General features: G+C 44.9%; 1 protein-coding gene across 1 annotated transcript; it reads right to left on the reverse strand.

Moving 5' to 3' along the window:
- Positions 1-3241: 3241 nt before the first annotated feature.
- Positions 3242-56719, reverse strand: BRINP1 (BMP/retinoic acid inducible neural specific 1; the record flags this gene model as incomplete). The annotated part of the gene is made up of 7 exons (XM_079544723.1): positions 3242-4382; positions 8947-9169; positions 13763-13999; positions 19813-19918; positions 21100-21269; positions 26225-26415; positions 56502-56719. 7 exons carry the CDS (start codon positions 56717-56719, stop codon positions 3242-3244), a joined length of 2286 nt encoding a protein of 761 aa, XP_079400849.1.
- Positions 56720-72089: the final 15370 nt, after the last annotated feature.

Here is a 72089-nt window from a genome sequence, read left to right on the forward strand (position 1 = left end):
TGTCATCCAGCCTTGCTGCAACAGCTTTACTGCACAGAAGCTCTACATCAGTGTTGAGATGTGCCATTATGCTTTGATGGCATGTCACCAGATCAGGAACTCATGAGGAACTTCCTATGCTGATGGTCTATCTGTGCTAAATTTCCTTCATATTCCTAGTCTGATTTTCAACACTCCAGCTTCATTATCCCAGCCACGGTGGAAATGCTTGTCTATGTCAGGTAACCCATCTCCAACCCCTCTGCTGCCTACTGTGGCTTTGGTCATGTCTGGACAGCAGTGACTTAAAGTTCTGTTGGTTCCCAATGTCTTGTTTAAAGTTCCTGGTGTTGCCCTCCTTGTCAAAGCACAGTATGATCAGGGTTGATCGTGCCCAGGCATCATTAGAAATGCATGAGAGCCATCAATTTGATCTCTAACAGTCCCACGAACACCAGGCAAGATTTAGCTCATGTGTTGTTAGATACCCACGAGATCTGAGATTTGATTGCAACTTCTCTGGCTGCTAGTCACTAGAGCTGGATACTTATCTCATAGGAAAGCAATTTATCAAATTAATTTCACTTTATATAAGCACATTCACTATTCCCAGCCACGAACAGATCCCATCATTGAATGCAGACTGCATCTCTGGCTATAGGTTGCTCATAAGCAGTAGTCAGTATTTTTAGAGTAATAACTATAGTTCTTTTTCAGTGTCAGCTCCTCAGGTCATACATGTAAATTAAAGAGTATATTTGTATTCCCTGCTTGGATGGATGAAACTGCCAGGAACATTATTTTCACTCATAATTACTAATTTGACATTCATTTCCCATGAATACTCTTCACTATTTGCTTAAAACTAGCTTCCATGCATACCATTGCCAATTGAATTTTCCCTCATTGGAAAACTGACATGGAAATGTCACAGCTATAAAGAAACGTTTGAATGGTGGGGTTCTATAAGCATGAAACTCTGCTATGCAAACAAGAACCATTCAAAAAAAAAAAAAAAATCAAAAAACAATTGAACAAATTAAGAAAAAGGCAACCTTGCAATCTCTTGCAGGGGCTGATCAGTAAAGACAGAAAGAGATCTCAATATGTGTTGGGGAAAACACAAAGCCACAGGTTACTACCAGCTGAAATGGATGCATGTCCCTAAAAATGTGTTTGTTGAGTTCACTGAGATCTTCCTCAGGCTCATGCAGATCCCCCATTTGGTGGACACACAAGGACTGATGTGTTCGTTTATGACTAGGATTCTGTTTTTTGTTTTCTCACTAACTAGACAGATAGTTTCTTGTATGCCCTCAATCATTAGTTCCGCAGGAGAGTTCAGTGAATGTTTATTTTCCTTAAGGTATCCAACTTCTTCTCAGCTTTGATTTGCATCAACCAAAATCTCTCAAATTGAACAAAACCTGAAGCCAGACTTAATTGCCTAAGTCCCTGGAGTCGTATGAGTAACACCACAATGCATTTAGCTCTTTCCAGAAGAACTGATGTTATTCTAAGAATCCACAAATAAGATCAAAACCTGCACAATTTGGAACGTGGCTGAACCACCATGTTAAGTTGTGAGCCAGATCTGAATCTTGGGTGTTGGGCCAGGGCCTCCTGCTCAGCCCTGCTTTTCCACAGGATGCTCCTCCAGCTCTACAAGTCTGAAGGATGAGAGTTTTGTTTATTCCTTCTGAAAGGGCAGAACTGTCACTAGCAGTTTTGACAAAGAATTTTAACTAAAAATAGTGAAATTAAGAGAAATAACCCACTACTCTCCTCCCATTGTGTTCAGGTTTTATCACCAGCTCAGCTGATCCTACATTCATTCACTCTACCCTGTATTTAAAAAAAATATATCCAAACACACATGCACACACACTGCAAAACTTTACACAGCTTTTGGTTATTTCAGGTTTTTTGTCTGTCTGATAACTCAACCCTTTTAAATCTGTCTTTATCTTTGTAAACTGAGAGCAGATTTTTGTGAGTTCTGGAGATACTGTAATAAAATTTTTCTCATCTGTTTTCTGTTTGGTTTCGTATGTTTCTTTGTTTGTTTGTTTGGTGGACAAAGAATGTGAATGAAGGATATTCTTCATAGGTACAGAATCATAAGAAAATATAAGGGATTTTTCCTTCCCCAAAAAACTAAAATCACCCATGTACCCCTCAGCATCTCCAGATTTCCTTGGAAATACGTTTTCTTTACCTATGCTTTGGGTTTTTTTGCGGTGATGGCGGTTTCCCAGTGTTATCAGACATACCAGAACATAGGCTAAAAACCAAACTCAGATTTGCCATTAACTCCAGGTTTTCCAGTGTGCAATATAGTTTTGCCTTTCTCAATTTTATGGTATTCAGACACCTTAAAGAGCAGTGACTCAGGAAGTTTTACAGAGGTTGAGCTCTGGCCTCACTGAAGGCAACAGCAGCCTGCTGGCAGGCATGGAGTGAAACGAAAGGAGACCTGACCCATCCTTCTCTTCAGCAAGAGCTGACACTACCTCTGGTGAGAAGTCTTCCAAAGTGAAAATGCCAAAGTGATGCCACCTCAGATCTGCATCCACCCTTCCACCTGCTGTGTCTTCTCCCCGATGAGGCCCTTGCTTTACTCCCAAAGGACTGCCATCACCTTCTGTCCTTCAGCAAAGCTCAGCATGGGCTGGGTGAATAACTCAACATAAAGCTGGCATAAATCTCAACAGGAGAAATATCTTTTATCTTTAACCATTTACTCCCACTAGGAATAATGGCAGTTCTTTTACATTTACATATAACTCTTTTTTGTTTGTTTGCTTTGATTTTTTTTGTCTCTTTGTCTTGGCACCTGCATAGCAGAAATCTTTACAGTTCATTACAGAAATTTGCCCCTCTCTCTGCTCCTCCCTTTATTTATTTACCCTGCTGCCCCTGAGGACTAGCAAGCAACACCTCCAAGGTCAAGAGAGAGTAAGGTGTTACTCTTTTATGACGGATTATAGAAATAACAAACATGCCTGACAGTTTTATACAGCTGCTAGAACGGGTTTAGTTTTCAACAAATGAAGAATTTCCTCTTTTTTTTTCTCTTTTGTATATTAATTACATTTTACAAATTTTGTTTTTCCCCCTTCTTTGCTTTTTTCCCCCTTTTCTTTCTTTCTTTTTTTACTTGTTTTTTTTTTTTTTTTTCCCTTTTTTTTTTTTTTTTTCCTCTTTTATTTTTTTACAGCAAAAGGATCAGTCACCAACGTGTCCCACTGAAAAGTCCGGGTTAGCAGAGTTTGGCTGTCATCTGGTCCGACTGTTTGAGGATCTCGGTGTTGTACAGGTCTAGAGCGTGGTTCACACGGATGATTTCACTGTTGGTGAGCTTCAGGCGGTGCTTGAGCATACAAGAGAACAGATCCAGCTGGGGCTTCCCCGGGGCCACAGGAGGTGCCAGTCTATTGATTCGGTCCCGAATATCCAGCAGCAAGAGCATGACGGAGGAGGAAGAATAGAACTGCCCACCTTGCGTGTACGACTGGTTGACCTGCTGCACGGCGCTGCGCAGAAGGTCAGCGTTGAAGCGCAGGCTGTAGCCGTACACCTGCACGTCCGAGATCTTGATGTAGAACTGGCGCTTGCTGGGGTCAGAAAGGTCCACAGGCCCTTGGCCCGTCTCGTTTCGCAGCAGGGAGGGCAGCCGTGTCCGGCTGCGTAGGTAGATGTGGACAGTCTCGAAAAAGGTTTTCCACCGGTTGCCCAGTAGCAGGGTCCAGTTGTAGCACTGGCTGTTTTGGAGGCGGATTTTCTCCCAGCGTGGGTAGCCGTACTCCCCAAAGGGCATGTTCCAGCCCTCGGAGTGACTCCCGCTGAACGGGTTGACATAGACAAAGAACATGGGGTCCAGGCTGCTGTTGCGCATCTGGCAGATGCGCATGGAGATCCCAATCACCATGTGGATGAAGTCCATCCTGTTCTTGTTGCTCTTCAAGGTGAGGGACATGCGTTTGCGCCACCTGGGGTCAAAGAAGGTGTCCAGGCGGATCTCGTTGCTGATGAAGGTGGTATGCACGTACAAGCGAGAGTCCATTTTCTGCAGCAGGTACTTCAGTTCTAGGTCCTGGAAGTCCAAGTCCGTCTCGAAGCTGATGAATTGCTCACTCCGCTCTGAGTCTACGTTCTGAGGCTCGCAACGGCCCCGATAAAGCTTATAGCCCTTGTTGCACGAGCCACAGAGAGAGATATTGGCAAGGCTGCACATGGCACAGCTGTTGTTGCCCCCAATGATGCAAGGGATGGGACGCTGACACAAGCTGGTGCCACCGTGGCAAACACAGCTCCGCTGGCTTTCCAAAAAAGTGCCCCAAAACCCATTCTCATTGCAGTAGAGTAGGGACTGGACCCGGGTAAGCCATTCCTGTATTGTCCTGCAGGTAGGAAGAAGAGAGAATTAGCATCATAGAGCCTCACAGAATCTTTGGTGTTGGCATCTTTCTATGGTCATAGTGCTTTTAGGGATATAACTGGAGCAGAGCTTTCAGGGCATTGATATCCTACTACAACATTTGGGAACTATTCCAGTTTACTTCTAGGCTAAATCTTACATCTGGTGTTTATTCCTCCCACAGAGAACAAAAGCCCTCTAAGAAATAGCCATAAGTTAGCACTGATCATCTAAGGGCTCTCTCTTCATGCTGCTCTAAGAGCTGAGACTGGCTCAGCCTTCTGACAATGCTCCCATCAGCGTAGTGCTGAGAAAGTTCAACCATGGGAACAGAGCTGATAAAGCAGTGCCAGAGGCTGAAGTGTTATCAGGTATTGCAGCATAACTCCTAGACTGGCAGGAGGCAGCCGCCCATCTCCATATCACAGGCAATTCCCTCCACTCCCCAAAAACAGATTCTGTAATGGGATGACACAAAGCCAATAGTAACCTCTGCTCGTGGTGCAGAGTGCAAAACCCAGCAGAAGAGTATGCAAGTCAGGGTGCACAGAGACCAAGCTGCTTGAATGGATTCTCCTTTAAAAAATCTGCTGCTAATTCATGTCCTCTTACAGCTTCTCATCCAGCCACGCTTACCCATTCCCAGGTCCCACCACTCCCATCACTGCTCCATGAGCACCCTCATCTCTGCATCCCACAGCCCTGCATTGGCTCCTAATGAATGACACCATAACCCACGTTTGCTTTTCATATGACCGCCCTGCAAAGCTGCCTCGCTGCCCCTTCTCCCCCCTCTCTGGGAAATCTCAGCACAGCAACTCCTTTCTCTGCAGCCTCCAGCAGAACGCCTCGTTCAGCCTCGTCCAGCTCCCTCCTCCCCCCGCCTTCCCCTCAGCTAATGAATACTTCATTGTCTCTTCTGGGCAAAAAGTTCTTGGTAGCACTGCAGTGAGAGGACTGGCTAATGACAAATTAGGATTCAGTCCCTGTAGAACAGGAGGAGTGATTATGGACAGAGGCTCTCAGAGCTGGATTAGTGAAATTCATGGCACCTGCATCGCCTGACCTCCGAATAATCATTAAGCTGTAGGCTGTATCAAAGAAGGCATTAAATGATACAGCAGCAAAGAACAGCAAGATGATTAGGGGGAGGGAGTGAGAGGAGGGATGAGAGTGTAAAACAGAGGACAGCACTGGAAGGAAAGAAATAATCGAGGAGCAGAACTAGAAAGGGAAAAGGAGAGGAAAATGTGCATAACAGGAAAAATAGGTAAGAAATGCAGAAGGCTTAGGGATGCTGAAACGAGCAATAACTGAAAGACAGAGAAATGGCAGGAAAGAAAAGAAGCACAAAGAAAACTGAGAAAAACACAGTGAAGGGGAAAAAAATGAAGTGAATCATCACAAAAACTCAGAAACCTTGAGTGCGGGAAGGGGCAATTTTCACATTCCTCCTGTGGTACAGGGCTGTCAGGGTTGCCTGCCCATGCTCAGAGCTAGCAGGAGCTCTCCTGCCAGTGGAAAAGCCTGGTCCCTAGAAAAAGGGCCCAGGACATTGCCTGGCTTCTAGGATGGTTCTGCTTAGAGCACTGCAAGTTTGAAGCTTTATGGTACAGATTTCATATGTTGATAATGACAGAGTTCTTGAGATGTGAGCTGTGCAGAAGGGATGCTATAAAAATTGGAGTAAGATGACCACATCCTATCCAGCTGGTGTGTTCTGTCCTAGGGAAGAATAAAAAGGAAAAAAAGAGAGAAAAAAAAAAAGAGCTCTCCTTCCTTCCTTATCTTTTACCAACTGTTGGTAGAGCAAAACAACAAAGGAGTTTTGGCTGATATTTTGCAATTGAAACTAGTAATTTTCCTGTTCCTCAGATCAACTTAGTGGAGGAAAGATGGAAGGAGATCTGCAGGAATTGTTCTGTGTGCACATCTTAGCGCTCAGCAAAGACACAAGTAGGACACAAGCGAAGAAAAGAACTACCCACCATCTGCTGATGGCAGCAATAAAGGATGTAATTAAATGAAAATGCAGAATCCAGGGCAGAGCTGGGCACTGACTACAAGCATGACAATGGGAAGCATGATAGAGAGAGAGAGAGGAAAAGCGGTAAAATTACCCCATTTTATCCTCCAGCTTGGTCAGAGTAAGCATATACACAGAATCAGTCAGAGCCCTTGGGCTGACAGGAGGCAACTCCTTGAAATACTGCCCTTGATGGCTCAGCTCATGTGAATGTAACCAAGACAAGACAGAAGGCAGCTGAAACGAGCCACTGTTTGAGAGCTGAGAGTCAGCAGCAGAGTTGCCATTGACTTTTATTTTTATTATTTTCCCTTTCATTAAGCTGTCATCAATTTCTCTTTCTCTCCCTTAATAAGATTGCAAGAGTTATTTTGCTTAATGTTTGCTACCTCTGCTAATTTAAATATGAAGTACTAGAGTATTTGAAATCAATAAAAAACAAAACAGTCTACAAAGGTAACTGGAAGCAATTTTACATTCAGCTTTAATATCTGATGCTCCAAACTTAAATGAAAATAATGACATCCAGGCAGAACTGCAAGCACTAAGTTGCAATGGTTCCTTGCAGTTGCGCACAGGAGTCATGCAGCCTGGCAATGCTGGGGACTAGGAGCCAGGTGGTTGTGTTTCACCATTTAAAACCTATTGCACAAGAACAACAAAACCAAACCACCATCCAGCAGAACAGATTCTTTCTTTTTCCTTCTTCTTTTTTTTTATTTTCTCAATTGCAAAAACAAAGGTAAGAATTTAAGAAGTTCTCCTTTACAAGCTCAGCTTTCACTGTTCTCAGCAGCACTAGCTGCTGTGCAGATACCTTTGGGCTTTCTGTACACAGCAGTGAAACAGACATTGCTGTTTTCATTCTCAGCAGCTGGGAGGAGTATTTCAACTAATGACAATATGGCTGGAGCCCAGAACATGTATCAACCCCCTCCTTTGGTGTTATTTATGTTTTACATCCAGAATTTTAAAATAAAATCCAACTGTAGGTGCCCATTCAATATTGAAGCTTTAACAACTGGGGAGTGGTTTCTTTTTTAAACCAACAAACTTGGCATCAAAGAGGTGCTTTAAGTAAAATATAAGCAAATATAGATATTTATATTTCTTTTTTTAGCTGTTACAAAAGGTTATGGAAAAGTTATCCTAATTGCAAAAATCCCTAATCTTCCTTTCTGTTGGAAACACCACCTCTTCCTTTCCCTGAGGGCAATGGACAGCAGTCTTATTTCTTTTTTTATGTTGCTTTTGAATATATAATGTGTATAAAAGAAGGAGAGAGGCTTGCTCTTAATAGAACCTTTCCATCCTTTCAAAGCCACGGGCATGCTCAATAAGTGTCTGTTGTTCTGTACGGTAACAATTAGGAAATTAGAGTATTTCCAAGCTGTGTGAAAAGAGCAATGACATGCATACCTCTTCCACCACAGAGCTGTCTACTGAGCCCCTCCCCTGCCTAGCTACAAATGCAGAATGACAAATAAGAAAAGAAATGATAATATGCCTGGTGGTGTTGACTTAAACAAATCAAGCACATCAGTCAGTTAAAAAAACCCAGCTGCCATCATCCATTTTGTCCTCCTTTCCCCAGATTCTATAATACAAGTTGGAGGCTCCCTTTCTGCCTGGCTGACTTTTTAAAATAGAAGAGAAATGCTAAAGACATATTTAGCTGAATGCTTGGAGCAGCGTGGATCTCTGCTCACTGCTGTTGTGGCACGACACAAAATAAAGCCTGGACTTGCTTGTGACTCCTCCACCCATCGGCTGGTTTGTAGCAATGGGGTCAATTGACAGGAATGGGCCAACTCCAGGAAGTTCTCCAAAGTCTTCTTTTCATAAACACTTAATAGATATTTCTCCTTATCCTGGGTAACACCATCTAGTCTTTGTCCAGTGACATGAAAATTTTGGATAATTAAAGAGACCTGAAACCCTGGAAGAGTTTCCTGAGCTGCACCACAGTGGAACAAAAACTTAGCATGCATAGCAGCCAGTGGGCAGGATGATAATAGGACACAAAAATCGGATCATTTTCTCTTGAGTTTGAATATATATGCAATAATGCAGCTAAAACCCAGTTCTACAAATGTTAACCTGGCCTGACTACTTCCAGAGATGCATGGAAGAAAAGGGCACTTGGATTCTTTTTTTTTCCCCAAGATTTTCAGTGTTATTTCATTCTAGAAAATGTGAAAATAAACAGCAAGCAATATTTAATAAAAATCTACAGATGCAATTCTGCAGAAGTGTTGAGAAGCAAACAAGCTTAGCCATAGGGCAGTGCTGAGAAGAGCCAGCGGGAGGTGACTATTGGACATCAATAGTTATTGTTGGCGTAATGGAAAATCTGCCCTCTGCACGTGTAACAACATCACAGGGCTTTTGGTCAGCACCCGTTTCAAAGTTTTCCACCAAACCTTTGTACCAGCACACCCACAATCCATTCACTTTGGCTGCAGGTCCCCAAGCCCAGCCCTGCCCCACCGCTCCCATCCCCACGAAGGCTGAAGGTTACCTTTCTCTAGGCAGCTGGTGGTTGGGGTTGTGCCGACATCGGACACTGAGGCCGAAGAGTTTGCGGGCAGTGCGCTGGATCTTCTGGCGCTGGGCTTCCAAGGAGCTCTGCAGCAGTTTGTAGCGGTTCTGCAGGTCCCAGTCGTTCCCCCAGTGCTGGTGGATGCTTGCAATGGTCAGGAAGTGGTTGCTAGGTAGCCTTTTCATGAAGGATTTGAACTCATCTGGAACGCACAGGGAAGTTGAGAAATAGAACTAGAGGACTATCATGAAGTTGCGAGGAGTTTCATGCGCAGGATGGAGAAGCAGCAATGATGTATGGGGTGCTAAGTGCTCTGCTAAGGGGAGCTGATGGCTGTTAACCCACTGGGATACTATTGTGCCCCAGGAAACCCACCACTTCCATTGCTGCTATGGTATAGGAAGTGAAATCCACAAAATAATACAGTTAATGTGTACAAGGTGAAGAAAGACAAGACCATGTTCCCTGCAGCATGGGGGTATAGCCTGGGGACTGTGAAAAAAAGCAGGGAGCTGTAATCACCCTCAGCTAGAGTGCTCATTTCAGTTGTTTTTCAGATGCTCCTAAAATGCCATTTGTTGCTGGAAGTCAAATCACTTTGGCTGTATCATTAGGAAAAAAGGGGGGAAGAAAGCTTCAGAAAATCCCCAATGGAATGGTTTGAATTGTTCTAAAATGTCCCGTTCTCTCTTTTTTTTTAAAAAAAAAGACACTTCTTTTTCTTCATTTCAAGTTAAATGAGTCACTCTATGCAACAATGTGAACAACACAAAATATTTTGCAGGGCTAAAGTCAGAAAAAAATGCACCAGTTTTAGCCAAAGGAAAAAATCTAACCAATCTAAAAATATGCTTTTACATGTTATTTTGTGATCGTTTTATTTCTGTTTGATTTTGCTTGATAATAATAATAATAAAAAAACTTTATGTTAGATCTGGGTGTTGTTTTGTTTTTTTTTCTCCCATCGCAGAACAGAAAATCTGATCCTTTTTGTTTTTATGACCATTCCTATTTATGATCCTTTTTTTCCAAACCAAGTAGGATAGTTTGCTTAGACTCTGATTGCCAGGCTGGGACATCCTCATGTGGATGAGACAGATGGTTCCAACATCCTCAGTAGAAAATAGCCCATTTTTTGATACTAGAAAACTGTTTGGCACACTGGGACCTTGAGAAACTTGAGGAGTGGGCCAACACAAACCTCGTAAAGTGCAATAAAGAAAAGCAGAAAGCTCTGCGCCAGGGCAGAACAGCCCCAACATCAGCACAAGCTTGAAAACAGCCAACAGCAGCTGGAATGGTCCCAGCTTTGTGGTGAGCACCGTGCTGAAGATGGGTCAACAACATGTTCCCTCTGCCCTTGTAGCAAACTGCATACGGGGCTAAATCCAGTAGATTAGGGGAAGTAAATATTCCCTATTTCTTGGAACTGCTGAGGCTGCACATCCAGTTTTAGGGACATCCAATTAAAAATGGGTGTTGAGAAACTGGGGAGGACACAGCTGAGAGCTACAGAGGTGGTCAGGGGCCTCAGCACAGGTCCTGCCAGGTCAGGTGCAGGGATCTGCACTTCTTTAATCTGGTGAAGCAGAAGCCAAGGGGCAATCTAATGACACTTCTCAGAAGACAGTTACAAACATGAAGGAGAGAAAGTCTTCTTATTAGAGGTAGATGACATAACAAGGACACAATCTGCAGCTTGAGAAGTTCAAGCGACTTGTTGGAAAACTTCACTTAGAGGTAATGCAGTGCTGGAATGGGCTGCCCAGAAATGACAAAGAATCTCCTATTTTAGACCAGTGGACAAAACCACAGCTGACCTGATTACTGCTGGTGATGGTCACTGCTTCTAGCCACAAGTTGGATCAAACCCCCACCCCAACCCACAATGCATTCAGTGAAAAGACACAGCCCTCCTTTCCAGTAAAGTTATCAATGCTATCTTTCTTCCTTTCCTCATTATTTAAAAAATTTTATCTTCATCTCACTTTCAGAAGGAAAAGAGAAGAAAAAAAAAAGCAAAAAAAGAAAGCTTGAAAAGGCTGATATCTAAAAAGAAGAAATAATCCATAGTGTTACATAGAATTATCAAAGCAGATAATTTAGAGCCTATTGTACAAAGCTCATATATGCGAATTCATAAGACTATATATATTTGCATAACAGTTTTCCTATTATTTAACAATCTGCAATTCATTCTTAACTGCTTAACAAAGAATATCTCTGCATTAGTTGGTGGGATCATTATATAGATGGTAAATGGATGATCATGTCTTACTTGTCACACAGTGAAACTGAGCACCTAATAAAAATAATTATCACCATTGTGCTATCATGATCCACGGGATATCTGCTTGTCTTCTTCCCCAAAAGATAACTGGGAGATGCTTTTTTAATCATCCCTCAGCTTTTCACTCCATCAGTAATGCTGCTTTCAGTGCCCTTCTCCTCCCCAAAAATGATTCTCTCCCGTGCAGTGGTCCTCTGAAACTATCATCATGTATAATTGCTTCTGTTGACCATGCTGATTACTTCTCATACCTTTCAGCAGTAAAAGCCTTGCATTTGCTTCCCGCCCCTTATAAATCAATTTCCTCAAAAGCCTGTTTGTGCAGAAGACCAAGCTTTTTTCCCTCCGATGATGAATGTGCTACATTTTTCATAGAGACGGGCAAGGGAGAAATTTCGGTGCAGTGTGCACATTTTGATACTGCAGTGCAACGTTGGGGGAAAAACAAATGAGCACAGAAATCTGGCAAACTAACAGCTGAACGGTGTTGTTTTGTAAAAAGGGGGAAAAAAACAAAGAAAAAGAAAAGACTATCCAGAAAGTAATTCTCCATTATTTATTTATATTCTAGCCATCTCCAGAGGCCCCCCCAGCCAAGCTTGTGCTAAGCCTTGTACTTTTCTGGGAGTAGTTCATTCTTAACCCAGAAGATCCCAATTCACTGATCAGGTTGTTTTCCTTTTCTTGCTGCTGTATTTCTTGTGGCAGAGGACATTGCTGACGGTAGGGCTGGGACTACATCTCCCAGAATGCCCCACCTTTCTGCTGAGTCACCGCACCGCTGGCCATGACTCATCACTGCAGGCAGTGCAGGTCTGCAGTCCCACCTCTGGAGGAGCTGCTCTCCCACATCACACCATCCATTTATTTCCCCCTGCATGATTTTTGCTTTCATTTTCTATTTTTTTTTTTTTTTTTTTGAATCGACGTAGGAATCCAACACAGATCAGAAACAGAATATAGATCTTTTAGGCTATCAGCATCTTCCTGCACAAATGTTATTTGCTTTCATGTGCCTTTCACCCCGCTTTATTGAGAAAGCCTTCAAATGTCATTAGAGATTTTTCTTCTGCTGTTCATTATAAAGAAAATCCTCCAGTTATTGGGAATTTTTATTAAAACAAAGAAGCCAAACACTAATACTGTAGTCTTTTGTGACAGCAACTTTCATCTCAAAGAATGAGTTCATGCATGATGCAACAAAATGATGAACGAGATGCAGCAGCTTTAAACATAGAGATAATCACTCCATCTAGTCCTGAAAAGCCTCCAGTACTGGGTGGAATATGGCCACAGCGCAGCAGAGAATTGCACTGCAATGTGTCACTTTAACATGGCAAATGAAAAACACCCTTTCCTGTTGAAATCTCAAGGCATGGGAGACTGAATATAATTATCTACTGCGGTCTTTGCTTAGATCAATTGCAACAAGTGCCCAGTGCAATAGTAAAACAGTCACTGGGGGACTGTAATTCTTTGCTCTCCATAGGGCAAACCGTCAATGTGTCTGGGTTAGAACCCCTGGAAAAGGATTTGATGAGTGGTGGCCAATGTATGGCTCTTGAGCAGCTTGTGTGGAATTCCCATACCAGAGGTAGCAACAAGTAACATGGGTTTTGTACAGTACTGAGCAAGCAGAGCTCAGTCTCTGCTTTACCCTGCTGTTCCCGCTCCATCCATAAATCTGCAGAAATAACCTGAAAACCACTGAGCCCTTCAGCTAGTAGGCTGCTTCTGGAACTGCCCCAGACTGTGGATTCCCAAAGTATGTGCCCTGCAGCAGTCATCTATCAGCCTTGGGCCACTGGCTGCTGCTCTGACTGCTCTCCCAAGCACAAGGCTGTTTTGTCTCATGTTGCATGAGAAATGTAGCAGCCTTCATTATGGCTTTTGCCAGCATCACAGAATCAAAGAACACCTTGGGTTGGAAGGGATCTTAAAGATCGTCCAGTTCCAACCTCCTCAGCACCAATGCACTGACACTGACAGCACTGGGAGAAAGCAGAGGAGAAAGAGAAATGTTCACACCAACAGACATCAGTGCTGTAGGAAAGAGAAGTCATTTTCCCTTCTCTCTGTCTCAAATGAGGTGTCATCTGGCCTGTGCTCTCCCCGTGAATTGCCTTTCACCAAAGCAGAATAAATCATTCATGCAAATCTGAAAAGCAATTTCTGCATCATTCATATTGTGGAAGTTTCTCTGTAGGGCTATTAAAGAGAGGTTCTGAGCTGGTTTGGATTGAAAAATCAGATTTTTAATTTAAAAAAAAAAAATCTTCCATGGAAAATATCTCTTACACATATTATTATGTGCAGTGTATGTGGTCTTACATGTACACACATAGAGAAAAAACAAGAATCCTTCACTATCAAGATCATACTTTGGGGCTCGAGATCATCTATTTTTTATCCAAACCGTAACACTATACTGGAGAAGAAAATGATTCTCAACTAGTATAGTTTGTTTGAAAGAAATCAATTGGAGAACGTGTTTTGCTTGGTTACCTGAATTCTCCAGATCTTTATAGGCTTCTGTCCAGGTCTTGGCCATGTTGGCTAGAGTGTACTCCATGATCTGGATGTCGGTGATGGGGCAGTTGCACTGTGGGAACTCCTCTGCGCATTGGCAGCCACACTGGCTGTTCCTACAGATGTACTCGCCCTCCCCATTGCACATGATGTAGCTCAAGGCAGACTGGACAAACTTCTCTTGTAGGTACTGGGGGAAGATGATCTGGAGACCTGGAAATGAAGCATGAATGCGGGGGGGGGGGGAAGAAAAAAAAAAAAGGTCATTTCAGGCATCTGCTCTGCTTTCAAAACCTGTTTCATTAACAGCATGGGGAAGTGATACTGAGGAATTAGAAACTGTTGGGAGATTTCTCTCAGCGCTGTCATGGGTAAGGAAGATGGTTAGAAAATATACGCCTTGGGTGCAAGCAGTAGATGAGCTGAGATCAATTCCCCTCTTCCTCCCAGTCCTGGGTCCCACTACGGTGTGAAGCAGCAGAGAGCAAAGCATCCCTTACCCCATGTATTGGTTGTTGTGCTTTGCAGCCAAGCACTAGCTCAGAAGTGATGAGCATCATGCTGTTCTGGGAGAGACTAAATAGGTTTGGTACCAGAGAAACAAAAACTATGCACCGAAAAAAAAAGAAAAAGGAAAAAAAAAAAAAAAAAAAGAAGAGAAGAGAAAGGAAAACAGAAGAATGGAAAATAATACGGGGAGGGATTTCTAAAAGAGCCTTGCAGAGTTAAGTGCCCAGCTCCCACAGCATAAATACAGGAGCTGGGTACCTGACTCTTTCCAGCTCACTCCCTGCTAGGAGGGCTACTTGCCAAATCCTATAAAAGTGCAAATGGATTTAGTGCCAGGGATTTCAGTGGTGCTCGGAAGGTTTACATTAGCTGAGAGATCAATCCCCAGCTCTCTTTCTCTGCAGCGAGTGTTTGTGCATCCATCCATCTGTGCAGGCACACGTGTGGGTGGATGCCTGCTCGGGTACCCGAGGACGTGATGGCAGTTTCCCTGCGTGCCCTGTGTACAACACATACGCCTTTGCAGCCTCTCCTCCTCCAGCCGCCATCTCTGGGCTCCCTGCAGACAGCCCTGGGGCTTTTGAGGACTCACAGCTGTTTCTCTGCGCCGGGGCTGTCAGCATCACTCAGGGTGCGTGAGGCAGGGCGGAGGCCCGCGGGCTCATCCTTTGTAAATGGCCCAGGGATGGCAGAGTGGCAGAGAGGAGTTTATGGCTCGAACAGCAGCGCTGAACTCCAGCGCAACGAAGGCGCGCGGGTCAATTACCCATCTGTTTGTGTTTCTGCAGCGCTGAATTACCGTATCCGTTGCTGACAGCTCATTGGAGTGGAATGAAAATAAGGCAATAATTCAGAGGGTGAGAGCGTGCAGGAAGGGCAGGAAGGGCCACGCTGCCGTCCAGGAGTTCAGGCTCACCTCTGTGCTGGGTCTTGTTCACCTCAGGCCCCTGAGCACCACACAGCCCACTGCCCTCTGGTTCCACACAGACGCCTCAGCCTTGGTAGGGTCCCCCAGGCCCAGCAGCATCAGGGGGCAAGGGGAACCACGGGGACATCCCTTCTCCCCCTGCTGCTCACCATGCCCGGTGGCAGCCCTGTCTGACCCGATTTGCAGCTGGGCTCAGAGCGGTGGCAGCTGCCAGGCGGGATGAGCATGGGGCACAGCTCAGCTTGTGACATGAGGCAGGGCTTCAGGCTGGACCTTAGGAGGGGAGGGAGCATGCACGAGGCTGGGCAAATTACAGCATCTCTGTAAACATCATAGAGCTAGTCTGGGGAGGATCAGGGCAACAGCAGCATTTTGAGGTTTCTTTGCTCTTTCCTGAGATGTATCTGAATTAAAAGCGTAGCTTTCCTCCTCTTGACTGCAAGAAGGGCTGACGTTCAGGCTCTTTTAGGGATTTATCTGAAGCAGCCACCACAGAAGGATGATCTCTTTTCAAACCTTCACACTGACATTAGGGATGGTTCTTTCTGCCAGGCTCCAACACCGAGGAATGGAAAGAAAGCACTGAGCTGCTGGAGAACTGAGACCTACAGAAGAAGGTTGGAGAGCCCGAAGGCTGCTGCACTCCCTGAGCTCTCACGCTCACCGAAGATGGGGCCAGGCTCCTCGCTGTGCACTGACCCTGTTTATGCATGGTCCAAGTCCTGTGAATAAATCTTTCCACTTTCTGCTTCACGGAGGAGCAACCTGCCCTGGCCTCAACCTTTGAATATGAAGCCCAAAAGCCCACAGGCTCTTCAGCTCACTGTGTTTTCTGTTTGAATTTTAAGTCAGCTAAGAGCATCAACATGCTGTCTGGTTCCAGCTACGAATGGCACAGGCTTTGCAGACTTTTTCTGGAGTGGAAAGGTGTGAAAACAAGCCAGTAAAGATGCAGGGAAACCACTTTCCATTGGAAAAGACATATGCAGTGTGTCCCAGCACATGCAGAAACATGAATAACTTGTAATCTCCAAAATAAAACTCATGGTCACATCCCACACTGCAAGTATTTGATTTCTGTTTGTGAAATCTGTAGTCTCTGAAAAATGTTTCCAAGATAACCTTCTCTTATAAGAAATAATTTCATACTCCCACAGCAGTGTAAATGACCCTTTGCTTAAATGAGAGTCAGACTCAGCAAAGCACCTGTATAAATACTTCAATGGGGCAAGGAGTTCTGCTGAAATATGTGTAGATAATTGTAGCACTTAAGAAGAAGCACATAATTACGTGTTTAGGCCTGGAACACAGATAACACACAAATCCAACCACCCACTGAATCATGCATGTACCTACTCCAAACTCAGCACTCAAGCAAATGCATGACAGAAATTACATGTTATTCAGAGATCTTCAAGACAAAAGTTTCCTTGCAGAAAAAACCTCTGCCAGCCCCAGCCCTAACAAAACAACTCACGGTGCTGTATCATTCCCTAGGTATTATCTTTGACTCCTACAAACATGCAAATAAGTTGCTATTTATTCCCTCATTGTCATCTACTGATTAATCCTGTCTCAGCAGCCAAGCAGGGAGTTGGCCTTAAAGACTGGGATCATGAACCAATATCATGAGGTGAACACCTCAGTGCAAGCCAGGTGCACAAGGAATTGGCTCTTTCCTTCATGGCAGCCTTGGGAGCTGACAGTGCAGGAAGAAGGCACGTCTGCTGGTGACTACTGATAGGGAAAATGTCTTGGTTTTGAAGATACCATTGGTCAGAAGGGGGAATTCTGAAGTGTAAAGTTCCTCTTTAAAAATAAAGAGGAGCACAGATTTGGTATAGGTTTGGCTTTGAAGACTGCAGGCAGAATATGAAGTGTCTGACAAGGGAACATGTCCTTAATTCACCTAGAAAATCTATTAGAGAGAGATGTTTGGGCTTTGGACTGCATACAAAAGGCTTCCTGCATTAAAAGAGGTAAATTTCCCCTGCTCTAAATTAGAGCTATTTGAAACATTTTCCATAGAAGAGTTCTCTGTTGAAAATGCAGTTTCACTGAAGCATTTTGTGAGAACATGTTGACTCAAAAAGCACTTTTGACAGGGAAAGGTCTAAGTGTGTTTTTCATACTTCCTTCATTTTGTTTCACTGAAAAGCTGAAATGTTTTCGTTGTCATTACAGCTCTGCCCATCTTGGTGAAGACTTTAATATTAATTGTGACGTGAATTTTAAAATTCCATTACCATATTTGATGTAACAAACTACCCAGTGTGCAATATCTCCTGATTTATGTTGCAATGTTTAAAACAGCACAGGGATTTTACTTTGTTGAAACAGTGCCATGTTGCAATATAGACAGAGATGGTCAGACCGCCCAAGAAGCCGCCTCTGGAATTTTAATTCTGCACTTTTCTGACTGTTGCTTTTTTGCACTCTGATTTTCCAGTCCATCAATGTTTGTTTTTCAGCCCATCAGTGTTTGGCAGGAAGCAGAAATTCCCGTTTTCCCACTCATTGCTGTAGAGGTCCATGTTACCACAGGTGTTGGGCCTCGCACTATGTGTGCTGTCCAGTCCTTCCCTACACCTCCAGGCTGGCTGACCTCCCCAAACCCTGCACAAACAGGTCTGGAGGTAGCAGTGGGCCCAGCCACCGAGCCCAAATTGCACATCTTTGAACACACGACTCTTACATATGGCTGCAACGAGGGACAGAGATCTTCCCTGTCATGAAGATGCTGCTCTTTTATTGAGCCAACCTTGGAGCCAGAGCAAAGGTAGTGACATGGATTTCTGTCAGCAGCTCTTGCTTGGCTGCTAATCAGATCGGAGGAGACTCGGTCACAATCCATTACCAACAGTCCTGTGACTAATTCCTAATGAGGCCTCTCAGAGCAGAGGAAGGATCCTGGGTAATTACCCCAAGAGCTGCTCTCCAGATTAGAAAGAAAACATTCAGGTGTAGCTGTAAAGATCGCTCTGTCCTATTAAGAACAGCTTTCGCCTTCCCTCCTTCCATCACTGTCTCCCTTGGATTGGATCTGACCCCTGGTTTTGCTGTGTAACTCCATGAAACCCGATTCTTGTTGACCATGAGCTCCTGCTGCCACATCCCTCTGTCTGCTGCCTTGTCCTCCTTACCTGCCCTCTCTCTTCTAAAATTCCCCACTTCTTCCCTCTCCTTCTCCCTTCCAGCTATCTTGCTTTTTCTCTTTCTTTTAGGATCAGACAGCAACAGATATCTGCTGATTTACTTACTTACCCACTGTCTGCCCATGAACCAAGCTGTCAGTCTATTTAGCTCTTTACTTACTTAGCTGATGTGTCATTCTTCGGTTTTCATTACCAACAATCATCACCACAGTATACAAAAAGCCTCAAATTGCTTATTGTTAATTAGGTTAAGTATCAAAATTCAGTGATTTCAAGAATTGCAAGAAAAGTGAAAGCAACCTGCCTATTATTTTTAAGGGCAAATAATAACAACAATAATAATATGACTCAGTAAATTAAACCCAGTTTCTTTGAAACCAAGATTAAAATAGCACTTGCCAAATTACACTTAAAGCTGATGTAATGTAGCCCATTCATCTGAAAAATTAGAGTTTGTGCAAGTACAAAGATTCCAGAAATAAAAACATCTGGGCAAATGAGCAATTAAATCCCACATTTCCTTAGTTTATAAAAAAATGGAAATAAACTTGGGAAATTATGCACCCATTGAATTTTCTCCTTCTACCAATGTTGACTTCTTGATAACCAGCGTGTTTTATTTTATTTATTAATTCAGTTGTGACTTCTGACTGTAGACTTCTGAACTAGCTCCCCAGCTGGGACTGAAGCCACAGCTTCCAGCCTTCAAATAAAACATCTGTGATTTTTCCCCAAGATTATGTTCTTTAGAAAGTCCCAAAAATTGATCTGCGTTGCTTTTCTGCAAATAATCAGTTTGGGAGGGTGTGTGGGAACTGCTGAATCACAGCCTGAACCTCTGATTGATCACCTGAAGTGAGCAATGCGTCAGCCATGGGAGCACAGGTGAAGGCAATTCTCCTGTGCTGCTGGAAGGGGTGAAGCCTGGCTGCACCTCTCCTGGACCTATTTAAGAGCTGCCAGGGGGGGAAGGATCTCTTTCTGGATATCCCTCCTTTGGAGTTTTACAGTGAGCCCAGGACATAGGTAAGTCATTCTATCTATTCTCTTTTGGTGTAATAACCTGCTTAGCCAAACTCTCTGGTATATTTCATAACTGTAACATCTGTACATTTATTGATTATACAGAGGGACAAAGTGAGATGTGGGCAGTATGTCCCATCAATATTAATGGAAAAAAGTGACATTTATTTGTATTGCTGTATGCATAATCCACAGAAATCTGTCAAAATTTAGTATAGGAGGGGACACCCAGTTTCTTTGCTCAGGCCCAATCTGCAGCTTCTTCTACCTTTAGCTTAGCCCTAATCCTGTATGGAACTTGAACTGCAGAAGGCGATCACAGCAAACAGGGAAAATAAAAGGTCAGCCCGTTCTCATTGCATCCCCACTCCGTGCCCTGATTGCCCATCTCCCTTCTTCCTGTGTCCTACCTTGCAGGTGGAGTTTGCTTTCAGTGCTTTGCAGAAGGACAGAACTCACAGAGTCCAGATTGTCGTAGCTGTTACAGCCCAGGGGGCCAGTCCGAGTTTCTGTTACCTGCAGAGGATGTAGAAAAGAGAGAACAGAGTGTTGCCTTTGGTTCCAGCACCACGTCTTCTCCAGGCAGGTTCAGACTTTGTGATACATTGACCCATTGCCACCAGCTGATGCAATCCAAAATCCATCTTATGTGATTGAGAAAATATGTTCCTCACTGGACAGATGTGGCTAATGCTTGAGGCACCCATGAGCTGGAAAGAACAGAGTGACTTGTACCTGCTTTCTTTATGGAACAGCACGTTATCCTGGGCTTGGAAGGAGGAGGATCTCCAGTGGAGAACACCAGAAGCTAGTAGAGAAATTATTCCCTTGCATCTCTTAATGGAAAACAAGATGCAAGATGGATTGCCAGCCTGCAATGGCACCTAGTGCTCCCACAGCATATGCGCACACCATCCTCATTCTAAGGATAGAAGGAGGCACAGATGACCTGCAGTGCTGCTTCTGTGGCTGTTGCTGTTGGTTTCCAGCCATGGAGGAGAGCTGCCCTTCCTGAATTCACAGAGGGTGATTATCTGCTGTCACTGTTTCAATATCTCAATCCGATTTCCCATCCAGGAGGAAACAGACTCAGCCATGAGACACCACAGAACAATAATAAGAGCTGAAACCTTTCAGAAATGGCTAACAATGACAACTCCATCCACATTCACCTTCCCTGGAGTGAACTCCGCAACAATAAAATCCCTCCCCACTATAGGATGATTGCTTTCAGAGAAGGCAGCCTTTGTCTGCAGAGCCATTTTCCCTATTTTGTATGCTCTGAGCAGCTCTCCCTCCTTCCTGCTCCAACCCCCAAGCTGTCTCTCAGTCCATTTCATTCCAGATGCCTCAGTAATGCCACACAGTTTTTCACCTTTTCTTGCAGTGAGTTCATCAGAGAGATGTTTATCAGTCCTCTAGCCACAAGGGGAAAATATTCTTGGGTTGCACGGGTGTCCACTGACAGACCTGCCTTTCCTTTCCCATCTTCATTGCTAATCTGGGTTATCTCTTCCCTCTCTTCCTTCCAGGAGTCACTGCCACGCATAGTGGAAATCTCATAGCCTATGTAACCATCACTCTGAATTCCCACCTCTTTCCAGACATTACTTGTCTCAGGAGTTCACGTTTAGAATTTCTGCTTCCTGCCAAACCCCTGCATTAGTGGTTTGGGAATATGTAGCTGGACACAGTACCTTGATTGCTCCCGTAGAGATCTGGATCTCGTGGAGTCTCCTCATGGTGCCATCACGGTCTACAAAGTAGGAGGAAGCGAGCTGGTGCAAAGCTTCCACGCTCTGAGTAGCGTTTCCTGACTTCCTGTCGAGGCGACTTTTGTCCATGTACATGGTCAGGGCCTCCTCTCCTGCAGTGAGAAGAAAAAGAGCTTCCAGTGGGGCCAGGAGGCTGCCAGGTAGGGCAGACAAGATATTCCAGGACTTGGTGTAAAATATCCTTGTAGGTCCCTTCCAACTTGGGATGTTCTATGATATCCTGTTTTACACCTCTAGGAAGAATATCTTGACACATAAAACACTTATTAGATGGATCCACCTTTCCTCATTAGTATTAAGGAGCTAGAACCTCCTTCTCTATTCAACCAATGCATCCACTATACTCATAGATCAGCTCTGCTTAGTTCAGTAGATGATACTTTGGATGTTTATCAGTCAGCAGAGCTTCAGCACAACTGCTGGAAAGGATTCAGACCACTCGGCCAATGTGAGGAATGCTTTTCTCTGTAGGATTGCATCTAGAATGATGCACACCTGGCAGGAGCAGAGGCTATTTATGCAATTCTCTACACTGGTTTCTAGTAGAAATAAACAATTTAAGTTGCGTATAGGTGGGTGCAGAAGACAAACTAATACTGCATGTACCTGTTTAGCTTCCAGTGGCCAAGAAAATGGGTAAGAACGGAGGGGGTGTGAAGGGGAGCAATCAGAGGGAAGATTAAATGAGAAAGTTAAGCTAAGCCAAGTCTCCTTTCTGCTTTGCCCCCTGTCCTAATGTCTCTTGGTGAATTTAAGTAGAGAGAGAGATAATGTGGGGTAAGGGATAGCAGGTGACTTTGAATCAGTAAGCACAGGCAGTTTGGTAGCGAGGCAGTTAGATCTGATAGCACCAGGCATCCTGAATGTTAGCAGAAACATGAATCTAAAAGAAACATGAAAAGGACACAAAGCCGAGAAGTTATATTTACTTCAAAGTTCAATTTGTGCTTCATGAGCTAAATGAAAATCCATCAGAAGCATAGAATACCATCCTGTCTCCTCAATGTGTGAAGCTCTGATTTTAATAAATGAAAAGAATAGATGCTGAAGGTAGGAATGTGCATTTCTACATAGCTCTCTTATGGAGGTTTGATAAATGAGCCACTGATTAATTCATTGCCCCTGGAAATGGTGGCCTGGTCAAAAGAAAAAAACCCACATTGCTACTTCTTAGGCCAAGAAATATTTTGCTCTCCAGAATTTTTGCAGTTTTTTTTTAGTCTACAAGTGCTTACTTTCCTTAAAAGTGGTGACTAGCTGAAATAGTTTGATTTGCCCCCAAAAATTTGTTTTAATTACATAAAAAAAAATAATAAAAAAAATAAGAAAAACCACAAAACCTTGTAATCCCTCTCCTTTCCCTGGACATGTTCCAGACCTCATCTGGAAACCAAATGTCTGAATTAAAAAAGATTCTGGCTGAAAATCAAACTATTTTTTATTGGATTTTTTTTTTTTTCCTAGCAATTGATACGTCAAGGATTGAGATTTTGGCTTTGAGGTGAAATGTGGAAATTTCTGATGGAATGAAGATACTTGTCATCAAAATAATGGATTGGTTGAAATCTTGCAATTGGCTTCATGAGAATGAAGTGGAGAAGTTTGGCATGTAACGCTCACTCTTTCATACTCTTACATATTATCTTCTGACCACACTTGTGGCAGAAACTGCACCATCATTATTGACTCCCAGGAAAATATTTTCCCTGGAAAATGACCAGGCTCTGATTTCCCTTCTCACTTTAAACATCATCACGCATTGAGCAACGCGTGGAGCCCTTGGCAGGGATCAAGGCTCTGTCGCATCCACGCAAACAGCAGAAAGTTCCTGTCCTGGAGGACTTAAATCCAAGTATCCAATGAAACACAACAGGTGCATATAGCAAACACTCAGGAAAGCACACAGCAATGAGGTGACAGTGATTAGTGTGAGAAGCAGCAGTCACAGAGTGCCAGGTGCCTCCTTGCTGTCAGCGCGTTTCCAGGTCTCATTGTCAAGGTGGATTTTCACAGGGGGATTGAAGGAAGGTCAGGCTTTGTGAATTTTCATCAGGCAGCCTGTTTGCCACTGGAAGGACAGACTTGTGGGAGAGGTTTGGGGGAGCAAAGTGGTGTGCTTTGGGGCAGAAGTATTTCTCAGCTATTTAGCTGTGTGGAGATGCTGCAGACATTAATAGGGCTTCAACTCCACTGCACATGGCTGCAAATGGAAAGGGAAGACCTGGAGTGATGCTCCTCAGCTGCAGCTCTCTGAGGAATCTGTGGGATTCAGGCAGCACCAACACTGGGGTTTCACCAGGAAGTGGAAAAAGCAGTTGTTTATGGAGAAAAAACCCTGATTCCTCCTTCTGATAGCTGAAGCACAACACTCAGGAGCTAAGATATATTAGCTAGAGAAACGCTGCGACTGGAGATGCATTGGACAGAGAGCAAACTGGCTTGAACTACTCAGGCAGTAACACCAATTTCAGAGTCAGAATCAGCCTTGGACCCCCCAGACAGCATGGAGTAGGCAACGAGCCACTGTGACAGCTCCTAGACATCAGAAAGGAGAACCCAATGCTTTGAGATGATGCAGATGAAAGGTTTTACTGCAGAAGTCATCTCTTTTGCTCCCTGAGTTGTCTGAGTTCCTCCATTGGGAGGAAGAAAGAAGGTGAGGAAAGTAAAGCCCTTGAGATTTGATGCTTTTCCTGAAGGACAAATTCAGTCCCTAGGAGGGAAAGGTGCTGAGCAGAGATAACACAGCTGGAAACCTATTCTTTGCACATGTGTGCAGACCAGGAAAAGCGCAGCATCCCCATGGAGAGTGCGCGTGAACAAGCAACCCTTAGATCAAGAGAGGTTAATAGACTTTTGCTGCATTATTAAGTCTTAATTTCTCGTTTATTAAGTGGATGCTATGTTCAAAGTTGTCTTTCCTTCAGGGCTTTCCCTGCAAATTGGCTCTCAGCTCTGTGCGCTCCATCCTGGAGCATGGATGCCCTCGAAACGACCCTTCACCAGTTCCTTTGTCAGAACTAAACTAGAGTACAGCTGGATTTTAGACTCTACAAGGATCTGGATGCTCCATGAAAGGCATGGAGCCTGTTCCTTCTGTGGCCAGGTGTGAAACTCTCTGTGTTTGCCCTGGGCTGGCCTGATCCATCACCCAGCCTCCTGAGGTCAGTGCAACAGATAGCACTGAAAAGCAAAAAAATTTCTTTTGCATTTGTCATTCATTTGCAACATAAGACATCAGGCCATGTTGCAAACCCCTGTAATCCAAAGCAGGAGTCCTGGAACTTATTTATTTTAGGAGATCTCCTGGAGGTCTTAGGAGGGTCAGTGCGTGTCTGGTTTTATGCCCCAGAGGTCTTATTTATCCCACAGACTGTGCTAAGAGTGTGCCCTCCCTGCATAATGTGTGCTCAGCTTCATCTGCATCTTCTGTAGGGCTGCCACTGCCAACATAAATTCTTTTTTTCCCCCAGTGTTGCTCACTGTGCTCTGGGCTGATAGAGCAGTTTGCTTTCCTCTCCAATACCAGTTCTCGTTGCAAGTCTCTGCATATTTAAAATTGTTGTGTTGTAAAATCAGGAGAAGAAACAAGCCACTGTGAATAATTCACAACCTCACCCAGGCAAAATTAAAAATATATTTCAACATCAAAGGTCTTTCTTATTTCAGATTTCCAGGGATGTGAACAGGGAGACAAGAAAAAAAAGGCATGTCAATGGAAAGGAAAGTGAGCCCCAGTAGAAAACTCTCAACACCTTCCTAGTTTCCTACTTGGCTGCTTTGGGCTCAATAAAACACAGTCCTAAAAACTATTTCCTCAATGAAGAGGTTTTTATCCTTACAGCAAGTTCTTCAGGGCCTGATGCAGGCACCGCTCATGCACTTCAGTGCATGGAGACCTTCTCCCTCACATTTCTTGCTGATGGAGCAGCCAGTTTGAGCGGCTGGGCAGGAGGAGCAGCTTGAGGTTCTTTGAAGGATGCACGCTGCACAAGAGGTCATTTGCCTTCAGTGGAACTGTGCCAATTTACTTACCACCTCATTTGTGCATGAATCACATGCACACATCTAATCTCATCTACATCTCATCTGAGCATCTGCAGAATGCTTTGGGAATAGGCAGACGGCCAAAAATTCCTCAAAGTTCACTACAAACTTCACAGTGTGGCAAGGGTGGAGGTCAAGAGCAACAGCAACAAACTCTACTGAAATTAAAACCATTTACCAGTGCAGCAACCTTATGGATACATGTTCTCAGAGGAAAGGAATTTAAATGCATGCCCTGAAACAGTAAAGAACGATAAAAATGATATAATGAAAAAAGAAATCATCATGAATTTTTAAGAGGAGATGCTGATTTTCACCCCTCATATTCTCAGTACTCAAAATGTTAATGCAGCAGCAACAGCAGTGCACTCACATGGATAGTGGCCATACAGTTCTCTGCCTTCTGTCACCACTAGACAAATTCTGCCTGCACGTACAAAACCCTTCTGCAGTCCTTGTCCACTTTACGTTTTAGTCGTGATTTTCCAGCAGTCGAGTCCACGTTGCTGCTTTCCCTTCTGCATTCAGCCCAGACTTCCCTGGCCGCCTCTTCCCCTGCTGCATCCACTCCCCGCCCAACTCCTTCTCCTGGAGCTCATTACAATTCCTCCAGTTCCAGCTAGAAAGCATGTCTTCCCTCTGCATTTTGTTTCATACTGCAAAAATAGGAATCAGCCCACTCTATTGCCAAATTAAGGACAGGGGCAGAGGAGCGGCAGACAGGCTCCTGCTAAATGAAGCATGTTTATCTTGCTGCACACCAGCACGCACTCTGTTGTCAGAGGAGCACAGGTGCACACGTATCACAGATGCTGAACGTGCACGCGTTGCTCTGTGAATTCATTTGCAAAGGTTTCGGGGGATTTTTAATCCTAATGATGAGACAGTCTTGGGCTAGGGGTCTCCAAGTGGCATGGCTAATGGCCTATGGGTGTTGCCCAGAGCCTTTCCAACCCATACCGACACCGCTGCAAGAGAAGAGCCCGGGCTGTCCACCTACCTCCCAGGGTGGCAGAGATGAGGATGTGGGTGCCGTACTTTTTGATGATGGTATCGATGAACTGCTGCGTGGTGGGTCTCCGGCCCAGGAGGCGGATGCTCCTCTGGAACTCAGGCATCAGGGGCAGTGGGTTGTGGAGCAGGTCCCTTCGCTCAATGGCTGTGTTCCTCACCTTCCAACGGGCAAACTCCCTACGTGACAAGACAGGAACACAAGAGGAGTGAGGTGCTGAGTCCGGAGGGGCAAGGAGAACCCCTGAGGGCAGGGAAGGAGGATGGTGAAGGAGATGATGATCCCACTGGACAGCCCCGCATGGATACACACACGGGGCTACAGGGCTAGACAGAAAAGGAGGGGAGGAGAAGACAAGTGAGACATTACTGCAGGGCAACAACACACTTCAGGGATTGAGGTCTGGGCTGGTGAAGAGATGGCCTTGGAATCTCCAGAGGAGTCCTGCAGAGTGCTGCATTTCCCTACAAAGAAAGCAGGCTGGCCCTTACACCCCCACATACTTTGAGGTATTACATCTCTCCCTAAAGCAGCAAATTCTGGTCTCTGTCACCAAATCATAGAATCACAGAATGGCTTAGCTTAAAAATCATCCAGTTCCAACCTCTGTTGAGAGTTAATTGGCCCCCACCAGCTCAGACTGCGTAGGGCTCCATCCGTGGACATGGGATGGGGCACCCACTGCTCTGGGCAGCAGTGCCAGCACCTCACTGCCTCTGAGTGAAAAAGAACAGGTCAGTTCGATATACTTGAGACCTAGATCGGTCCAACCATTTCCACATCCTCCTGTCCTCGCATTCACAACCCATCCTGGTATTTAGAGCTACTGCTCTTGCAAAACAGACGGAAGGAAATGCATTGTCTCCAAACATCTTTCAGTAACAGGAAGTACAGCAAAAGAACAGCTTGAAAAACAGCATATTTACTGAACCATCTAAAAGGATCAATTCAAATGTAAGCAGGAGGACTGGATGAAAATGAAAGTTTTGTTCATTTTTCTTTCTTTTTTTTTTTAAAGTAGGAATTGATTTTCAAATCCCATCTTTTAAACTGATAGCAAATGGTAAAAAAAAAATAATAAAATTAAATGGTTGCAGGAACATCTCTTCATTGCAAGTATCCACTTTGAAACAACACAAAAGCAAGTGTCTTGAGAAAACCTTACACACCTGTGAACTAAAAACCAGGCCTCTGAAATACATCACCAGCTGAGCACCTGGAAGATGAGAAACCTGATAATGCCCTTTGAAAAATATTGAGCAAGGCCTTCTTAAAAAGGCAAGAATATTATTTATAACCACTCTCCTACAATGCACCTGCGCTATCTTAACCCATCTCCCAGATAATCAAGTCACAGACTTCTCTGTCCCTTTTCATTCAATTATTCCTGTAAATGGGATTTAAGACAAAGATGCATTTAAATAATAGGAATGACAATACCTGGCACTGGCACGGCACTTTCTATCATTGTTTGTCAACCAGCACCTGCAGTCCCACCCTGCTGGAGGAGAACCTGACACGCAGGCAGATCTGGAGGTACCATCAGTGAGCTGCAAAGCCAGCACAGCTTTCTGCTCAGAAGTTGACTCTACACCCAGCCAATTTTATGTGTATTAGGTTCTTTCACTTAACGCAATTATGCATGTATTTATTTTGATTGCATACCATCACAACACCCCAGGCTGCCTAACAGCAGTTGCATTCATTAAAATAGCAAAGTGGTGGCTTTTTACTTCAAAATGTCTCCTTCCATCTGAGCTAATGCCCCCTCTGTAGCTCCTAGGCTTTCACAAGCCAAGTAAATAGCCCAAAGCAGAACACCCCTCTGATAACATTCTAGAACTCAGTAATGTCAAAACTTGAAATCTGCAGAAGTGCAGGTTTTTCCCAGAAAACTATCTGCCAAAAGGCCAAAAAAAGAGGGGAAAAAAGGGAAGGGAAAGGGGCAGGGCCAGAGCAAACCTGTACCTAACATCATGAGTGGAGAAAACACAGAATATTGGCTCAAAAACTGTCTATAGAAACAAGTACGTTAGCCATGAAGTTATTGCATGGAGCATCGCATTCTTCTACTTTATAAAAAGCTCCAGTACTTAGTTTCTGTGGAAGAGACACATCCTGGGGGTCCCACAATTGCTTTCAATGATAAGTAGAACCTTAAAAGTAAAGAGAGCTTCTGTCTGACACTGCAGGGTGAGGGTGCTCTCATCATTCATGATCCCAAACCTGGCTCTAGAAAGAAACCCCCTCTGCACGAAGTAGGAACGGTCCCTTCAGGACAGAGCAATTCTCACTGATGGAGCAGTTACACTGCACGGGAAGATGCAGATCTGGATGCTAAAAGACAGGCAAAGTTTTATAATAAATAGAAATTCCCATGTTCCTACCATAAAGACTGTAAGTGTAGGAAAAATGCCATCTGTGCTTCCTCTCCAAAGAGACCATTTTTAGACCCTGTAAAATCAAATGTACTTTTGCTCTCAGATTGCTGCTTCCTGGAAGTGTTATCAGTAAAGTCAGGAGATACTTAAACCCTCCATGGCCAGGATGCTTTCAGAAAGGGAAGTGAGAATACTTCATGCAGTCAGAAAAAATGACAGAAATTTTGCTTTTCACACTCTCAAAATATCTATTCCAAAGCAAAAAAAAAAAAAAAAAAAACCAAAAAACAATGCAGCTGAAGCATACAGCTGTTCAAGTAGGGACTTATTGATATATCAACACCCAAACCCAAGGAAAGCTCCTAAGAAGCCCAAGGAAAGTGGATGGAGATGGACTGGGCAAACAGCTACAATTAAGTTCGTGTAATAGAATGCAGTAGGCAGTACAGATGGAAGAAGACAGGAGAAGAAAAAGACAATTTGGTAAGCAATGTTTTCAGGGGAAAAGAAGAGTTCTTTGGTTGTTTTTTCTTTTTTTAATATCAGACCCCACGTAATCTCTTGACAGCAGTGGCAGGAGGCAGAAGGGGGAGAAATCGCTGCCATATCAGCAACCCTGCCTGCTACCAAGGGACAATTCCAGCCCCCGTTCACAGAGCAGAGAAGTCCTGAGCAGCACCCACATCCACACTGAAGCATCATACTGAAGGGGAGGTTTTCTACCTCGTTCTTTCACATGCAGACCCTCCCCAGCACTCCCTGCTCTCAGGGCATACCATGGAGGTGAAAGCCCAGTTCTGTTATCCTCTCCTGTTGCCTAGATGTGTGGCTTTCATAGCTGATGAGAAAAGCTGAGCAAATATGTTATGATGAATAATTTATGCAACTCAACTAACTTAGATGTTTATCTTCAGCACATGGAATATCTAACAGCCAGCTGCAATTCCCTCTAATTTATGCATTATTTGGATTTACTTAGTGACATTCTTTAAGCTGCATTTTTTAGGCTACAGCATAGTATTTGTGTTTTCTCCTTGTGTATTGTTGCTTGGTTGGGACTGGTCAGTCAAATGATGCAGTATTGTCTAGCTTCCCCATTAGTAACCACAAATACCTTTCCACATTTTAAACCTGGCTTCCTCAGTACCAGAATATTTTATATACAAAGCAGTACTCTGAATACTAGCAATCTTCCATATAAACCACAGAACTCCATGCTGTAGGATGCACTTGAGGACAAGATTATGGTACAATTTTGGAAAACAGACTTGACATTAATGAATATGGCCGGTGAGATGAGTGAGAATTATTGAAGTGACTGAAAAAAAAGGTTTACAGGGAGCGATTTACTTCCAGCCGTGGGGGATAATCCAACCAGTGACTCCTGAAATCTGTGAAGAAACACCTCCAAGAACAGGTTTTCTATTAACTTTCAATGTCAGACTTAATTGCATTTTCTACAGAAGCAGCTGCTGTTGGCCAAAGCAGAATCCATGCTACCCGGCCAGGCAAACAAGCTCTCGTCTGATTGTCATCACAGAATCCTTGAGTCTCTGAATCCTTGGAGGACTCATCAAGGCCTCAGCTTTATGGATGCTGTGTGCAGAGAGGCACTGAAATTCTTCCTTCCAGAAATCCTTCTCAGATGCCATTTCACTGATCATTGCTTCTCAGCAGCATCAGTGCCACTGCCCGGAAGGCGCAGGTGAGGTTCCACAGGTCTCGAGGCACTTTATGAAAGAGAAAAATCATTCTGTTGTTTGCTAGCTTTCCAAGTGAAGAAGTTGCAAAGAGTTGGCCAGTATTGTGATGGTACTTCCTGATGATGGTTGGGATTAATACAGTCTTGTGACCCTCGGGGGAAATCCCTGGCCAGGACCTGAACTTCTGCCAGTGGGAAAGCTTTTATAGGCTTCAGAAAGGAGATAAACCTCTTAACAAGGAGGAGAAAGGATCTGTATCCCTGATGTAGAGACGGGATAAGGAGGAACTATGAGCTAACGTCTGAGTAGTGGAGGAGAGGCACTTGTTTATGTTCTAACGTCTCGCCAGTGTAGACAGCCCTTGCTAATGGGGAGAGTACGCAGGAAAATGCCTGCCAGGTCAGTGGAGAGCAGTCTGCTCCCTTAATATCTGGTGAAAGCACTGAAGAGTCTCCTCTTAATGGCTGGAAGGGGTAGTGTCTCACTGCTAGTACCTAAAGGAGGGGAGAGGAAAGCAAGGGATGAAGTACGTGCAGTAGCCTCAGGGAGGCAGATGTGCATATTTCAGCCCTTCCCCTTTGTCAAGTAAGGGGATGCATTTGATTTGTATATGGCTGTATCTGGGAAAATACTTTCCTCCCCCCCCCACCCCGCCCTTCCTACAGTCTGTGTTAATGAGCTAGCCATCAAGGCCATGCATGTCAGACAGACAGAGTCACTGGAGAGGCCCTGGCGCTCATTAGCACTATGACCCCTCCAGGGAAGCACACGCAAAAAAGGGGGGAAAATGCTGAAGAGACAAGTCAGAAGCCTAGAATGGGAACATCACCCAGACCCCCACTGCAGCAGCAGAGAGGATAGGAGAATCCAAGGGCAGGAACAGGGAGAGAAGGCTGAAAAGAGAGGCCGTCGGAGCAAATTAAATTCCCCATCTTCAAACAGCCAAGGCAACCAAAGGACGTAAGTGAAGAAATAAGTTCAGTACAGACCTCAGGGATCGTTGCTTGAAACCAAAAAGAAATTAAATGCATTAAACAATGAACGAGACAGAGTCTGTTCAAAAAAAAAAAAAAGATAGAAAAAAAACCAGAATAGAGAGAAACTGAACAAAGTCCGTAACTATCACAATATCATCCCAATGCCTTCTGTTCCTGTGATGCTGCATATGTCAGTGGGAATTGGGCAGAGAAAGGGCACCAGCTCTCTCCTGCTCAGTGGTTCTTTATCTGTGTTGTAGAACATAGCTCAAAAGCTCCAATGGTCATAGAATCACAGAATCATATAATCATGAAGGTTGGAAAGACTCGTCAAGCTCAACCACCAGCCCATTCTCACCATACCCACTAATAAAATAGTTATTTTGTGTGCCATCTACCCACTTCTTGAACACCACCACTTCCTGGGCATCCTGTTCCAATACCTCAAGCCCTTTCTTTGATGACATTTTTCCTAATTTCCAATCTGAACCTTCGCTGGCGTAACTTAAAACCATTACCTCTCACCTCTCTGGTGAGCAGACAGAGCCTTTCCAAATGAGGCAGCACTCTCTTCAGTAATAGCAAGTAGTAGACATTGCTTAATGCCCTCCACCTGCCCTGCTACACATACAGTGATGTCAGTAGGATGCCAGGTAAGAGATAGAGAGCTCCCAGAGCCTTCTTGTCCTCTTGGGTTTTGGTGTATGCACATCTCCCTGGGCTCATGTTTACCCCTTGCTATCACCCAAGTACCTCACAATCATTCAGGCTGATGTTTTGGGGCAACCCTATGTTGCAGAGAAGTGTTATTAGCTGTTTGCAGCCAGAACACAGGCAGTATTCAGACTTTGTCCAGGTAAAACAGAAGCTTTTTGATAGCATCAGGAACTGAGCCCAGTGTCCTCTAAAAATCCTCCTGGATGCTCCTACAACAGAGCTGGGATTTCTGTTTGTTTGCTCTGTTTGTTTTTCCTTTTCTCAATCTAATTGTCCCAGCCAGGGGCTGCACAAAGTACCAGTTATCTCCAGTCCCCAGGGCGATTGCTCGTCCAGGCTGCTGTGAGCCCGACTGCAAACAATGCCATGGAGGCAGGGCAGAGCAGGACTGCAGCACTGTAATGCTTATCTTTTACCACCAGATCTGGCTTAATGCAAGCCTGTGCTGGCTATCTGTGGTCATGGTGGGCATGGTGATGTTTTATTTCCAGTCTATGCCCTCAAAACGCCAGACAGCCCCAGGCTGAGCATTGCAATGTTCCTTCAGCAGTTCCCTCTGCAGTCTGGCCCCTTCTCTATCTAGGCCAGCATGAAGAAGTCATCCTTCAAAGCTGAGCTTTTCAAAGGCCCTACAAGAATTAGTTTCCTGTGAGGGTTTGGCACTCATCCCCCCTAATCTGTTTAAGAAAACTCTAGTCCATAGATTCAAACCAGTTCCAAATTAGACAGAGGATGAAGACTTGCCATAAAAGAAAGAGGGGGAAAAAAAATCTAAAGAAGTATGAAAAAGGAATAATTTAAGCTGAAAATCTTGTGCATAACATTGTGCATAATAACCAGGCCAGCAGACAGGCTGCCATATGACAGCCAGCAGGTGAATAAGATAAAGAAATTTGATATTGATCTATTGATTAATGTCGTGCTGTCCATGCCAGTTTTATTTCTTTAGGAGTGTACAACTGCACAGGACTGAACCCAAGGCAAAATCCATCAGTGCCTGGCTGACTCCAGATACCCATCTAGAAGAAATAGAGTGCTTTGAATGACTGACACCTTCATGTTCCTCAGGACGGTGGAAGAACCTTCTGCTGTTTTTCCTTGGTCTACACTTTGGCCATATGATCTGGGCTGAGGTGTCTGAGACCTCAGTATCTCCCTCTGTTCTAGGCAATCACTTCAGCCTGCTCCAAACAGAGTTTTGTCTTTTGTCTCTCTGCTATTTTTCTAAAATTAAAAAAATAAAATTCTTCAGGGGCTGAAAATATTGCTTTTTTTTTTTTTTTAGAAGGAGAGAGAGATGAATAATAAGTCCAGAATGACATGAAGTTTGCAAGAAACAATAAGAAAGAAAATTACTTCAAAGTTAGGTGGATTTCGTGTGACCTTGAAAGTATCTGGGTAAACAGATTGTTCCAGCAGTGAATTAAAATCCAATCAGACAAACATGATTCTGAGCCTTGTGTTCTCTGTCAGGATGTGACTACACCTGGATCTCTCAGGAGACAGCAAGTAATTGTTGGGTGCTGGAAAGATCGATTTATTTAAAAGAAGGTGAAACAGGAATAAATGTATTACTAGAGACTCAAAGCAGAGTGATTCAGCATAGGTGAGTATGAGTTTAAAGACGGGTCATTCATTTTGCTCATTATTAAGTTGGCTCAGTATTAAATTTGAGCGTATCCAAGATGTGGCCGTGATTCCAGGTTTAATATCCAAACAGCTACCATGGCAGACAACCATAAGCAAGGACAGTAGTACTATCCCATCCACTGAATGAGGTCACTCCCAAGTTAAATATTTCTGCACTCTCAGCTAGCATATAGCAACTTCCAAACTGCTTCAGCACAGAGTAAACTCACCAGTCACTCTCATCTGTTATCTATTGATCCATTCTCATATTCCACATGAGTCAGCTGGTCCAATTCCCTTCCATCACACCCATCAGGTTACAGTGCAACTGCCTGTGGGACATTTGTTCCACTCAACTTTCACCATAATGCACTTTGTGCAGAATTCATTGCAAGCAGCACAAACCTCAGGCATTAGAGATGCCCTTTCCAACACCAGCCTACTTAAGCTTCCTCCACCCTGGAGACTAGCTTGTAAGTAGTTCCCATTACTGTTAACACCATTTCAGCTGTTTTCAGCATTGTGCTGACGGCGCTTCTTTTGAGCCACTACAATTTACATAGCAGTTGATACTGGCTGCTAGAAGCTGGAGTGACATCTCTATGAGAGCTTCCAGCGTTGTTAGCACCGCTGCAGCTTAACAAACATTAGCAACAATAGGAAGAGGTCTGTTCTGTTGCTGTTCTCTTCCTAAAAGCCTGCCTGAACCAGACGTGGTTTGTTAAGCTACCGAAGAAGCTGTTCTAATGGGCTGCCAGGTCCTGTGCTCCAAGCACTGAAACAGACAATGCAGAGACACCCATTCCTTCACTGTGAATTACGATAACAATCACAGGAGATGAAGCCAGAGCTACTCTCCATTAAAATATCTGTGGTCGCCTAGAGAAGCTTGTCTACCAACCAGGCACGCTGAATTCTGCTGTTAAGACTACGATGACTGAGTTTGTTTTTTTCACAGTGTGTTCTCCTGGATTTATGTTTCTGTCCTAAGACCCAGAAATCAAGAGAAAGCAGATGCTGGGAAGTCAAGGAGCTGCCACAAACACTGTTTTGACCAGCAGTGTGAAGCAACAGATGGAAACATCTGAGTCACCAGTGGAGTTCTGAATGGTCTTGAGGAAACTTGGGATAATGAATGCAAAATTAGCTTTTCTTTCTTCCAATTCTCTTCTTCTTCTTGTATGTTCCTTTCCTCAGCATATTATAAAGGGCTGAAAGAAAGGTAAAGCATAGGATGGTGAGAGACCTCACTAAGTTTGAACATGGGAGAAAAATGAAAATTAGTCAGCCTGGTAAGAAACAACAATAATAATGAGATAACTTCATGTTGAAGTGTTTGTTTGGGCTCCAGTAGGACAGAGGTTTAAAATCCACAGGAAACCCTCCTTCTATGGCTAAATAGTACTTGAAAACATTTAACTCCACTATTTCTTAAAGCAAGTTTCAAATGGAAGAAAGGCAGACATTCTCATTTATAGAGCAGACAGAAAATCCCCCCCGGGAAGGACTGCTCTGTGCCGTGCCCTGGTGAGCTCTCCCTGTCCCACGTATCCTCTCACCAGGCCAGGTCTGCCCCGCCACAAAACTCACCATTGTTCACCAGTATTCTGATGAGCACAGCGGTATGAATCAAAGACTGCAACAAGAACACAGTTTGGAACAAGTTGTTTCATTAAATTGCACTTGCTTCATTTCCTGAAGATACCGATGTTTGGACTTCTGGTAATATTTTCCCCTAATTTTAGCTACAGAAAGCTGATAACCTCAGCTTGCAACACCACAGCCCCAAGCTTCGCTCTCTACTTATCGTGATTCACAGTAAACTCAGATGAAAAAAAAGCGTGATAAATGTGTTCTTGAACTTTAATTTCTCATGTTACAGGCACGGGTACCTGACTACTGCACTACTGGCAACCGAAGCACAGCATTTGTCAATACTGGGAAAGCAAGCACCAGAAATTTAGCCTTGATTGCCCTTTTTCTCAAAAAGCACAGAATTTTCTCCAACGCAGCGTGAAACCATGTTTCAGAATTTGAACTGTTGTTAGAAAATGGAGCCATCACCCCCCTCCGGTCAGTGGTTCTACGCTTTTGGCAAAGCTTCAAATTCGCCGTGCCAGGAGGAGAAAAAAAAATGTGTTGTTTAAACACAGAACCCCTCCTCCCTCCTACACCCAGCTGTGCCCCCCAGCATGCCCCAGCAGAGCCATCTGGGCACTGTGACCGTGCCTGAGGACTTAGCCTGAGCAGTGATGGCAAAGCTGTCCCCTCGCCCACCCCTCAACCCTGAGTCATTCTCAGCTGATGGAGGAGATGCTGCAGTGGGTGCTGCTGGGTGACTTGGATGGCTAACGCCAGCCTGTTGGCAACACCATCTGTTTGCATCAGGGACCTCGTACTGCAGGCTGGGCGAGGGGTTTAGTCCAGGTTAAATGAAGGGAAGGGGCTCTACCCTGGGGAATGGCCTTCAGGTGGAAGACAGCGCTCCTGGGGTTTCCTCTGGGAGCTCTGCTTGGGCTGGGTGTAGGTGCACAGCAAATTGTGACCTGCAGAGATGCAGTAGGGTGGGGATAACGGTCACATGTGCCCCTAAAAGCACACCCAGACCCAGCACGTGGTCACCAGCCTTAGCAGAACACAGAAGATGGGAGGGCTCAGCAGTTGGCTTCCTTCAGCAACCCCCTGTGCAGAAAGCACTCACAAAGATGTGGGGAACGAGAACAGAAGGGAGCAAAATCTGTTCTGCCATCATAGAACAACACCACTTTCTGCTCCCACACCAATCTTTGCTACTCTATTCCTATGATGTTGTAAAAGTTGGTTGGGATTTCGGGGTAAATGGTAGCTCCTGCTCACAGTTCCTCGGGACACTCATGACTAATTCTCCATCCCAAGCTTCATGGCTCAATATCTGCTTGGTTTCCGAGCTGTGCCTTTACATCCAGACTCATTGCCAAGGCTTCCAGTTTCAACAGTGACATCCAGAAAGCCGGGATATATACAGTGGCTATTTGCAGAGACTGCCTCCTCTCACAGAGTTCACAGAACTCACAGAATGCAGATGGTAACTGGGCCTGAAGTTACCAGTAAAGGCTGAGAAATTAGGCTGCAGAGAATGACTGCAGCAAAATTCAAGCCATCCATAATCAGAGACATTTGTGTTTTGTTCAAGACTTTAAAAAAAAAGTCCCCAAAAGCCTGTGACATTTCAGAATTACAGAAAAATTAAAAGAAATTTTCTCTAGGAAAAAGGTGACCCATTTCCTCAGACTACATCCCTCTTTAGCAAAAAAATAAAAAAACCACCCAGAAACCTGAACACAAGCAGTGAGAAAGCCTTGAACATTCCCCAGTCACTCCAAAATCTCATTTCAACCAAAATCAGTTTTGATGTATTTAATTTTCATTTCCAGTCATGCCATTTCAATCTCAGACATGTTTTGATGGAGGAAATAAAAAGGCTACAATAAAATAAAAATTCACAAACTCGTGAAGAAAGGCAATCTTTTTGCATGCTGCAAAGTGGCCTGCAATAAAAAGACAACCGTGCCTTTCGTGCAACGTTTCATAAAGGAGAAGCTTTATTTTTGTCATGTCCTATCCAGGGAACAGGGTTGAGTGAAATACCTTTGTTTTCTGGGATCTGTATGTGATGCTCAGACAAATTTGGTTATTCAGGCATGTGCTTAGCAATTTCCCAATCTCGTCATGTTTCCTTTAACTGTTACCTGTGACTGATGTATGGATCTCAAAGCCCTTTTGAACAAATGTGTCAATGCAGACAGCAGAACCAAGGCAGCGAGAGACGAGCAACTCTTCCAAGGAAGAGATGCACCATGAAGCACAACCATGAACAAGATTAACCCAGGTCTGGGGCCAGACTAAAGCATTTCAGCAGAAAGAACTGAAGTAGCAACCTGCAGACCCAGCCTCATAGTGGTGATGGAGAACAGAAGGGCAGGAGGCAAATGTCTTCAGAAAACACCACTGCAGGTGGGACAGGAACAGGTTGCCCAGAGGGGTGGTGGTGCCCCATCCCTGCAGACAGCCCAACTCGGGCTGTTGGGGCTCTGAGCACTGATGGAGCTGTGGGTGTCCCTGTGCATTGCAGGAAGTGAGACTCTATGGCCTTTAATGACTCCTTCCAAGTCAAACAAATTTGTGATTCCCAAATCCTGGAGAGGACACTGGGGCCATGTGCAAGAAGTAGAGAAGTATGTGCTACTGCCAACAGGGAGCTGGTGGATTTGTTTGTAGTAAAAGTGAGAGGGATCAAATGCACACCCATGACATTTATCTTCTAGATGGTAATAGGACTCCAGTGCTGCAAAATCAATCTAATGAAATGCAAACCACTTCCTTTGGGAAAGTGATGCTGATTGCCAACTCTGTTGTCTCCCAGTCAGTAAAGGAGAGCATGCAGGTTGGTCTGAGAGAGGAGGCTGCAGATCTGCATGGCCTCCAGCTCACCCACGTTGCTTCATGCTGTCTGAATTCCTGCCTCTTTATGACTATACCAGAGCCATATCATCCAGGAGGCTGGTTTAGTGTAAAAAAGGAGCCCCAGACTGTTTCCTCAGCCAACTGAACCTTTGGTACATCCAAAATAGCTGGGAGGGTTTGTTCTACCAACTCTGCAGGTAGAAAAACTACAGGGATGGGAGAGAGTTCAGCGTAAGGGCAGTAATGCAAATTGCTAACTGCCCTGCAATGCGTGCAGAGCTGCTTGTGTGCCTGTCTGCAGGAATCACTTAATTCTGCTGCAGAGCAACATACACATGCATGCTAAGGTCCACATTTCACATTCAGGTCCTGGGGAACCTAAGAGGAAAAACTCCTGGACCTCACCGCAGGAAGCATCCAGCCCGAAATGCAAAAGCAATCTCAAGGTCCAGCAGGGCTCTGCTCTGCTGCATCAGAATCTGGGGCTTGGGAAAGGCCCTGAATACGGCTCTGCCTTTTTTAAGGCAGCCTCAGCATTCAGTGTACATAAGGAGGAAAGAGAAGTCCGCTGTGTGGGGAGTTGTTTTAGTTTTTCAAGGCTACTAGGGAGTGAAATTGAGAGTGAAGGGGTTGTTCTTCAGTAAGGGCTCTTATGCCTCAGATTTTCATTTTGGCTTGGCAGGTCTTTGCTTTGTGCCTTTGTCATGGCTCAGGAATCCTTTGCTGAGGCTGGGTGGGAGCTTCTGCGAGGTCAGCTCTTCCCCTCTCACCCGCACCGCTCTTTCATGGTAAGCTTTTTTTGGTTGAGTTGAAGTCAGGATGTCTCCAAGGCAAGGCACTGGAAACCCAGTCTGGGGGTGATCAGAAGCTGAAAAGACCTCCCCTCATGGCTAAAAAAAGTAAAAGCATCAGCTTGCAGCCTGCATGTCAGCTAAAGCCATAGCTATGGCTGAATAAGGGTTTATGTGCTATTGCACCTCTGAGCCTCTGCTCAGAAATAATGAAGCGGACCCCAGGATTCTGAGGCATATGCATATGTATATATTTACCTACTGAACAAAACAGCAATCTCTGCAATGCTTTTTATTTGCCTGCTGTGTTTTGAGATTTAAAGACTCATCTTTTCTGGCTTTTCTTTGCAATCCTAAAAGACAGCCTATTCTTAATTTTTAAATGGAAGCTGTGAGTTATACAATTACGTGACTCAATCCTGGAAGTGCTCAAAGAAGAGGGAGGAAAAAACTAATATGAATCCCCTCCCAAGTCTTATAAAGATTGGAAAAAATAAAATCTGTGAGATCTAGAAGGGAACTGGGACCCTAGTTTCCTGCTCTCAGAAGGATATCAATCGCAGATATCTGTACAGACTGGGAAAAGAACTCTTTGAGAGCAGTCCTGAGGAGAAGGCCTTTGGGGTCCTGAAAAAGAGGAGACAAAAAGCTGCACATGAGCCAGCAATGTGTGCTTGAAGCGCAGAAGGCAAACAGTATCCTGGTTTGCATCAACAGAGAGGTGGCAGTGGGCAGGGAGGGGACTGTCCCTTTCTGTGCTGCCCTTGTGAGGCCCCACCTGGAGTGCTGAGCCAGGTCTGGGTCCCCCAGCACAAGGTAGACGTAGAGCTGTTGCAGAGGGCACAGAGGAGGGCCACGAGGATGCTCAGGAGCTGCAGCACCTCTGCTGTGGAGTGAGCTGAGAGCTGGGGGTGTTCAGCCTGGAGAAGAGAAGGGAGGGAAACCTCACTGTGGCCTTCCAGTACTTAAAGGAGCTTTTAAACAGGATTGACTTTTTACATGGGCAAAGAGCGATAGGACAAGGGAGAATGGCTCTAAACTTGGTCACTCTGAAAGTAATGCCTCCTATTTATTCCCATAAAAAATACAACAGCTACAAAGAGCTAACATGATCTGATAGAGCAAAGTCTCTGCTACAAAATGCTGTCTTTCTACATAGTCACCACCATTAGCTGTGCATTTTCGCCAGTGATAAACAAGAGCCTGCATGCCATGCTTATCAAAATCTGCACTAGTGGAGGTGAACACTGTGCACCTCTATGAATGCATCACCCACAACCTCTCTGTGCTGGTATCTACTGTTTGGTCTCCATCAGCGTTCAGCAAATATCAATGAATGTCAATGGGTGCCATTTTTTTGCATGGAGGAATTGAGTGGCACCCCTTTGCTCCATCCATACTTCCATGTCAGAGACCATTCTGTCACACAACCCCTCTGCTGCCATCCGTCACACAGCAACAAAATGGAACACTGGTGGGAAGATTCAGCCTCTATTGCCATCCCATCAACATTCATGGTTACCTACCAAGCCCCAGCTGCTTGCTACTCTGCTTGCTGCTTCCCAGCTAAAATCAGCAGTCTCCACAATGAGGTGCCTCCATCCAACCCCAGTTCTGGGATGGATGCACCCATTGGCTCCCAGTGGGAGCTGCTCTGGGCACCCACTCCCCACACCTTCCCAACACCCTGCCCCACTGTCCCCATGCCAGGGAGGGCAGAGGAGGGCTGGATGTAGAGCCTCAGTCTTCCTGAGCACTGAACCGTTGCAGGCCGCTCGCTCATCAGCAGCACCAAGTTTCTCTGACTGATTGTTTTCTGATTCTGTTTGGCATTTTATCCCGGCTGCATAGAAAACTTATTATGAAACCACGTTGGTGTTACTTAGATGGTACGTGTGAGTCACTGCAGCGGGAGGGCACTGAGGTGGCATGGCTGAGCTGACGGCCAGGCCCAGGGTTTGTGGAGATGCAAACAGGAGCCCCTCAGACAGCCCCAGGTTGTCCTGGGGGCTGTTGCACTTCTGACTAGCTCCCCGCACCACAAATTACTGTTCTAAATGCAGATTAGTTTTACACTAGGTGACTGCAGGAGTCCCTGCTGCCATTAAAAATCTGTTATTCTTTCCCTTGCACAGCCCCAGGCTAGAGCTTGCCATCCAGTCACACCTGAATCAAGACCAACAGCCTGTGGTAGAGCTAGAAAGGATTATTATTCAGGTTTTTGGATATTGCTTAGGTTCAGGGAGCAGCCAGTAGCTTGGAGATTCACTGTGCAAAGAGATGGTGTGTACTGACCTGTAGGATTGGGGCTGGGATTCTGCCTGGCAGAGAACGAGGTGGGAGGCTGGGGCTCACAGGATTGTTTTTGTTCTAGAAGACTCAAGTTAAACCTCTTCTTATCAAGCTTTTTTACTCTCTCTGCTGCTATTCATGATTTATTTTCCATAACCATTCTATTTAATGCTGCAGCATGGTTGGGGAGATGGTTTCTGTGGCAGCTGTAGAAAGCAATGGCATCATATCATTTACTGTGGAGCTGACAAGAAATGGAAAGCTCACACTAGTTACATAGATTCTTACTTTGTTGCCCAAAAGTCAGGAGCACAGTGTGAAATGGCCATGATTCTGTGGAGAAACGGGCAAGGAGATGCTATGGGGACTTCCAGCCAAAGCAAGCTCCCCGGGGAACTGGTCATAGCAATGAGCTCGCCAGAATTTGAGAAGCATCTGGACAAAGCTGTCAGACTTACAGTTTGAAATTTGGGTAGTCCTATGTGGAGCCAGGAGTTGGACTCAATCGTAGAACCATAGAATCGTCCAACTGACCACCTATCACCAACAGTTCTCACTAAACCATGTCCCTCAACACAACATCTAAATGTTCCTGGAGCACCTCCAGGGTCAGTGACTCCACTACTTCCCTGGGCAGCCCTTCCTGTCTCCCTGGTCAGACATTCCAGTGTCTGACCACTCTTTCGCAGAAGTAGTATTTCCTAATGCCCAACCAGAATCTCCCCTGGAGCAACTCGAGGCCATTCCCTCTAGTCCTACAACTCGTTAGGCCTCAGGGGTCCCTTCCAACAAGGGTATTCTACCATTCTAAGATACTCTTGCTAAGAACTGCTCTCCTTGCCCTGACTTTGAGCATCACTTTTCTACAAAAGGACCACATGTCCCCTCCTGGAGGAGCACCTGGGATGTTGCATTGCCATGGCACAGACCAGGATGATGGTCTCCATCCAGGGTGCAGCACGCCTTGAGAGCTCATGGCCCCACCACCTCACCTCTGCTGGGAACACCGAGCTCTGCAGGAGTCAGACAACTCCCAGCAAAGCACGATGAGTCTGCGAGGCTTCTTCCTACACTGGGATTTTTTATCATGCGCACGCCACGCTGCAGCTGGTTCTGGGAAGGTCTCTGCCCACACACTAAATAAATTCTGGTGCGGTGCGCTGCTTCTCTATGGAAACCATACCCTGCATTTCTCTCTATAGGATTTTTCTCATTTCAGGCTCCATAATAAATTAACGAGAAGATGTTTTCTTTACACCAACCATAGGAGAGACTCTTTTCTGTACTCGATTAATCTTTAGTGATCTATATTAAATATTTATCTGAAGAAACGAGGCCTGTATTGCTGCAACATTTTCTATTATGAGACTTTATCATATCAAAAGATATTTTCCTGGCGCTGACTCCTTCGCATGTACCCAGACAGAATTTCCAATGGAAGGGCACTCTTTCTTTTTGTTTCTTTCTCTCCCAGTGACCTTTTCCCTCCATAACAAGCTGCTGATATGTTAGAATTTACTGGGTTATAAACATTTTTTATCGAGTAGGAGGAAGCTGGGTGATTTGGCACCAGCTTTCCTAATAAAACCCAAGGGAGAGGCTGCGATGTTTGACACCAATAAAGGCATGGAAGAAGAAGCTGCCTTCTGGGATGCTGGTCACGAATGCCAGCGGGAGGCAGTGACTGTTGGTCACACAACTCTGCTCTGCTGAGGCTCTGCTGGAAGGAGGCCAGCTCGCTGGCATGGGCGAGGAGCTGGGAGGAACCTGGTAAAGGGCTCCTCTGTTCCTTCCCAGCAGTACAAAAATCACATGAGAAGGGGCAGTGGGGGACAGGGATTCCTCAACACTCTTTTCCTGCAACCGGGAGGTGAAGAGACACTGAAGAGTTGAGATGTGGAAGAAGGAATGGGGACTTTCATGTTGGGGTCAGGCACTGGTCCTACAGGAGTGTAGAGAACTCAGATCAAGGTTCGATCTTGAATCAGTGGCTGAATTTTTCCTGCCCAAGATAGTCTTGGCAAAGGTATAGATAAGCAGAACTATAATTATTCATATTGACGTAGAGTCAAAAGGAAACCCAGCCACAGGACTCTGCTTGTGGGGCCAGGAGCTGAACAGCAATGCAGCAAAAACCAGGTTCGCCAGGAGCTCACAGCCTAATACATCTCCACCTCCCAAGGGAGCCGTGATTTAAACTGGTCAATAACTAACCCATTCCTCCAAAGCTTGAATAAATCATCTGCTGACTAGATATAAACACATTATAAATGCTTAGCTCTGATAATATATGAGTGAGCTGTTATTTTGACAAATAGCTGGTGAATAATATATTTGATGAACTGCATAATATTTTACTAATGATTAATTTATTCATTTGAAACAAACAAACAAAACTCAGTCTTATCCTCAGCTATTAAAAACAACCCTAAGTAAGGGCTGCAAACAGCTTTGAGATCCCTGGATGGCCTGTGTTTTCTACTATTCCCTTAATCATTGTGTATTTCTAGTGATTTATTACCAGGCATAACAAATCCATGTCTTATGCTATGGACAGTCTCATTTAAGGTAGCGATCCTGCTCAAAAGTTCCTGATTTTATAATGCCCACTAAAACCTGAAGGAATGTGGCACTTAGACAGTTAAGCACCATTAAAATAAGGTACTCAAATGCCTTTTTAAAGTGGGGACCAAGCTTCTGTGAGGCATCATCTGCTTCTTCTGTATGGAGACGGACGCGCTGTGCTTGGGGATATACTCAGTAGGGCTGGTTACTCCAAGACGATGGTCTGCAAGGTTTACTGAGTATTGCCCTGGACGTAGTTCTCCCTCACTCTTAATCCCATTCAGAAATATAATTTCTGTGAGTTCACAGAGAAGATAAAGGACCAAAGAGCAAGAGCGCTTCCTCAGAGCCGCTCTGCAGAGGCGGGCTGATTGATTACAGATTGGATGCTGCTCCAACTTCTCTTCCTAAATGAAAAATTGAGAGCTTTTAAAAATTGAATAAAATATGCCATGCTAAGAAGGATTTCCACTGGCACGAGCACAATAGGAGGTAGTCGTGGGTTGCTCAATATTTCTGAGCGCGTTGGCTAATCCGTTACTCCTCAGTCCCTTTGCACTGTCCCCATGGCACCTGATGGTAACTCATCTGTAATTGGGATGGACTTCAGCTTTGTGTCCCCAGACAAAGCCTAAATCGCTCATGTTCGGGAGAGATCTGACTGCAGTTGTGGCTGGAGCCATCCAGGAGATTACACTTTCTCGCTGCTACTTTCATGGCTGCAGGATCTGGCATCGCTCCATTCTGGAAGGATCTGGAACAGCTTGCGATGTTTTCACCAGACAGAATTTTGTCAAAATGGCTCATTTCTTAGATCTCTCTTTTGCTGTAGTCACTAGTGACCCGAGAGGTTGCGACTTCACAAATGCACTGAAGCCAATTCATCAGCCTCAAACACTTTGTGCCAACAAAACAAAACATGTTGACAAAACCTCACTTTGAGGAAAATATTTCCTTCCCCGAGGCAATATTACTACACCTAAAACACAAAGGCTTTGTCATCCTGCCATTTGCCTTCCCTCCTCCTTCTAGAAGCACACTGTCTCTCTTTTACTTTCAGCATGCAATCCCTGCCACTGTGAGAAATAATCCCACCCCAGTGGTACAAACACTTGCAAGACTTTGACAGATTGCTGAGCAGCTTCCATAGCAGACAGCAGGCAGCAGCTGCGCTTACAGCATCTTTACCTTTGATGCTGACCCACAGTCGTGCAGGAGACAGCCACCAATGGAGCTGATATGCTTAAGTGGGGAGATGAAGCACTATGTTTTTTCTAAAGGCATGGTGAAAATATCTCAGTTCCCAGGAGTGAAAACAATACACTTGCTTTCATGCCTCTTCTGCAGAAGAAAAATCAGTCCAAATACAGTTGGCAATTATCTTGTAAGCTTATTATATATAGTAGCATTCAGCCTCTTCCACGCTCTTTATTCCTCCTTTGTTGTATGCTAGAAGGGCTAGTAGGACTTATTCTGTCCCCTACTACTGAGCCATTTCACAGAAGAATATCTTCAGATTTCCTTTAATCCACCACAGCCACACAAGATGCTCATCACCCCAACATCCGAGTGTACCTCAAACACTACAGCTCCCATCTGTGAGGCTCTGGGCACATCTACAAGCACGGTGTGTTTGCTCCCTCCCTACCTCTCCAGTGGGCATGACCCAGAAACTGAATGTGCTCAGTCTGGGTAAACACAGCTGGGAAATGTGAGCCCGCTGCTCAGTGGTGACAGTGGCAGTCCCCCTTCATCTCATCACAGGAGTAGCCCTGTCTTGATGCATGTGTGTGCAAATATTCCAGGAATAAAGTGCCCCAGGGTGATGCATGTGCTTGAAGGAAACATTAGAGCAGGTTGTTGCAACACCCTTTTAATTAAGCTCATCTGAGATTATCACACAATTAGCATTGCTAGCATCCGCATGTGTCTGTTCAGCGTGCAATCCTATAGTAGGACGGAAGGCTCCAGAATGTATTTCTCTTTGTGTTTGCAATGCTCTTGCTCCATGACTTGCTTTCCCTGCTGATGCAGTCTGACGAGATTTACAATTATGAATCGCCCCACAAAACTACCTTCAAACTCAAATTTAATAACCTAAGTATTATTAAGATCAATATTATGGCTATTCTCCTTCATACGATTAGCACTAATATCATTCTGGGAAATATTTATGCTGCCGTAGCGACTAGAGAGCTGGATTAAGAGCAGGTCCTCAGCATCCATACAGAAGACAAGGCACTATTCTCTCCGGCTGTGTCCTCAAGTGCAATACTCAATCTTGGAGTCTCCACGGGTTCAGATATTTTATGTAAGTTAGCTAACAAGATAACAAACCAGCCTTACAATCCCTACAGCCATATTGCTAACTGTTTGAAAATCATGAGTCAGCCTCCAAAAAAGAATTAAGGGATTGGTTTTAAAATTCATGAGACTTTTAAAATCTGATAAACTTCAGGTTTGCTTTTTCTTTCTTTCTTTTTTTTTTTTTTGCCTTCTGCTTTCTGAGTATGTAGGAGTCATATTATCAAGTTTCCCTCTGCAATTATGAGGGCTGTAAACTTACTTTAAAAATTGAGTTGAGACTCTTACATAATCACAGGACTCTGAAAGTGTGGGACTTGAAGAGACACTAAATAGTCTTCAGATACAGCTTCACCATGTGATGCAGCAACACTCGGCTGCTGGAGTACGGCACAGATTTCAAATACCCAATTCTTCCCTGAAACAGTCGGGAGTCTTTTTGGGCAGGAGAGGGAAAGTCGGAGATTTTTGCAGGGTGAGAAAAACAGGAAGGGATGTCAAGTGCAAGGAGAAAAACCTCGTCTCATATGGACTGATCTTTAACTAGAGATGAAGGTAGCAGCCTTCTTGCCTTATTATCTTCTTGTCTTCTTATTCTCTTACTCATGCAGCACACAGTTTGCCCTGTGTACCAAGCTCTCTTATTAGTGTTAGCCAGGCTGCGCAGCTGCACTCCCTGGGGAGAGCCCCAGACGTTTGGAAGGGAGTAAAAAGTAATGTTCTTGCTGTTTTTTTGCTCAAGAGCTGGAAGCTAACACTGAAATATTTACTGCTGCATATGCCATAGGTGGGTTTTCTTTTGCTGAAAGGAATAGAATCAGTGTAGAAGAAAGGAGAGCAAGGTTGGGCAGGGGCACGTGCACAGAGGAAACAACTTCTGGGATACAGTGACATATAGTGCTGGGATTTACCCTGTCCTTCTTCCACCTTGGATAGCTGTGGGGAGGCAGAGTCTATCTGTGGATATGTGCCTGTGTTCTCACTTATGCTGAATCCTCTGAGTGCCCCACAGTGCTCTGCTATTGAAACCAGTGCTCAAACTCATCCTTGTGCTCCGAGCAACCTGCCAGAGGCTACTAGTCCATGCATCCCTTGCTGGCAGTTTCTAAAGGAGCATTTTTATGGCAGAAATTACAAGATCTCTAGTTATATCAGCAGCAGGGGTCAGTGTCAGGAAGCTAGCCAGATCTATCAGTAAGTCAGAGAGGCCCAAACTATGAGCTACAGTTGAGTAGCTCTTCTGCTGCTTTTTGTGTTACTTATCCATGGAAACAAAAGACTGTTGCAGTACCAAGCACATCAGAGCTTCTGGACTTTGGGGCCAGCAGGTGTGCTCTTCTCCTTCACCCAACAGAGCCGGCAGGAGCACAGGGCAGCCAGCAGCCTGGTGCAATTCTGCCATCACCCAGCTTTTGTAGGAACCCTCCTTTCTGGAAGCAAATGCTTTCATGGCCAGCAGAAGCACAAGCAGGCTGACCTGGATGGGAATCAGATGTAATAATTTTCCCTCCCAGCTGCTCTCCCTCTGCTGAGAGCCGGCTGCACATTGAAGCAGATGTTGCTCGCACTTGGGTCGTGTTTCCAAGCTTTCCTTTGCAGTCGTAAGGGCTAGAGACTCTTCCCTCCCTCCCCACGCTCATTTCTTAATTAAAGCTTAAATACTGATGTCGTCACATGACTGTGGGAGCAGGGCCCCAGGCAGGCTGTTAGTGCTCTGTGCAGTCAGCAGGGCAGTGATTTAGATGCACAGCAGATACTTGGGAGAATCCCATCCCTTTGCTGCCCTCAGCTTGGATCCTTCTGGAGCCAGAGCTGAGGGCTGACCTCTCAGGGCAGGCAGGAGGCTTTCCTTGTGCAGAATACAGGATTGTCAGGGTGGAACTTGGAGAGCACCATGGGTGTGAAATGCAGCCTGGCTGTCCAAGATGTGGAGCTGCAAGGCTTAGCATTGGCTCACAGCATCTCTACGGCACACAGTGGGCATGGGGCAGGAAGGCATCACCTAAACCCCATTCTCTATGAATCTAAACCCTGCCTCCACCCCACTACCCAGGAGAGGAGCAGGGGTCACCTGCCCTGGGCTCTCTGGGCCAGATCAGGCTGCACTCAGAGCAGCCACATCATGGACTTGGTTGGATGCTGCTGGGAGAGGAGGGCCTTGCACAAGGGGCTGGCCTTAGCCCTCCTTTGTCCCTGCACCAGGCAAAGCTGATTCTTGGATTTGTTTTTGGAGGTGTCCTTGGGTTCTGTAGCAGCATTTAGTTGTTTAACACAGGAAGCCAGCCTGCGTGGCTCTGCCTGCCCCAGTGGGACATGTCTTGTTCCATTTACAGAGGCTGGTGGGTGGCAATCAGCAAAAAAGAAAGGAAAAAGGGAAAAGAAACCATACTTTGTGGAACCCATGGGAAACATTAGAGGGATCCAGAAATAGAAAAACCCCTATAATAGGTACAGTCATGCCATCTCCTAGTGCTACTGGTGCCAGAACAAAATTATCCCATGCATCTAACAGGATTTATTTTTTTTGCTATTTTTTTAATGTAACATCTTCTCTGCTGAAATAAGCATCTGCCTGATGTAAAAGCAGAATTAATAATCTGATCAAAAAAAGAAAGAAAAAAAAAAGAAGAAAAAGAAGAAGAAAAAAAGGAGCAAAGGTTTCTCCTTGGCTTGTTAGCCTTCAAAATGTGTTCCCAAGCCCCTGGACTGTCACCTGTGAGATGAGCATGTAGAGTGAGTGCTGTGGCAGCAAGCTGGAGCAGCCTTGGGGGCCATCTGGGGGGAGCCCTCCTGCCATCACCTCCAAGCAGAAGGGAGAACCCTGCACAAGGTCCCCAAGGGGCAGGATGCTCCCTGCCAGCCCAGCAGGGCACAGATCTATTTGGAAGCCTCAATGACTTGAACTGTTTGTCCATGCTGACTCTGTGGTTGGCTGGGAGGATGGCTACAGTGTTTGACTCTGGGTTCCTAAGGGAAGTTTTGGTGCTTGTGTTTGCCACTCTGTAGAACTATGATAAAACTCAGCTGATTCAATGAAGAGTTTACTGCAGTCAGCAAGCAGGGCAGCCAGTTAGTGCTGTGCCGTGCTTGTTGTGCAGCTCCTGTGCATGCTTTCCTGCAGAAATCCTCCGTCCTCACTACCAGCACCCTATCAGGACACAGACTCATCAACTAACGGTGCTCCTACACCATTCCCCACAGCTGTGAGCTGTCAAGCTGAGATGAGGGTCTACCTTTCCACAAAGCTTGCTGGGATGTTCTCTGCCCAGATCTTAGCAGCTCTGATCATACCAGAGGTTGGTGCAATTTATCCTTCCATTTGCCCTGTGTTCTCAAGAATATCAAAGGTGCAAAAAAGATGCATCCTTCTGTTGACTCCTACAGCTGCCAAGGATGCTTGCGAGCCCTCACCATCTGAATCTGCCCGCAGCCAACACAGCTGCTCCTGCAGCCCTGCTTCCAGGGCTCAGCACCACACAGCTCAGCCCAAGCCATCCCCTGCCACCCTCCTCCTGCCTCTCTCCTTCTTATGCAAATCTATGAAAAGCTTTCAGTACTGCAGGGAGGCACATTATGCAGGGAACGCCAGTGACAACGCGTGTCCCTGAATGACATGAAGGATGAAGGCTGTGGTTAAAAGGAGATACTGTGAGATGGGATGGGCAGGTTTACCCCCAGCTCTGAAGGGCTCACATCTGCCAAGCTGCTGCGTTAGAGCCGGTGAAACAGTAATGTAAATCGTGGCTCTCTTGTGAAGTTGCATCAACTTGTAGTAATGTCATTTTCAGATTAACATTTACACTGAAGAGAACACTGGAAGGCTTCATTGTTTACATGCACTATGGAAATAGATTTAAATTTTTTGGTTTACACACATTTATTTACAAGGCATTCGCTGATTACAAACCAATGTACATCACTCGTTTACATGCATAATGTAAATTATGGAGATTTTGTATTTTTTGCCATGCAACGCCGTACAGATTCCCATTGCTCATTCCACACAGAGGCAAGAGCCTCCTTTCATCTCAGCTCCCTCTGTCCTTCAATTGCTGCACTGCTTCTCCTAAAAAAAAAACAACACCTTGCCTCTGACTGGAAAACATAAAAGTTGATGTCCCCTTTAAACAGATAGCATAAAAAACTAATAGGAAAACCTTGTCAGCAGAACTTCAGCATGACTAAAAAAGCCAAAGCAAAGATTAAAAAGCCTAACGGTGCCTATCAATTTGTACCAGCACAGAGCATCACCTTAATGCTGTTTGAGAAGAACCTTCACGGTGCTTTTTGTGATGCTGCAGGCATCCAGACAACTGGAACGGGCCTGAAAGCTTGCCAGGTTATGTGTGGGAGAGAGGAACTGTGACTGCAACTGTGCTGGATGCTTCGTCTCAGTCCATAGCACTTGGGTCTCAGCATCCAGCTGAGTTTTGAGCAAATGTGAGCCTTCCCATAGCAAAGCTGTCATTCTACAGCTGTGTGTTGGCTGTGCCTCCCTTGGCGAGCAGTGCTGGGGGAAAAATGCATATATATATACACATATATGTATGTATGTATGTGTGTGTGTTTCTTTACTTTAGGATGCCAAAAGCTGAATGCAAGGGAAGGCAATGCTGGACCCTGGGAAATTGTTGGACTCAAGGTCTCACAAAGAACAATAAATATAGCCAGACTGTCTTGGTTTCTTTTTCCTCATTGTTAGTTTCAAGGACTGAAGGACCACTTGCAAATTCAACACAATTTAAATAAGACCCCTGACAAGCAAAGAGCTCAATAATACGCACTCTGAATCAAGGTGTTTCCCTATTGACATTTCTTAAGTGGCAGTAGTTGGCTTTGTGCTGGGAGGTGAGCTGTTATGCTTTAAGAAATGGGAAAAAAGAAATACTGTTTTTCACTGGATTAAAAGATAAATAAAGCAAACAGCAAAGCTTAAACATACCACTGAGCCTAAAATGAAATGTTTTGATTTTTTCATTTTACTGGAAATCTGAACAAACATTGGTTTCAGATCAGCCCATTTTTAATGTTATTTTTCTTCTATACAACCAGTGAACCACAAAATCAATTATTTGTACATCTCTAGTGACCAGCAGATTAAATTCAATCCAATAGAGAAACAGCACAAGGAGTCAATGAGGAGTGGAGAGACGGAAGAAAAAAAATGGACTGAAACAAAATGGACTGAAACAATGGCGCAGGCAGCTGTAATAGGGCTTCTCTGCCCACACTTAGGATGCCATTTCACAACTACTTCAGCACAACTCTAATCCATGCTGTTGCTGAAAACAGCAGTTTCATCAGTCCCTTTCTGCCTCTGTCCCTGTAGCCCCATCCCTTTAATAGCCCCTGGGAACACGATGAATGAGACTGGAAAAGTGATCCGGCTGAAAATGAACTTTGTTTGTTTGTTAGTTTTCCTGAAGGCTTAGTTTTCTGCCAGATCAGTCCCTCAGCTGTGGAAATCATAGCTTTGCATGCAACTTGCCCAGAAGGTCTGGCCAGGGAAGCCAAAATTCCTGTGCTAGGAACTACAGAAAGCAGTCATTAAAAACTCATATGCACCTAGTCAGCCTGAACATAGGATTCTCCTGTCACCTAGGAATAAGGACAGGCCTCATACATCCAGCCAAACGAGCAGGACGTGCAGCAGCCCAGCCCTGTGCTGCTGTGTGGGGCTGGGGGCAGTGGCAGTGCTGGCCGTGCTACAGCAGATTCCTCAGCAACAAAAATGAGTGTCTTTTCCTGGAAGTCAACAGATTCATTTATTCATTTCACAGAGAACCAGGCTCAACGGCAGAAAAGCATCTGCATTTCTAAGTCAATTGTAGCCTGTGCTATGTGCACAGTAAAGATCCTCACTTCATGGTAATTCTCTTCCTCTTTGTCAAGGGAATTAGAGAGCATGTAGCTGCTCAGATGTGTGGGTTTTCTAGGACTAAATAAAAATCTCTAGCATGGCCAGAGCTGCACTCAGTACTGCAAATCCCTTTATGGGCACCCAGTTTAGTGCCCACTCTGAATTGGAGAATCGGGGAAATCACAGAGACATCACTGAGATGGGACCCTTGGGGTCTCCAGTCCAATCTCTTGCTTACAGCAAAGCTCATCTTGCCCCTTTCCTGTGGTAACAGGAGTGCTTTCTGATCCAAGCAGTGCCCTAGCCACAAATTCAAGCCAAGCTGAGCTTCATCTACTTTCCAGCCCTTGTGTAGTATCTAGCACCCAAGGCTCTCATGACTAGGAACAACAACAAGGATGGTGATAATGAATATTCAGACATCCCACAAACCACTCTGAGCATCTGCCACCCTATCTGCATTAGCATCAGAGTGCACAGATAATGATCAAAGCAGCATTTTCCTGCCAGAGGCCCCCCTAAACCAGCCTTATTAGTGTGAATCGATGCTGATTAATGTGCCTCCTTAATGCAATTGTATCTACCCCTACTGTCCATAATTCAATATAAAACACCTCCCTCCTATACTTGTCTTCCTCTTGATAAATCATGCAAGGTGCAAACCTTGACTGAGGGCACCAGTAAAATCAGTGGTCCAACTTCTGCTAAAAGGAGTCCTAAAATCTGCCAAAATGCAAAACACAGGAGAGAATGAGTCATTGGAGACTTAACAGGAAGCTGCTTTGGGGCTAGATGGTAGATCTGGATCCAGATCTATGAAAAAATAAACTGTTGCGCAGCAATTCTGCTCATGCAGTGTTAGCCTTGCTAACCCAAACGGGCTCTTCCTCACTGTTGACAGACACGTGGACATCACCCGCTATGGAAGGAGGAGTGCTGCAGTTTTTAGTCTGATGTTGCACCTGTAGAAGTCGGAAAATGCTGCCCATTGCCTTACACTGCTGTGCAACATCGACAGTGGCTTCCTCTCTCTGGGTTTTCAATGTAAATGACACAGTTCTAATACACTGTGGCCATGCTCCTGCACAGCAAGACACTGGGGAAATCACCATTAAACAAGTGACAGCGTTTCAATTAGCGATAGGCAAGGTCCTCTTGTCTGATTTCACATCTACTCCAAAACCTTGGCCACCATGGCTGGTTTAAGATCTGCTGCTGCTGACCGTTGGAGAAGATGGGGGGTCAGGTGAACCCTCACTGAACAGCAATTGCCAGATGGAGCTGTTGGATTGAGGAAAAAAACAGCCAAAGAAACAAACAAATAGTCTGGGAGAAAAGGAGCACTGAAAGAGAAGACAGTGTAGGAAAATTCCTGTGCACCAAATCAGCTGCTATCCTAGAGAAAGGAGTGCTACGCTTAACACAGAAGATGTGCCTCCCTTGGGCTAGTCTAGTGCAAAGAGCAATTGAGAGACATCATTTGGGAGCAAAAAGGCCTCTATGTTGGAATTAAACAGTTGACAAAATCCCAACAGCTTCACAGATTCTTGAAGTCAATTTAAGGAGCCTGCAAAATGAGATTTTTCCCCTGTGGCTCTCAGTACGATGACATGTTCTGGAGTGTGTGTGCTCAGAGTCCAGCTGTGAATCACTGCAAGTGGCTCCACTCATTCACCAGAGCTAGCCTGATTCTGATACTGCTTTAAAAACGCACGGGCCACCTTTCCAAGTGATCAGTCCTGCAAGCAGAGCTGGATATGAAAAAAGAGCCCTCTAAAGCTCTACCTAATACCTCCACTGCTTGGCTGGAGGCACGCACCTCCCAGTCATAACATATGGCCAAGAAATGCATCCCCAGATTTTCTCCCTCTTTTGAAGAGGTACAACATCATGTCCTCCCTGTGCAAAAGTTTCTCTGATAAGTACTTTGGCAATATCCAAGCAGAAATGGAGAAAAGGCACCCGTACAGGCTGGGAGGAGTGATCCTTGAGAGCAGCTCGGCAGAGAAGGACCTGGGGGTCCTGATGGACGAGAGACTTAACATGAGCCAGCAGTGCGCTCTGGCAGCTCGAAAGGCAAATGGGATCCTGGACTCCATCAGGAGAGGGGTGGTCAGCAGGGACAGGGAGGTGATCGTCCCTCTCTACTCGGCTCTTGTGAGGCCCCATCTGGAGTACTGTGTCCAGGTGTGGAGCCCTCAGTACAAGAAAGACATAGAGATTTTGGAAAGGGTCCAGAGGAGGGTGACTAAGATGATCAGGGGGCTGGAGCACCTCCCCTATGAGGACAGGCTGAGGGAGTTGGGCTTGTTCAGCCTGGAGAAGAGAAGGCTGCAGGGTGACCTCATTGCAGCCTATCAGTACCTGAAGGGAACCTACACCCAGGAGGGGAATAAACTCTTCAAAAGGGCTGACAATAGCAGGGCTAGGGGAAATGGATCCAAGTTGAAGGAGGGAAGATTTAGGTTGGATGTTAGGGGGAAGTTCTTTACAAGGAGAGTGGTTAGGCCCTGGAACGGGCTGCCCAGGGAGGTTGTGGATGCCCCGTCCTTGGATGTGTTCAAGGCCAGGTTGGACGGGGTCCTGGGCAACCTGATCTAAATGTGTATGTTTGGTGGCCCTGCTAGGCAGGGGGGTTGGAACTACATGATCCTTGAGGTCCCTTCCAACCCGGGTGATTCTGTGATCTGTGATTCTGTGATTCTGTGAAATGCAGTCCCTATTCCACTTGCCATGTATGAAGTTCACCCTGAACTGAAATAGACCTTCAAGCCTTTTGCAGTCTCCTACAAACCAAAGGGGAATTTTCTTCTCACTAGCCAGAAATCACAGGTTTCACATTAAATTTGAGCAAAATTTTCTCTCCTTTATGAAGACAGAGACAACAAAGTGGCGGCACAGGCTGCCTGCTCGGGGTGTGAATTCTCCTTCACAGGAAACCTTTCATGAGAGATTGCCAAAACCTTTGTCAGATGCAACACAGGTATGGCTGAGTCTGCCTTGGGGGAGAGCCATGGATTAAATGACCTCTCAAGGTCCTTCCAGCCCCGTTTCTCCGTGATTCTCAGAGACAGGATCCCAGGCTTGATGGATCTCTGCCCTGACCTACACTGACAGTCCCTGGATGTGTCTGAACACAGACATTGCAGGCATTTCCCTCCTGCTACAGCTCCTGCAGACTGCTGCATGGCACTGAGGGCTGAAAAGCTCTTTAGCAAAGGGCAAAGCCATTTCCAGAGGCACTGCATGGGGCAGGGGTGCACAGCCTCGATCAGGGTGCAAGCTGTCAGCCAGGGGAGGGGGGGAGCTGAGGTTACGCATAGCCAGCAAAGCCTTTGTGAAAAAAACATGTATTCCCTGATTCCCTGCTCCTCTGTGCAAGCAAAAGCTGTGAGGTGTCCTTAAAGGAAGCGTGGCAAGATAATTTCTGCTTTCTGGAGCTGACATCCCCCAGGCTGTTTTGAATGAAGACAACAAGCCAGGACAATATTTTCCAACCATGCTAACCTGCCCTTGCTCTGTGGGCTGCTGCAAGGGGAGGGGATGCTGCACTCGCTGGAGGCCATGGGACAGGCAGAACTCATTTTTCTTCTCCACACATAGATGATGTCTCGCATGTTGCTATTACTCTGCAGATGCTTTTGGCTTTCTGCCCACGGGAGGACGCTACCGCATGCACTTGGTTTTCTGCTCCTCTTGACCCCAGCAGTCTGTGTGTGCATCTGTGTGCATGCTGCCAGTAGGCTACTCACCAACACTTTCCCACCTACTAGTTTGCGTCGATATGTTTGCAAGTGTCTTTCTGAAACACAACAGGACTATATAATTATGTAAATGTGCACATGTCTATGAGAGTTTTGCAGTCTCTCTGGGTTTTAGCCCAAATCTCATGATACTTGCTGGCTTATTCCCCTTCCTTCCAAAGTGCCTGCTGCTGCAATAGGAGGCTCACATGAGCACTCCAGCTTTTCATATTCAAATAGCAAAAAAGATAAGTATATTTCTAAATATCACAGCTGCCAAGAAGCACTTGAAACAGGCAACAACAAAGGCTTCAAAACCTAGAAGGCGAAGGGAAATCCAAATTCTGCTTATTTGCTGTAGTTTTTTAATTGAATGACTTTCAAACCAAGCTCACGGTTCTGGGGACAAGTCCAACCCATGCACAGGAACCATCTGCAGAGGGCTGCAGTAGGCAGCACACAGCTTAGGCACATGCACTGTGCATCTTTACGTGTGTTCTCGCCCACATGAACCTTATGCTGTTGGCAGTGCACATGCATGAATTTGGTACAGAAACTTGGTCTGCTGGTTGGGACACTGACTTGAGAAACAAGCTTGTGAGCCTGTGAATGGATCTGCCCCAAAGATGAAGTGCAGGAGTTGAAGTTCTCAAACTACATGACAGCAATACAGACAAGTCTCTGAAGCAACCTGCATTGCCACCAGAGGACTGTGGGGAACCTAAGAAGCATTTCTAGGTGGAATGGGTACAGTGATGCATCCCTCCATTGACAACAAGCCTTGATCCCAAGAGAACTGGCTGTGTGCCCACCACCTAACAACTCCTCAAAGTCACAGGTGCTTTAGGAAACCAACATACCTGTATATTTTATATCTGGTTGTAAATCCTTGACGATGTCTTTCCACAAAGGATAAGTAGCTCCGCGAGTGGTGGAAAGGCCCCCTGTCTGAAATAAGCCAATCAAACTCCTTGGAGACATGTTGGTTGGTGGCAGCTGGGTCCTGGTGGGAGGGCTGTACTAGTATATGGTCCCATATAAACAGGAGGTAGAGGAACTCAACAAGCCTCCAGTTCATGCTTTTCTGTCTGCCTTTTTCCTCTCATTCTTGCTCCATTCTGTGGAGTCCTGTTGAAAAAGAGAGGGAAGAGGAGGAAGGAAAGAGAGAGAGAAATGGAGGGGAGGGAGAAGGGAGAGAAAGAGAGAGTTTAAAAATGGGAATTGCTTTGATCCTTTGACAATCATCTCTCGGGGTGAAAACAGACATGAAAAATCACTTTTTAAAAGCCTTCAGTCTGCCTGTGTGTTACTGCTTGAAGTATTTGGCAGCGTTTTATTCATGTATTTAAGTGGTGCCTTTAACCTCCTGAGCGCATACCACCTTTGAAATAACTAGGTCCTGACCTGAGACATCCTCACCCCAGCTTTTCCATCATCTCCCTCGTGCAATGCTCTGCAATGCCGTGGAGATGAGCGAGGGCTGGGCGCAGAAGGTGGCCGCACCCCGGGCTACAATTACCCGGTTATTGTCCCTTTAATGCTGTGCCAGAGAAACGTGTCTTCTGCTTTCATGTCTCTCTGACGATCTGTAATCCATACTCCGCGCAACCTGAGCAATCTATAAAGACCCAGCTCTTACTTTAAAGTGTTGCCAAAAAAGAAATAAAATAATTACCCAGGTTTCAGCAACAAGCACATGCAGACGCAGACGCGCGCACACACACACACACACACACACATGCACACACAACTATAGAATCCAGCCAAATTTTGAAAGCCAAAAAAATCACCCCAACCTGCTTTGCTGCCTGGGTGCCAGGGAGGTGTGTGTTTGGAGGCGGGGGATAGGGGCTGCTGCTATTTGGGCTCCTGTAGGACCTTGAGGCTCTTCCCAAGATCAAGGCTCTGTGGGGAGATGTGCTGAACATGCATATTCAACATATTTTACTAGGGAGCTGAAGGGGATGCTCCCCAGCACCTGGTGCGGGGCACGCCATCCCCCTCCTGTATGAATCGTGGCTGCAGGCAGCCCAGCTCCTCTCCCCAGTGTGTTCAACGTCTGAATAGACAAGACATATGATGAGTGGGAAGGGAAACAGAGGGGTGAAACACCTCACCAAAGGTTACGCAGCAAGCTATGGATACAGCTGGAAGAAAGCCCTCGACTCAATTCCATTTCCAGCATTTCAGCCGTTAGATCATCCACCTCCGCAGTAATGCTGCTGGCACCGTGCCCCTCTCAAAACAGAGCCATGTGCTCCATTGGTGCAAGGGAGCAGCTTGGTTTGTCAGCATCCATGCCTGGCAGCAGCCCCTCCCCTGCAGCTTGCTACATGCAAGGGAATGCAGTACAGCAGCAGCCCCACATGCAGGTTGTGCCCCCAGCTCGCTGGGTCAGAATATTCACATGGCAGGGTGTTGGTGAGGCTGCTCTGCTCCTCTCTGCACATAGGGCATGTTCCTCCTGCTGCCCTCCCCTTGTCCATCTGCTCCATCCTTGCTGAGCTCCATCCTTGCAGAGATGTGGCAGCATGGTGGGGATGCCCAGGCAGGCAGAGTGGTCTCAAAGCTGTGTGCCCCTCTCTGGCCATACCAACCTAGCCAAAGGTTGTCCTCAGGACAGCTGATAGACACCCACTTTTGCAGAATATAGCGCAGAGAGCCAGGACAGATACACATTTGCAGCACTGCATGTAGACATGAGTGCTTCAGCACTGCAGGCACCATTGTATAGACCAGAGGGCACCAGCTCTGCAGCCAATGTGGTCATCATCCCCTTTGCTCCAGGAGCTTTCACTGAGACCAAAGCAATGCTGCCGCCCATGGCAGCGAGCACATGTCTCTGCACAGACATATTGAACCTGGGAGTGTAATGGGGAGCACGAGACTGGAGTACGCGTGCACCGAGCGTGTGGGAGTCTGCACGTGTGCACAGCATGTGCTCACAGAGCTGCAGCGAGCTCAACAGCATTTGACAAAAAGGAGTTGTGTAAGCCTGGTTAAAAACGACGATCAGCTGTTGCGCTGCATGAAGAAATGAAAAAAATTAACTATGGGAAAGTCGACGAATGTTTGCTTTTTTTCTGTCGGGCACATATAAACTTCTTTCCGCTTGCCGATAGAATATTACTGTTATTAATAATAATGGCACCTGTAGCTCGTAACCAAAGAGGCTGTTCCCCTTCTGGAGATGTTTTTAATATTAGCCCTCACCACTGCCTCTCATTTGTGCCATAAACCCGACACATCTCAGTGCTTTAGCCCATCATTTCTCAGAAAGGAGTGGTTCTACTTCGCCTTACAAAACTGGGCTTGGAGAGTTTCTAGCCCCACATTGAGGAGAACACAGTGTACTTTCAGTGAGATATGGTACATATCTGCTTCCACTCACATGTGGCATGAACCTGAAGTGGCTATTTGGACATGCTCTCACCTACATCCCATGCACTTCCAAATTCCTGTTCAGGGGAATGTTTCTCTCATTTCTCTGTCCCGCTGCTCTTTGCACACCCATAGCCCCCTGCCATCCCTGTAAGCAGCTGCAAGCCCAGCGTATTTGCCATTAGATGGGTGTGTAGATTTGCTGCTGATAACAATCTTTACACATCGTCCAAACTCCCTTGCTTGTCTGTTCATTAAACTCTTCTGTAACTACTTCCTCCATCAGCCAGCCTAGATCAGTTTTCCTTTAAACATTTCACTTCCTATTGAATTTCTATTGCAGAGAGGCAGGGAGCTCTTACACACCAAAGCGGAGTGACAGCCTACCTCCAGTTCCCAGCACAGTACAGGCACAAACTGAAACAGGAGAAGAATCAAATGAAGTGGGTTTCAGAGAAATCCCACTGTGTCGTCGCATCCACAAGCAGCATACACTGGGGAAATTTCAGCTTACAAGAGAGAAGCAATATTCATTAATTCTCCCCACACACCTCTTCATCATCCTCCCTTCTTTTCTTTTTAGGTTGGATGAGCGGCGTTGTGATGCCTTAACCAAGACTTCTAGACATGACAAGCACTTGCCTTGAGATGCCAAGAAATGGTCTCCTTGCTGTCTGGAAGCTGGCTGGAGGTATCAGTGCTGAGAGCAGGCAATGGTGCCCGAGGCAGTGAGGATGGTAGAGCACAACTGGGTCTAGATGACTACCACAAAACCAACTTTAATTTTTTAGTAGTATCTTTTTCCCCCCTGTAGCTGCTGTAGAGATGTTGTTTCACGTTAAATATTAATACACATCATGGGGCTGGTCCCTGTGGAAGCTCTAAAGCTTACTGAAGTGGGATTATTCTGCGTCTGAGGCAATAATGTGAGGTCTATTCAATCTAACTCCTAACAAGTTTGAATCAGAAATTAATTTGTTATGTGGTGTTATGAGGCTCCACAGATACAAGATATGTTCTGAGGATTGTGCAAGGCAGCAAGGCATGTGGGGGAAGAAGAGGAAGGAGGAATGTCTCCAAGTATGTAGCCTTTGGTAGGAGACCTGAGAGTAACTGAAAGCTGAATCTGGCACAGACACAATCTCTGTATTAAAGGACGGTCTTGCTGGAAGTGGATTTTGATCCAGGAACCTGGAATCATTCTGTTCAACTCTGCCCAATACATCCTCCATTATTTTGGGCAATGCCCTTAAATGCTTTCTTTTGCCTCACTTTCCAACTATCAGTTTGGACACATGGTATTATTTGTTTGACAGATTTGCAGTCTTGTTGGAGAGGCCATCATCTGAGTATAGCACTTAGCAAAAGGCTGTCCTGTTGCACACATGGTGCGTTAGGTGTTCATCTCCTAAAAGCAAGGAGAAGCAACCACCCCTTGGTGTCAGCAAGCTTTGCAAAGCAGCAGTTAGAAAAATCCAAGCCAATAAAGCTCATTCCCATTCTGGAGCATCATACAGTAATGCAGTGATCTGGGTTCTTTTGGTTTCATCTCAGTGAACTGAATGATGAGATTATCACATCTGTTAATAAACATGATCAGTGGGTGAGCCAGGACACAGGCTAAAGTTCACAGTAAATAAGTGCTGGATACAAAATATGAGAGGTACTGATTCCAAGTCATTTTATGGTCAGTTTCCAGCACTGTCCATCATGAAGGCATATCTGTCAGTGCCAGTGTTACAAAGCCTCTTAATTAGGCAGATAAAGATGGCCTTATTATAACTCGAATTCAGCCCGGAACATTAAATGTTCCTTGTCTTATAAGTATTCAGGATTCTTGCAGGAAACATAGGCAGGTGCTTTCTTTAAAGTGCAAGTTGTATTTGAATGTACACTTAATTTCATTGTGATTGATATCGGTGTGTTAATTATATTCTATTTTGGGCGATACCTTTGCTGTCACAAGGCAGTGCCTTTTATCCAAGGAGTTCAAATTGAATTAGAGACATTAATTAAAGCTCTCAGCACTCTAGTAAGGCAGGCAAGTGCTGTTACTCCCATTGTTTCTTGAAATGAGAAGAAAGGAATAAAGCTGAGTGTCTACTTAGCCACTTAAAAGGTAATTTTTCTTCAGTGAGATAGCTCAGAATGATAGATTTTGCACAAAATGATTCTGCAAGATCTTTTTCTTATCAGGAAGCCTGTGTAGAGTGCAGGAACTGACTGTTCATTGCTTGTTCTAAACACTCCTCTTCCTCTGCCTCCTGGGATTTTCTACCTTTCTTCTAACCTCTGTACCTTGCACTTCTCCCTTCTATTAGAATCAAACTGATCTTGCACATATCCCTTCTGTTTTCTCATGCTCATCACTGTATAAACTATTTCCATCAGAAATGCAGACTCAGGAAATTACTGAACACAATATTTGCAGCAAAGAAATAAGTTCCCTATCTCTTTAAGCTTCATGCACCAATAATTCATTCTTGTGTTCCACATTTCGTTCTTGGCAGGTTGAGAGAGGTTTCTGCCTGCTGCCATTTACCAGAGGGAAGAGGCTAACAATTGCTATTTGTATCTGAAACACTTCTGTTCTGCAGCAACTTCACACGCTGCTTTAGGATGCTGATAAATTAGTAAAAGACTGAGGTGTCAAGGGAGAGATGAAACAGCTTATGTTAGTTTAGAGCTCGACCCTGCGAAGTGAGGAACATCTGACCTCATTTCAGCAAACAGCTTAAGTGTACACTTAATTTTAAGTATGGGAGATCTTCTAGGTTTTATTCAGCAATTCCTGCTTTAAGGCAACTTGCACACTCTCCTGCCAGACAGACACCTACTGCCCTTCATCTTTAGGGTTTAGCTCCTGGTAGGTCACTGGTTGCAAACGGAGCAATGTATGCCCTGCATGTAACTCAGAGATAAAAGTGCTGGATGGTGGTTATTGCCCACGAGGCAGCATTAGCTGTCCCTGGAAACACTGGCCAGCAATCCAACCAAGCTGAGGACATCTCTCATGTGTCCGTGCCATGGGAAAACAGGGAACATGGACAGAAAGGGATGAGAAGCCAATCTGTCAAGGTTTGTTAAGTCATACAAGGTTCTGAAGATAAGTCCGAGCCATGGGAACACAGAATTTGGCCATTTCAGTCTTTGAAGAATTATAGCTCAAACTGCAATGGCTGATACCCAGCTGCTGTCAGCAATGGAGCTGCAAGTCAGTGGTTGCTCTGAGTTTCTGATCAGTGCCTAAATTTTCACTTATTCTTTACCCATTTCAGTTGGAAATATGTTTGAGCAGTTAGACCTGGGGCACATTCATCAGCTGGGAAATTTAGGGGTGAGGGATGGCAAGAAGGAGTGATGAGAAATTCTTCTCCAATAATAACAGCAGGGTTGAAAAACACACTTCTGTTTTGCCAAATTGTTCATGCTGAAAAAACATAACGATTAGACAGTGTCAGTGTTGGTTTTCAGAGCACCAAGAGGACACACTTCCAAATTTCTGTTTGAAACTACTAGGAATAGTTTTTCCCCTTTTGATTTGTCCTTCCAGACTCTTAAGAGAGAACAGTTAGAAAAAAATACTTCTTTTGACCCCTAATGACTTAGAGGAAGAAAGGTCTTTTTCTTTTCATTTTGTCAACACTTTGCTTACAACTTGTCAGAATACTCAGTGAACCAAAAGATCACCCTATGTATCCTTCTTTATTAAGGCAGTACAACCAGCAGTCTAAAGGAAGCAAAGCTTTTGTGCAAAGCCACTAATTGCTCCCTGCCTAGAATGAGCTGAGAATCACACTGGTAACAACTAGGTACCTTATTTCAGCTCATTTGTCCCTGCACTTCAGCTAATTATAAACTACCATTGTTATTATGATGAGGTTCAGAGGCAGCTTGAAACCGAAGAGTGCTATGGGTGCAACCTCCGCCAAGTCACACCATCAGGTGATGCTGGACACCATCTCCTGCACGAGCACACTGATACCTAAGGAAGAATCCCATTTTGAAGACAGTCGTGCCGAATCTGAGACTGGAACAACATCATGATAGGGTGTTGTACAACCAGCAAGGCGGTCCATGCCCCAAAAAGCTTACAATCTAATTATAAGACCAAGGACACCAGATGGCCAGGGACAGATGGGGAAACGCAAGGGAACAGTGAGATAATACCGCTCAGCGTGCTGCGGAGCAGTGGTGTCAGCACACCAGCAGCCCTACTGTTGGCAAGGTTTTGATAGCTATTGTCATAAATGAGAGTTATAAATAGGGAGGCTGGATAATGAGCTAGCTTTGTAGATGTTTGTGAGGAACTCCTCTCATTTGTGAAGTGGCAGAGATAGAATGAATATAGATGATAATAATAATGATAAATCGCACTTTTCTGAGCTGCTTATTAGGAAAAAATATGGTGGGTGGTGAGCAGTGATTTCTATTAAACACTGCCCCGAACTTGAAATTATTTCTACTATTATTAAATTATTGTCCAAGCTAGTCCACTTCCCCATAATTTCATTCTAAGCTACGCAAAAATGCAGCTCTGCTTTCTGTCTCCCTCAGTATTTATACACCTTATATCAAAGTCCAGCAATCTCATAAGTGTTAATAGGTTTTTATCCTTGCAGTAGCTTGAGATTGGGAAATGCTGTTTCTCCCATTGTGCAGAATGGGAATTGAGACACGGGGCAGATTAATGACTTGCCCCAGATCATTTCATAAGTGCTGCAAGAATTCAACCCAAATCTTTTAAGTCTCAGCTCTACATCTCCTTGCAGTACCCTTCCTACGCACCTTCATGCTACTGTTCCAGAATTAGCTAAGACTTTCCACAGAGCTGCTTATAATTTTTTTGGATTGCTCATTTTTATGTCAGAAAAATGCCAATTCATCAGAGGCAAAACACTTTGTAGAAATTTGTTGATTTAAGGGGAAAAAAAAGCATTTTGATAAAGTCAGCTTTTCTTTGGAACAGACTATGTTGAGTTTTCTATTTGGAAAGGACTGGTTCAAGATTGTGTTTTGGTTTTCATTTCATGTTGAATAATACGTATCCAAAATCAAAATGAAGTGTTTTCTTAAACAGCATGTTGTGACTGAACAAAAATAAATTCTGTAATTATGCACAAAGGAAATGTCCAAATTCAATTAATATTTCTGTTGTATTTTGGAATAAAAATTTGCAGAAACACCTGAAGACACTACAAAATAAACTGAACAAAAATGTCACCCTTCCCTATCATTAAAACTGAGAAAGACAGTGATCTGAAAACTGAGTTTCAAGAGGCCTGGATCAGAGTCCATGAACCCTGATTCTTGTCTTCATGCCTACTGCTGTCTGTGTGCCGGTCTTTCCTCTCTAATATATTCATTGCAACAATTTGGACCTGTAAGCAGAGAGCCTGAAGGAAAAAAAAATCAATGCCAAAACTGCCTTGAAGAGTAAAAAAATAAAATGTTCAATCCAAAAGGTCAACTGTTATCCCACACCTGACATTCTTTGCGATATTTCTGTTGTTCTGAAGTTCATTCCTGGGCAGGCACCGTGCCACCACAGCCACATTGAGTGATCCCATGGAAATGCAAGCAAACAGTGCCTATTTTGGCATGCTAGGAAGCTGAGGTTACTTAATGATCCTTGCAACTTATATATCTTCTTGGAATTTCTTTTTTTTTTTTACCTTTCAGTCAGTTCCTGACTTGGGGCCTTTGCATCTCTCAGCCCAGGCTGGGGGAACACTAGGTGTTAAAATCCTTAAGCCCTGGCTTCTCCTTGTACAGCTCCTGCTGCTGGGGTAATGACAGCCCTGCCTGCCAGGATGAAAAGCCCCATTTAGCTCAGTGCTTCCTATGGGCATCAGGTTCTGCCACTGCTCCCATTGGATGATGCCAATTGAACCAGGGGCAGCTGAAAATGGGAGGATAAAAGGAAAAGCTGTTGGCTGCAAATTCTGGCCAGAGGCAGATTCATTTCTGTTATCACATTGAGTCAATGAAGAATTTGGCGTGGCCATAAAATCTCCGTAAATTTAACCACACCAGTTCTGCAGCCAACATTGGAGACCCTCATGTAGCAGTCTTGCCAGGGTGAGACCTGGCTGGACAGGGCTGGCATAGCTTGGACTTTGAGGGGGAACAGAGCTGTATCTGGAACCAGGGTTAAGATAAATGGCTGCTGACATGGGCTTGAAACCTCAGCAGTTACATGATGGGTACTATTCAGTGAGAGGTGTGCCACATGATTCACTACTGACATAAGGCTCTAGGAAGGATACTTTAGTCCATAGGACACTGCTCTGAGGATGGTTCAGCTTCAAGTTCAGCTCTTGTTGCCCTGCTTCCCCTTATAGGGGAACAAGAGTTTAAATTCAGACTATAGCTGTGAGCTAAAATATGTAATAACCCCAAATTTTTAGCAGCTTCTGAAATAGAAAAAGAGGCCTTTGAATGCAGATCTCCTGCAGCAGGTGTGCATCCATGCAGTACTCAGCAGTTGCAGGTTCTACTGGAAGGTCTATTGAAGTCAATGAGCCTTAGGTTGACTCTCATTGCAAAAAGATAATCAAATATCATATTAACTCTTAATTTGGAACAGCATATTAAATTAGAAGCACAAATTAACCTGAAACTGCTTTTATATAATGAGAAGATTTAAAATCTGTGCATCATGAGGGTGGGAGAATTCCTAGCCAACGCTCTTTTTACCAGTTCTGAATCCCAGAGCCAATCTACCTGCAGTGCTGCATTTCAACCTACTCCATAAGCCCCCGTTCTGGGATTTCACTGAGAAGGAAGGATGAATGGATAATAAAGCCATTTCATACTTCCTAGTATTAATCTAGGAAGCACAGAAGGGTTGTTAGTATCTAGACCTTAACCAATGCCAAGAACTGAAACATCCCAGAGGATACTGAGAATCTGCACTGGCATCTGACCATCACAAATAATAGCCTCTTCCATCAGTGCATCAATCCTGCTATACAGCCTCCCTAAAAACTGAAGAACCACAGCCATCTCTAGGATTTGATTCCAGAACCACTCAGGTCTGAGCATCTCAAACATTAAAGCAGTTTGGTACCCAACTGTAAGGCCACCTCTATCTGTGAGTTTTATTTATTTCCTTCCCTGAGACTGTTCTGCTCTGTGCTAAATCTATCTTGTGACCACCTGGAGCGTTTGAGAGTCTTGGCTGTGATGCTTGTCTGTTTAGATAGACTGCAAGTAGAGCTGGTCAAAAAATTTTGACAGAACAGTTTTTCGCAGGAAAACGGAGTCCTCTTGAAATCGAAACATTACATGGGAACATGTCAATTTTGACAAACTTTTTTATGTTTAAAGTGTCAAAACAAATCATTTTGATTTTCTCTCTTCACTTCAGTTGTACTGAAATGTTTCATTTTGAGGAGACAAACACATTATTTTTATGTTGTTTCAATTAATTTGCTTTGACGTTTTTACTTATTCTGTACGGTGTTGATATATGTTTAATACGTTTAAAATACATTATATAGTGCATGAAGCATTTGATGGTGTTTTAGTTATAACATTTATTAACACTACACCGTGCCAAATATTTCCTGTAGCATTTTAATGCTGCAGAAGCAGAAGATATTGATGGTCTCAAATTAATTTTTATTTTTTTTTTTTTGCCTGAAAAAATTTGTGTTCATAAGAGCAAAGTTCTTATTCAAAATGGAGTTTTAAATAAATATGTAAATAAATAAGTAAAACCACACAAGCAACATAAACACAAACAGCAGAAATCTGAGGGTAAGGATTTTGTGAGGAAATAGCATGTCCATTTTCCGAGCAGCTCTGTCAGCTCAGTGATTGCACAGCACAACTCAGGTCTCTTCTGCACATAGGAAAGCCAACCTCTCTGCTTCTTTTATAAATAAAGAAATACATAAGTAAGGAAAATGCAGATTTTCCCAGAGTAGAATCTGTGTGTAATATTTTCACGAGCGTCAGGGACTTAAACATCTTAATACCATTCACCTCCTTGGGGCCTTTGGCTTCTAAACCACTTACGGGCTTTTGAAAGATATATTCCTCCTCCTCCTTGCAGGTCTACCTGTTTGAGCCTTTTTTTTTTTTTAAATCTCTCTCTCTTTTAGAGCCCATTTTTGCTCCTCCGCACGTAGCAGAGGGGAGTTGCTCCCCATGCATTTGTGCCGTCAAGCCGGTGCAGGAGGAGGTGGAAGCGGGTTGAAAAAAAAGGGCAAAAGAGAAGCGAGAACGGGCACAACACAGAGCAGAGCCTGCAATGATGCAGCTCCATCGATCCTTCATTTCATGGATGAAAATGTCCCCAATGGCCCCTGCGCATTTGCTGCTGTTCGATCGGAGACGGAGGGCAGCGGGGCTTGGTGCTCCATGCTACGCCTTGCGCTGCTGCCTGCAGGCTGGGAGGCAAGGCCGAAGAATAAGCATCCCCTGTCTTTAGAGGTTTATTTAATATAGCAGGGGCTTTTTTGCCTGCTTTCCCTCTTTAAGGGAGGTGTCCCTACAGCCAGGCACCACAACTGAAATGCTGAATCCCCCCGTGCAGCTGCTCAGCGTGCATCTTCGCATGCAGATTCGCCTGGTTGTCTACAGTTGCTCCAGCTGGTCTGTCACTACAGATTACAGCTTTTTTGCTAATAGCAAGGCACTGCTCAAGTCTGAAACTTCCATTAAGGGCTGATGTTCCCACCTCCCCATCCCACAAATGGCTCCCTTCCAGCCAATGCTTCTGTACGCTTGGCCTTGTTGCTGCAGTGCAAGAGGAGCAAAGTGCCTCCATTTGTTTCAGTGTTAGACAACAGTGGAACAAGTTGAAGGCAGAAAAAGATGATAGAGGATGAAGAAATTTGAAAATTGGGACTTAGTAGCTTGAAGGGTGAGCTCATCCCTTGTCACCTGCACATTCATAATATTGCAGCCCCATCCCTTTGACAGCAACAGTACCACTGATCACTGCATTATCCCCTGGTCCTTGAGTCCTTGAGAGAAATGCTTCATGATGCCAAGCTGCACTGAGGAGTCTCTTTGGAGAGGAAGAATGCTCCTGCAGGGAGAGATTGCCCATCCAAGCCAGGTACTGGAAATCATTAGCCCTTCATTGCCAGAGGATTTGAAGGCTGCTGACAGATCAAAAAGAATTGGCATGGACACTTGACCTTTCTCCATTGCCAGGAGGAAATCATTGACCAGGAAGAATAGCACATGCTCTACTCATCTCTACAAGGGGAAGGAAGAAAGTCTGGAAGAATACAGAGCTATTTGTAAAACAAACACTACAGCTTCAGCACAACCTGTGCAGTTGGCCAATGCTGCAATTGTGGGCATGCTGGAGCAGTGACTTTCAGCTTGGCTCATGTCAGATGGCATCACAGCTCCTCCTGTTCCAAAGGGGACATTTAAAATGAGGGTCTACCCAGAAGATCCCTTGTGGATGCCAACAGATTCACACTTCTGCAGGCTGGGAACAGGACAGCACATGTTGAAGTGCAGCTTATCATTCATTAGCACAGTGTCCTACCAAAGAAAGAGCCAGGTTCCCTGCAACACCATGCACGCAACTGAGTTCCCCACTGCTTGATAGATCCCACACACCTCTGCATCCTTCCCAAGTGACTGTCTGACAGAGATCCAGAGAAGGCATCACATGTGTTTCTCTAACAGCCTGATTCCCAGGAAGACACTGTGCAATCAGTGTGCAATAGCCAAAACCAAATCTGAAAAACACCTCCATCACTGGTCATGACTAATTAATTCTGCTTCGACATTCCCCAGGGTACCTACCAGCTAGTAAGAGCTGCTGGAGGAAGAGACACTGCTGTGGAAAAGGAATAAATAGATTTTCCTCAACTGCAGCCATAGAATTAGATAATAAATAACTAAATAGATAAATAATTTTCTGTGAATGGCAAATCAAATGCAGAACAAGAACAAGAACGGCTAGCTGGCTTATCCCTGTGAGATCGAAGGTGTTTGGAAGGAGTTTCCAAAGAAGGATATTTAAAGTCTACTCTGCTTGTGAAGGCATAAGCCTGAAGTCATCTATCATGTCTAATGTGACTGTTTACAAAGACAGCCAACTATTCTTGGACATTTTATTCTTGATATAATATTCTTGGCTCAAGGAAGAGTCTTCCTAATTTACATCTCAGTTTTCTCCCTTCCCCTGCCTGGATTGCAGGCTTTGTTCCCAGAGTATCAGTACAGTCTCCCCCACCAGCTGCTGTGTTTTTGGTCTCTATTCTCCAGGGAGCTATAGGTACCAGCCCAGATATGGATTCTTCAGTCTCATCTCCTATCTGGCCCTTAAATGCTTCTCCTCCTTAAATCCATGCGCTCTGTTCACATCACTCCATTAACCATACAACAGAGACTCCGGAGACAAAAATGTTAATTCTGCACAACTTGAGGACATCGGCAGGAGTTCCAGCAGCATCCCGGATTCAGGTACTGACCCCATAGTGTGCATTGTACCAAGCAGATGGCAGTCTAATCCCTGCCAGCACGCAATGCCCAGTGCGCAGAGAGCACCCGTAACCCCTGTCTGATCAAATATGCATACTCACATCTGATTTTACTCGAGCACTAGAAGTCCCTGTGCACTAACTCATCCAGACAAATCAAATGCGAGACATCCAGACTTCAGGTCCAGTCACAGCAAAGAGAAAAAAGCTGTTGCTTCCTCTTCGCTCACATATCTCTGCCCTGTAAGTCTGTGCTCTACTTTTGGCCCTTTAGGTTCCCAGCTTTCAGACAGGCCTATGCTTTCCTTCTTAAATGTTCAGTTTGGATCCTGTGCTCCTCCTGCAACCAAGGCTTCCACTCCCTGCCCACCTTGCTACACACCTTCAGCTGGAATCTCTTCACATCTGTCCCTTCCCTCCTTCTTGCTTCTCTTCTCCTTCATCCATCCTGCTCCTTGTTCAACCCTTGCAGCAGGCACAGGCAGGACACGTTATTAACACCTGCCACTTCATTAGTCATCTTCTGCAGGAGGAGCAGGAGAGGAGAAAAGAGGAAAGTGTGCAAAAAGGGAGAGGAAGGAAAGTCGAATTAGAGGAAGAATGATGAAGAACTGAAGGTGTGAATGAGAAAGTGCTGGAGAAGAAGAAGTATGAGAAAAACCTAATGGGTGAGAAAGGGATTTATAATTAATCTGCAGTCTAGTGAGAGAGCAGAGGAATGGAAGTCAAGACTCTATGCTTCTCCAAAGGCTTCTACTACTGATTTACTCCGTGACTCCAGACTAATCTTTTTATTTTCTCTTTTATCTCCCACTGCTCTGTACCCTTTGAGTATAAGTTATTTGAGGTATGGATTGTTTTAAACTCTGTGTAGCACAAAGGAAACCGCAATCATAGGCACTGAAGACGCAAGATGTTATTTTTAACACGCACTAAAATCAGGCACAAAAAAGTGCTATGGGATCGACTGACAATGCTTATTAATTCAGGCTGAATCCATTAGATAGTGGTTATCAGGAAAAAAAAAAGCCAAGATAGGAGAAATCTAAACGAGTCCAAGTACAACTGTGTTATTTCTAAACTCTCACACGGCGCTGTTGACTTTTACAGTACCTTACTCTCTTCTAGTCTAAACCTACATTTAACAGAGAACTTAAAGTAAAACAGTTAGATGTACAGAAAAATGAGTGAGCTAATCCTTATTTCCAAAATGTGAGAACAGTTCTCAGGAAATAATCTCAAAGAGATCAGATTTACTTTTTCCATTGGAAATTGGTGCATACAGCTTTTTTATTTTGAGACTGTCACAACACCCTTTTCTACCTCTTCTTTCTCTGAATTCTTGCTTTCCTCTTCTTTTGGATCCTCTCTGTTTTTTTAAGCACAGCTCCCTCTAACATGTAACCAGAGGCATCAGGTCTCTACAGAAAAACGGAATGAGTGATATCCAAATGCATCTGACATTAAACAAAACAAAATGCATGGCTCACTACTATCAGCAATCCCTAATCCAACCCACCAAAGAGTGCTTTGAATGAGATGAAGACAGCAGGAACAGAAGCAGCATGTACAGGGGATCCTGCTCTCCTATTCCTTGGGCATTCACAGAATCACAGAATGGGCAGGGTTGGAAGGGACCTCAAGGATCATGAATTTCCGATCCCCCCGCCACATGCAGGCCACCAACCCTCCCATTTAATACTAGACCGAGCTGCCCAGGGTCCCATCCAATCTGGCCTTGAACACCTCTAGGGACAGGATTCTCTGCCTTCCATTCCCACTCCTGAGCTCTCAAGCATGCTGCTCTGCTCCCATCCACCCAGTGCCAGTCTCAGTCACAGAGGTACTGAGGGAAGCATCACCTGCTTAGCTTCCTGCATCCACTGGATTTAACACTGAATTGTATTCACAGATAGCTGCAGACAAACAGTAATGCTGTGCAAGCACAGCAGAGCGTATGTTTGTCCCCAGCCCTCCTGGCCACATCTATTACAGCACCTGAGGTGCCCCAGCACCAAAGAAGTATCCCTGATCACTGTGACAGGATGGGTTTAGGGACTGCTCTTTGCTGCTCTCAAGGCTCTGTGCTTCCTCCCTTCCTCTCAGAGCTTGTTGTATTAACAGGGGAGAAGATCCATCTGCGCATTACCTTGACATAAGCTGCAAAGGCAGAGACAAACCCAGAGCTGCGCCCTTCCTAACACAGTGATTTCTTCCACCATGAGCAGCCTGGAGGAGCAGAAGCGAGAAAAAAAAGCTATGGGAAAACATACTGACTGTTTTCAAAATTAAAAACAAACAAAGTAATGAGAAGCACTGCAGGAGAATCCACTGGTAGGAAGGACTTCTGCTCTTCTTTTTAATGTAAGCAGTTTTATCATTAATTGCTATTTACTGCAAATGTTGGAGTTGGTAAAAAAGCTAATACACTGCACTGAAATAGCAATCTCTATTCAGGTGTCTCAGAGAACAGTATGTATGTGCATGCATGGATACGTGCACTTGCATACTGCCTTGTGCACAGTGTGTAAGCAAAACTCTGCATCTGTGTGCAGGAGAGGGAAAAAGGTACAATCAACACATTCTTCCCTTATATATTCCAGCAAA

This window comes from Tetrao urogallus (assembly GCF_951394365.1).
Source record: "Tetrao urogallus genome assembly, chromosome: 19".
Lineage (NCBI taxonomy): Eukaryota > Metazoa > Chordata > Aves > Galliformes > Phasianidae > Tetrao > Tetrao urogallus.